The following is a 72,089-nucleotide window of genomic DNA, read 5'->3' as shown; positions in this document are numbered from 1 at the left end:
TTTTCGTTTTCGTTATTTTTGTGACAAAAATGGTCATGGCTACTTGAACTGTCTGTAGAAATTTGCTGGAAGGAGTCTGAGCAGTGATCTTCAATTGGCAATGTTCCTCTTATTGGTCTTCAAATTGTCGTGTCTGTAAATAAGTCATAGTCTCTATTTATAGTTCCGACCATTTGAATCCAGTTGGTGCAGATGCTTTGTTCTCTTATTCTCTTCTTCTGCTCTATTGTTCTCTTTTGGTCTTCCATTTTGGTCTTCTGAAGTATCGGTTTTAGTTTGAATTGACTTCTAGAGTTAATTAATAATAATTCTGAAACAACCAGGAAGAAGAAACACTAATTTGACTAAAAATCTGATTTTTTTATAGATAACCTTTTTTCTCCCCTTTACAGCTAAGGATGGCCAACGGGCCGTGCCGTGCCAGCCCAGGCCCATCAAAGGAAGCCCACGCGTGCTCGTGCTCGTGCCGTGCCGTGCTCACTATTCATTTCGTGACGTGCCGTGCCGTGCCAACCCGGCACACGTGCCGTGCCCACACGTGCTCGTGCTCGTGCCCACTCGTGCCGTGCCCACACGTGCCGTGCCATGGGCCGTGCCGTGCCGTGCCTAGGAAAAATAGCCCACTAAGCGTTTTTATTTTTTTATTTTTTTAAGAGCGTATGCCAAGTTGTTGTCTTATTTTTTTCAAGCTTATGTATTTTTTTTTTATCCATATGGCTTTATTTTAATTTAATAGAATAAAAAATTCAAAACTCAAGTCCATATTCAATAATAATAAATTAATAATAATAAGAGAATGTAATATTAGTTGCTAAGTTTGACTCTATGGTATTAGAATTTTTTTTAGCACATAACAATAACAATAATAATAATTTTTTTTAAGGGTTAACTTAATTGTTAACTTGGAGAGTTAGAGTTACATAGAGTCATATATCATAGTTTATAATAATATTAATACATATTTATAAAATAATTATATTTATAATTATATTTATTAAAATCATGATATCAGTTATTTATTTAATAAATTATAAACATAAATCAATTATAATTTTTTGAAACTAAGAATTAAATAAATTTAAAAAACTTGAGCCAATAAAAGATATTAAAAGATTCAATTTCAAGTTATTTATAAAATCATAAAATTTTAAGTTTACTTTCATTAAAAAATGAAACGTGCTTATTGCGTGCTTTTTCGCGTGCCGTGCTTTGGCCCATCTTTAATCGTGCCGTGCTTTTAAGGCCCGCGTGCCTAAAATCTAAGCCCGGCACGGCCCACGTACGTGCCGTGCCGTGCCGCGTGCTCTACCGAGACGTGCTCGTGCAGTGCCGTGCTGTACGGACACGTGCCCGTGCCGTGCCTCGTGCCGTCCGGCCCGTTGGCCACCTTTATTTACAGCAGCCAACCCGCTCTTTAAAAGTCAGAGCCAAAGAGCCCACACTGATTAAGCCACCATTCCCGGAAGAGAACACTCCAACAATTTTAAATAACAAAAACAGTAATTCAAAACACCTAAAAAATAGCTAATGGAAATAATCCCAAAATAAAATATTGTCAAAAGTAAAAGGTCGTTACATTCCCTCCCCCTTTATAAAAGCCTTGACCTCAAGGCTTGAACAAAGGAAACTTCTCCTGAATCTTAACTGCATCCTCCCAAGTTGCATCTTCGGGAAATGAGTTAGACCACTGTACCGACCACTGCACGTACGGACGATTGCTTCGCTTGACTACTCTCTTGTCCAAAACAGAATCAGCTACTAACTGTAGGTGCCCGTCTTCCCGTATTGTTGGTAACTCTGTAATCGGAGTGGCATCCTCTCCAACCTTTTTCTTTAAACACGAAACATGAAAGACAAGATGAATTTTGGACTTTATAGACAACTCTAACTTATAGGCAACCTGTCTAATCTTTTGTATAACCCTATAAGGCCCATAGAATCTCGGAGACAACTTCCTATTGCTATAAATTGACAAGCTTAGTTGTTTATAAGGCTGTAACCGTAGACATACCATGTCTCCCACCTCAAATTTCCTCTCGGATCTCTTCTTATCAGCATATAGCTTCATTCGAGCTTGCGCATCCACCAAATTGGCTTTCAATAGATGTATCATAGCATCCCTATCCTTTAAGCTCAAATCAACAGCTGCTACAGTAGATGTACCAGGAATATAAGCAATATACGAAGGAGGTGGCCTACCATAAACAACTTCGAACGGTGTCATTCGAGTTGATAAATGATAAGAAGTATTATACCACCATTCAGCCAAAGGAAGCCATTTCACTCATTCTTTCGGCCTATCACCTGTCATGCATCGCAAATATTATTCCAAGAACTTGTTAACCACTTCAGTCTGACCGTCGGTTTGCGGGTGGTATGCAGTGCTCATTAACAAGTTCACATTCAATAAAGAAAACAGACTTTGCCAAAAAGTACTAGTGAAGACTTTATCTCGGTCACTAACAATAGAATTTGGCAAGCCATGCAACTTGTACACATTATCTAGAAAAGTTGTGCAACATCAAGAGCAGTATATGGATGACTTAAGGGTATGAAGTGTGCATACTTACTCAGCCTATCCACCACCACAAAACTAATTTGCTTACCACTAGACTTTGGCAGTCCTTCTATGAAATCTATAGAGATATCTGTCCAATTATGCTCATGAATTGGTAAGGGCTGCAACAAACTTGAAGATAACACATTTTCATGTTTATTTCGTTTGCAATTATCACAAGTTGCTACAAAGGAACAAATTTCCCTTCGCATCCTTTTCCAATAAAAAGATCGTTTAACTCTGTCTAAGGTTTTTCTAACCCCTGAATGCCCACCTTCTATTCCACCATGAGCCTCAGACATAATTAGCTACTTCAAAGCTGAATGTTTGCCAACCCAAAGTCATCCCTTGTACTTGAGTAAATTATTTTCCCAAGTAAATTTAGAATGTCGGGCACTGTTGGTAACTATTTCTTGAATCAATTTCTGAATTTCTGGATCCTATTGCCATTCTTGTTTGAGTTGTTCCACCCACACACCTATAGGAAGGGAGATCGCCATTACCATCGCATTCTCAGTGGATTCCTGTAGCCAAGATCAGGCGTCAACCGCTTTATTTTCTCTTCCACTTCGAAAAATAGTTTCAAAATCATAACCAATTAACTTAGTAAGCCATTTCTACTGCATAGATGTTGATATGCGCTGCTCCAACATGTATTTCAAACTGAAATGATCAATAATAACCTTGAAATGCTTCCCTAGTAAGTAAGGCCGCCATTTTTGCACTGCGAACACTACTGCCAACATTTTTTTTTCATAAGTAGACAAGCCCAAGTTTTTTGGTGACAGTGCCTTACTCAAATATGATATGGGTCTGCCTTCCTGCGAAAGCACTGCTCCTATGCCTTCTCTTGATGCATCACATTCAAGAACAAAGGTTTTTTGGAAATCGGGCATGGCTAAAACATGTGATGTGCACATTGCTGACTTCAAGTTATTAAAAGCTTCTTCCACAGTATGATTCCATAAAAAATTATCCTTTTTAAGCAAATCTGTTAAGGGCCGACTAATCTTCCCATAATCTTTTATAAACCTCCTGTAGTACCCAGTAAGACCCAAAAACCCGTGCAACGCCTTCAGCAAGTCGGGAGATGGCCAATACTTCATGCTTTCAATCTTTGCAGGGTCAGTAGCAACTCCTTGCTCAGAAATCAAATGTCCGAAATATTCCACTTGTTCTTTGCCAAAAGAACACTTTGAGTTTTTGACAAAAAGATGATTTTTGAGAAGCATCTCTAGTACTAACTCTAATTGCTTCATGTGCTCAACCCAATTTTTACTATATACTAAGATATCATCAAAAAAATACTAGCACAAATTTCCTCAGAAATGGCTGAAAAATTTCATTCATAAGGCTTTGGAATGTTGATGGAGCATTCGTAAGACCGAAAGGCATGACCAAGAATTCATAGTGCCCTTCATGAGTTCTAAAGGCAGTTTTATAGATGTCATCTGGGTGTACCCTAATCTGGTGGTATCCCGACCACAAATCCAGCTTAGAAAAAAACTTAGCCCCATGTAACTCGTCCAGCAGCTCATCAATAACAGGTATGGGAAATTTATCCTTAATAGTGATAGAATTAAGGGCACAATAATCCACACACATGCGCCAAGTGTCATCCTTCTTTTTAACTAAGAGAATCAGAGAAGAAAATGGACTTACACTCCTCTGTATACTCCCTGCCGCGAGCAACTCCTTAATCATTCGTTCAATCTATGCCTTCTGCACATATGGGTACCTGTAAGGTCTTATATTTGGAGGAACACTATCAGGTAACAAGGGAATTCGATGATCTTGAGCCCTAGGTGGTGGCAAACCTTTGGGTTCCATAAATACGCCATGATATTTTTTTTAATAAATGTTGCAACTCTGCTGGTTCATCTATAATGATTTCTGTAGTAGTAGAGTTAATACATCGCTCTAATAAGAGTGAAAAGATATGAGCAGCAGCAACTTGAGGAACTTGTTTAAGATCCTTTTGCATATGGACTGCCGAAACTAGCTTCAAGGGCCCCGCCGTAGAACCCCTTAACACCATTCTTCTTCCTTTCCACTAGAACTCCATCCATAAATTCTTGAAATCCCACAATACTGGGCCCAATTGAGATAACCATTGAATTCCTAATACCATATCACATCCCCCAAATGGAATCAGTCTCATATCTGCTCTGAACTCTCTGCCTTGCATACTCCAGACCAATTGCTTACATGTTGCCGCACTAGCAATTTTGGAGCCATTAGCCACTGCCACCATTAATGGTTTATCTTGTTGTACTTCACACCCTGTTCGCTTGGCCACCAACACATCCAAGAAATTATAAGTACTACCAGAATCAATTAAGATGATAATCCTCTTCTTCTTTATATTTCCTTTAATCCTCATAGTTGATGAGAGACAGCCCCAGACATAGTATGGAGAGACACCAAATGATCCTCTTCATCATCCTTAATTTTGTTGCCTTCATCACTGAGTTCTTCGTCGTCTTTTTCTTCCAACAAGTAAATCTGCTGCTGTTTACATTTGTGCCCTGGATCAAACTTCTCGTCGCAGTAATAGCACAACTTCTTAGCCCTCCTCTCATGCATTTCTGCAGCAGATATTCTTTTGATTGAAGGAATTTGTCCCATAAAATTGAGTTTCGATTCTGCTGTAGGGATTACATGGGAGGACATTGTCCTTGTTGAAGCCTTGGCTTCTTTGATCATTGCCTCCAAGGTACTCTCTTGTAACAAGGCTAACCTAACTGCTTGAATTAGCGTTTTCAGCTGAAACATGGCTACCTGATTCTTTATGGCATCTCTCAATCCGCTCACAAAGCATTGCACAAAAACATCTTCCGGTAATCCTCGAGTTCTAGCCACCAATGCTTCAAACTGTTCCTGGTAAAGCCTTACTGTTGAAGTCTGCCTTAACTTACTGAGTTGTCCAACCGGGTTATCATAGGTACTTGGATCGAATCGCGCCATTAAATCCGTAGAAAATTACCTCCAACAAGGTTCTGCAACAGCCACCTCATATCCTTGGAACCACTCTAATGCTTTTCCATCCAAATGAATAGTTGCCAATCCCACCATATCAGATTCTTCCACCCCATTGTATTTGAAAAACCGTTCACACTTGTAGACCCACCCACTAGAATTTTCTCCCTCAAATGTTGGGAAATTCAATTTTGAAAATCTCATCTATGAGTTATACATACCAGAGTTTGACTCGTTTCTTGGCTTTGTGGGAATACTACTCCCACCTTCCAATCTTGTTCATGAAGCCCCTGATGTGCCCATCATTTGATCAAGTTTGAGACTGATCACTGCCATCATCTGACAAAACTCCTTCAATTCCATTGCCTGCTGGTTAGAAGCCTCTTGCAATTGATGTACCGATTCTTCTAGATGTCGTTGATCGTGTGCTCTAGTTCCCTCCGCCATTTTTTACGGTGCCGGTTCGCTGCTCTGATACCAATGAAACAACCAGGAAGAAGAAACACTAATTTGACTAAAAATCTGATTTTTTTCATTGATAACCTTTTTTCTCCCCTTTACAGCAGCCAACCCGCTCTTTAAAAGTCAGAGCCAAAGAGCCCACACTGATTAAGCCATCATTCCCGGAAGAGAACATTCCAACAATTTTAAATAACAAAAACAGTAATTCAAAACACCTAAAAAATAGCTAATGGAAATAATCCCAAAATAAAATATTGTCAAAAATAAAAGGTCGTTACAAATTCACCTTATTGTTCGGTTGTTAACAGAGGAATACCATAACAGGGATTCTGTTCGGTTGTTCGTATGACAGCCTGCCCAGTTGCTTAAGGATTTTCCCTAACCTTACCCCCCGAAAAGTTTTTAAACTTTTGATGACAATAATCAAAAATATAAAATTAATTGGCTGTGCTAAAGTTGATTTTAGTCTTTATTACCACTATTTATAGAAAATTTGTTTGGAGATTTTAAATATACGAGATATGTAGAATTTTTGGACATTTAAAAATTTTTATTTGGAACTCATGACTTCACTTAAGAAATTTTATTTGAAGAACTTGAGAATTTTCCGAGAACGAACTTTATGATTTTTATGCATAAGAGCTGAAGATTTTAATTGAAGAAATTAAAACTTTGATTTTTCTTTGAAGGTTATAGGACTTATGATCTTGCCTATAGGACTTTTTTCTTGCCTGAGGAGTTTAGGTCTCTGAATTTTCCTAAGAAATTTAGGATTGTAAATCTGCCTAATAAACTGAGGACTTTCAATCTTCTTAGGAAATTTAGGATTTGTAGATTTGCCTAAAGAGCTTAGGACTTTGAATCTTCCTAAGAAATGTATGATTTGTAAATATGCCAAAGGAACTTAGGACTTTGAGTCTTCCAATGAAACTTAGGATTCGTAGATCATCGTAAGGAACTGAGGACTTTGAATATTCCTCAGAAATTTAGGATACGTAAATCTGCCAAAGGAACTTTGGACTTTGAAATTTTGCCAGAAGAAGTCAGGGCTTTAATTATGCCCAAGTAACTTAGGTCTTTCACTTTGGATTTTAGACTTTTATTGCCTAAGAGATTACAGATCTTAAAATTTCATTGCCAGAGGTTTTAGGATCCAATACATTTTTATATTTGGCCAAAAACTAACCTTAGATCGATGTTTGTTTGAGATTAAAGCCTTAGAGATTAATATCTCTTTGTAATTAGGCGGGATCTTTTATACCCTGTTGACATTTTTAGTATTTTTCTTTTCTTTTAGAGCCACATTATGCAAGATGTTTGGCATTCCAGATTTTTCATTTATGAACTATGAACTGATTAATTGGAGTTCATATACTGGAGAATGAAGTAGTAGCTTCGAACCCATGATTTTTTCGAGTTGTAGGCTATTCGGATTATTTGCTCCTTGTTCTCAGAGTTATTTGAAGCTTACTCTTCTGTTGTTGAAGACTTGTTGAAAAATGTGTCACTATGTTGCATGAGCAATACTCAAGTCTTTCTCCTCTTCTATTTCCAGTCTTTTGGACTAAGATGTGCTCAGCCAACCATGCCATTCTACTGAACCTTTGATGCAATAGTTTAGCTGAGCTTTTCAAAAGCTGATTCTTTGTGTCATGCTAGCTATGACTTCATATTGGGTGATTTTGCTCTTTAGGGAAAGTTCTATAATTTTGCCGCAAGAAATAAATATCTTCCTCCTGAATGATTTGGAGCATTGAAGGTAGTTTTGTTCTCAAGCAATTGTCTTGCAAACTTCATATTCCCTCACTTTTGCCATATTGCTGCAACCTTGAATCTTAGGATAGATATGATAACTTGTAATTATATTACTTTATGGATCAACTAACTCACATTATTTGAATTGTGCCAAACATTTTATTGATTTCTGAAATTTTTTGGCTTGTATTATCACCGTTAGCAAGTTTCATATCTTTATCTTCAGTGAGGATATACTTTATTGGAGTTTAATTCCAAGCTGCAAGTTGTATACGAGAAGGTGAAATTATTTTGCAAGGCTTCTTCTTGGTAGTGTAAGAAGTGGTATCCTGTCGATACGGTGTTCACTGTCGAACAGAATTTGCGGTTACATTGCTGAAAAATCATTTGTAAAAATTCTGAATTGAGGGGGGAGAGCATTAGGCTGTAGTCTCTTATTAAACTTTGTAGGAGTATGTCAGAATCTGATATTCCGTGAATGTTGTTCAAATCTCATTATACTTCTCACGGCCAACAACTTCTAGCTTGGAGCGACTGTTTTCTCTGATATTATGCTGGTGTAGAGAGAAAAAAAAATCTCCATCTCTTTTAAATGGTTGAGCATATAATCTTGGAAGAATTGAGGTGCACTTGTTAATTGTCACTTTGTTAGCGTATGTGATGTATGAAGCTTTCCACTGAGCCGAGTGTCGTCTCAATATTTACGAGTGGTATCTGCAGCTTGCAGCTTGCATCTTTTATGTATTCAATGCCCTCTTGTATTAAGAGTGGTATCTGCAGCTTGCAGCTTGCATCTTTTATTTATTCAATGCCCTCTTGTATTAAGAGACGGGATATTTCCATCCTCACCTTTTTATGATTTGCGCATGTATTGGTCTTTCAACCGAAGTAAGCTTTGAAGTTGCTTTTGCTTTCTCATTTTTCTAAACGAGAAACTCACGGGTAAGCTTTACTTGTCTCTGGTTGTTGCTTTTAGAGTTGTTATAAAGGTTTCATGCTGTAGATCAGTTTTCTATTGACTTCATTGATTACCATTGATGGAATTTGTATTTGTTGCAGTTCTCTCTGAATATATGTCGAACACAAGGCATGCAGACGAACAAAGAATATGCTTTACTCATTGCCAATAAAAGTAGAGTCCAAATACACCAAATCAAGTCTGGATCAATCAAATCAGATTCAATATTGCTTTTCAATATCTTCACTGACATTTACTTGTGCTAGATCGCAAATTTATGAGATTCAAAAGAGGAAGAAATGGTGGGAGGCAAAGGCCAGCTTCAGACTGCTTTCGTGACTTATCGAGAGAAGTTTCCTGGTCTCTTCTTCATCCTTTCCTTTGGGTAATTTTTTTATTACTCTTATTTATTTATTTATTTTGTTTTAGTGCTTCACCTTTTTTCTTGTTTATTTCAATTTCTACAATTTTCTCTACCAAGAAAAAGTTTAATTTCAGAATTTTCAGGTTGATAACAACTCGTACCCGGGACAAAGAGTGTGTTTACTTATAATACAATTTTTTTAATTTTCGATTTTGTTGTGATTTTATTGATTGCACTGTAAAGACTTATGATCATAATAATTATTGGAAGCTAAAAGTGTACAATTTGTTAATTTTGCCACCAAAACCAGTTGAATAGCCTATTAGAAGCAGCTGCGCTGCTACGGTGCAAATGCCCCACATCTATAAAAGGGGAGAAATTTTCTCCTCAAATGTAGTTGTGGGGCAGCTGTGCAGTTGTGCCAAACGGGACCTGTGAGTAAACCTTGAAAATTGATTTGTTCCATTCACATAAGGGCAGTTGTAATTTGTAAACCCCAACTGCGGCCTGTTGTGGGAAAGAAATGAGGGAACAAGCATTGAAGAATTTTTTTTCAACTCTTACTTAATGAATCATTCATAAAATTACGAGTACCTTAAAAAATAAATATGCAAGGAAGTAGCATCTTGCTTTTGCCTTATGAGTGGAAGGAATAGGTTGAAATCCTTATGAGATTTTCCTTTCTAATGAGTACTGGTCCCCTGGCTTGTAGAATTTTTGTTGTGTTATTAATTTTTCGAATCAAACCAATTTGAAATATAAATATTTCTCCGTGTAGGTACTTTGAAACCCTCCAGAAGGAACTTCAACTCTATGATTGTGTCCTTTATGAGATGGTAGCTAGTAAGGGGAGTTTAGAAAAACGAAGAAATTCCGTAGATGTGAATAAGTTCAAAAGTTCACGAGGTTTCACATTCTAGGATGCATCCAGTGGCAGATGGCTCAAATTCTTTTATGCTTGATTTCCAATTGAACTGTGTTAGCAAGCTAAGAATTGGTACCATGCAGATGTTGATTACAAGATCTTCAAGTTATTTCAGGTTACTCGTCTTTTTTGTTTATAATCAGTCTCTCTCTCTCTTAATACCACTTCATTGATTTTGCTTATTAAATTGATGTATAGAATGAGAACATGATCATGAAGGCTATCAAAATATACATGTTTTTTAAGGCACTTCATTCCATCGTTCCCATATTATATTTTATATATCAGCCAGGTCATGTTTCAAAGACTTGCAATAATGAAAAATTAGGACAGGGAGCCTGACCTTCAGGCTTCTTTAACTATGTTCTCACTTCACTTCCAGGTGTCGACGAAGCCTATAATTTTATTGTTATTTTTATCTAGACCATAAAGGACCATGCATGTTTCTTGGGATTTGATGCATTCTTGTACTTCATTCTCTTCCAAACTTGGCATTCTTGTACTTCATTCTCAACCCGCGCTTCCGCAACAGCAATAAATGGGAGTTTAAGTATTGGTAAATAATTAATAACTTAGCCCTAGAATTTTCAAATAAAAGGACATAATAAATGGGATTCATTTTATAGAAAAAAAACTGATTGAGACAGTATAATACGAGAAAAGCTTTTGAAATTGATAGATAAAATAAAAATTAATATTTTAACGTCTGCTTCAAGAAATGGAAAACAAAAATTAGTACTGTAACGTCTGCTTCAAGAAATGAGGCGATACTGCCAAGCAGATTGACAAAAGGGATCAATGCTATTTACTGTTTAAGGTTTTTAAAGAGAGAAAGTGAACGAAACCATACTTGGGAACAAAACTATTGAGCAGCTGTTAGCTTTTCTTGGTTTCCCTTTTCGTTTCTGTTGAGTTGTGTCCCACATTGGCTAGTAAAGGGGAGATACTTGGGTTTATAAGGTGGTAGGTCACTTCATCTTAAAAGTTAGTCTTTTGGGTTGGATACCTAGAAATCTTATGCTAAGTCCCCCCAACAAGTGGTATCAGAGCTAGACCTTAGTAGCCGGAATGTGATGGTGGAACAACTCAGGTGTGTCAGACGAAAGAACCGGAGTCCGACAGTGGTCTCGTCCGAGAGGGGGATTGTTGAGTTGTGTCCCACATTGGCTAATAAAAGGGATATGCTTGAGTTTATAAGGTAGTAGGTCACTCCACTTAAAAGGTTAGTCTTTTGAGTTGGATACCTAGAAATCTTATGTTAAGTCCCCAACAGTTTCTGTGATGCATAAACACTCCTTTTAATAACGACGATTAAAGAACATTGCGTTGAATCGATGGTCAATTGATGACCAAAATTTGCAAAAGGTTTTCGCATCATAGGATGACAATAAAGAATTTTTTAGCTTTGGCAGTGGGTTACTGAGGCCCACGACTCTTTTATTTGACCTTTCTGCTTCGGCTTTTTCCCTCGTCTGCCTATGCAATTGACATAGTATCCGGACGGACGCATGTACTTGCATTGCATACGCTCCACTACAAATTCATGGGCCAAAAGTTGGGGCCTAGTTTTGCACCTGAAATAAATTTTAATTCTAAGCACTCAACACTTTATTAAAATTAACTCTATTTTTAATATTTAGTTTCTTAATGGGTTGTGAAGACAATCATGCTAAGTGGCCAACTACTAGATAGATGATTTTGCTAAAAGCTTAAGGGTATTGCATCTATCAAAGAAAGGTCCAGCCAGGAACTTGTTCTAAGTCGGATTAAAATAAATTTTATCTTAAATAGAGTTTAACTGATATAAGAAAATAAATCATGTCGGAGAGAGGACAAAATGTAAGCACTTTATCCACAAAATGTATATTCTATTATAATGACAAAGCGACAAAGATAATACAAAACCAAGAAATCAAGAAGCAATTCAAATATAATAGGATAACGTTATTTTTAAAACTCATCAAGTATGAAATTTGATTCAATAGTATCTATAAATTCTCCTTCAATGTAGATAATCATACCATTTGATTTAAGTTTCTTTAACAAGAAAATTGATCAAACTTCAAGAATTAATAGTCAAGTAAATGATAAATTTCTTGCCTTCACAACTTTATGAGAGAGATGGGAGAGATACCTGGAGATGAAAAAATTAGGAAAAGTGATAAAGATAGACTTCCAAAAGTAAATTTATTGGCTGAATTTTAAATAGCATTGTGATAATTTTATGAAACGGCGGCAAATTAGTAAACACTATAATGATATTCACAATATTTATGAGTGGTGATTTATTTTAATTATAAATTAGGATTTAAATTAATCTTGGGGATTCATTTAAATAAATGTAAATATTTATATTTTTCTTTGTATCTTCCAGTCACTTTACAAGTAGGGTGATATTATATTACGCAAAGGAAAAGGTGCGAAAAAATTGAAAATTTTTTAAAAGAAACAGAGACTTGGAGGTTGGTAATGTTATAATGTACAGTGTGATTTTGAGGGAGCACCTTTGGAAACGGCAAGAGCCACCAACAAGACTGCCTTCGATAATGCAATGGCAGCGATAAACAACATTGATGAAAACGCTTACAAGTGTTTGTTTGACAATAATCCAAGCACATGGTCATGCCATCATTTCAGCTAGTTTTACAAGACTGATCATGTGACAAACAAAATGTCAAAGTCGTGGAATGGTTATCTAAATGAGTATAGATGGAAACCGATTTCTGGAGCTTCTTGAATTTATTAGAGCACAAACCTAGGTTGAATGCAACGCAGCCGTTAGTTTCTAAACCTGATGGCTTTGGTGGTTGCATGTAGTATACGGTAAAATATGGTATCTAATTAGTTTTGTTAGCTATTGCAACATGGGGTAATGGTGGCTTCATTTGTTGGGTATATGGCAACAAAATTTATACCCACTCGAATATGGTGTTTACTTTTGGTTAGTTATGATGGAATCTTCTTATATTATGATTACATTTATCTTATATGCCATTGCTATATCAAACAATTACTCCCTAATATATATATATATATATAAAATAGGATCGAAGGATGGAAGTGCTTTCGTCGGAAAACTTTATGATTGCTTTAATAAAACAAGTTGGATCGCAGTTGGTTCTTTTTAAATAGCTTTACCGAGTTTGGTTATTAGATTCTTTGAAAATAAATGGATAGGTCTGCTTTGGAACGCGGTTGATCAAATTTTAGACTTGATATGGTACGTAGCGTTGTTATCTGAGGAATGGCTCCAGCTTAACTATTTTAAAGCCGATTTTTAATAGTGCTTTGGACCAGTAGTCCGCATCCTCGAGTGTCCAGCTGATATACCAAATCAATTTTGCTTTACCAAATATAGATTAGGTTCTTTAATCGCGGTTGGTCTGCTTTTATAAAATTTACCAAATCTTTATTAAATTCTTTAGCAAGGCTAGCAACAAACATTCATCTAAAAGGCTTGGGTGCATACACAGTACCAGATCCGGTTCCCGGAAATGGTGCTCTGAGGGAATGGAGGGAGAAGAGAAAATTTACAACTGAGGATCGAGATCCGGTCTCTTTGCCTCAGAGGAATGTACAAATTTTATGGCAGATCTGATACAGATCAGTCTGCAATGCATGCATAAAATTAAAATTGCTTTAAAATAAATTGCGGAAATTTAAATGTACATAAAATTAAATTGCAGAAATTTAAAGTGCGGAAATTTAAATGTACATAAAATTAAATTGCAGAAATTTAAAGTGCGGAAATTTAAACTTGCTTTAAAAATATTTACATTTATTTCTTTTGATCCGACAGCTTTAAGAGATTACAAGAGAGATTCCAGAAAAATTCTGAAAACAAGGAACTTAACCGATGATAGGAAAATTCCTTGAATACAGAAAACTTCTTTTGTCTCAGGAGAGAAAGAAGAGAGAGAGAGAGAGAGTAGTAAGAGAAGAAGAAGAGAGAAGAAGTTTTTTAGAGAGAAGGGAGAGAAGAAGAGAAATGAAAAACCTGAGGAGTCTAAGTCTTCCTCTCGATTTTTATAGAAACATTTTAAACTGTTCACTGTAGCGGAGCTTTAAGTGCACAGTAATCTTTGGAAATTGGCACTGTAGCGGTGCTGTTGCTTTGTACAAAATACAGAATACAGAATACAAAATACACCCCGGGTGAAGAGACATGTGCGCTCTCACTTGTGTCCAGGGGACCACCCGAATAAAAATTTTTTTTTTTTAAGTAAATAATCAAATAATTATTTACAATGCTTTACTGGAGAGAAAATTCCGAAACAGTCATCTTCATTATCGTCTCCAAGAGAAATGAATGGTTCTTCATCAAATGGCTCTTCATCATCTTCTTCGTCTTCGGAGGTGTCAGCTACTGAAGACTTTGATCTGGAGGTTAGGAGTTGTTCCATGACTTTGAAGTATTCATCTTCAGTTTTGGCACTAGCCAGGAGGGATTGGGCTTTGGATTTTTGGGTTAGGAAGGTTTGTTGGGTTTTGGAGTCTTTAATGGTTTGTGGTAGAAAGCCTTTTGAACAAAGCCAATTTTGGATGAGGGATTCAGTCAATTTGGTTTGTTCATCGAATTTTGACCACCACTTGACTTTGAAAGTTCTTTGTATGATGAGTTGTTTTTCATGAGTATGCAATCTGAAATTCCACATCCATACCCATGGGAGGAAGAAATTGGTACAAAAACAGAGGAAGGGAGAAAACCGTTTCTCTGAATCTGATGGGGAATAATGGGTTTTGAAAAGGTTTAAACAATGAGTGGCATTTGGAGTTAGGATCTGTGGTGTTGGACCAAAATAATTCCACCACTGTTGGAACCAATTTGGAAGACTTTGGACGGTTATTTTTTAATTGAAGAAAAATAACCATGAATGGGACTTTTTTGGGTTTTGTAAGAAAAATGTGTTGAACCAAGCTTGCTGGTAGTCCCAATAGGAATAGGCCAGGCAGTGTGGTAAACGCATTTGAAAACTTGGAGGGAAAGTTTTGAATTTGTGGAGTTGGTCACCCCACTGGTTTGAGCTTAAGACTTTTAAAATAGTGGCCGTGGAGTAGGCCGGTTCTGAATGGGTTTCACTGAGAAAGAAATGTTTAAATTTTACAGACTCAGTGGCTTCTAAAATGCTTTGATAATAAGGCTGGGGTTTTGTTAAATCCCATGGTTTGAAAAACCAGCCTTTAGGAAAAAAACTTTGAGATTGCTTGGAAAGGATCAGTGTGGTAAAATCCATCTTTCATAGTTAAAACATTTTGAAAATGGGCTTTATCATACCAATCGGAAGTTTTCTTTGAAGGTGTAGGCTAGGAAAGAACAATCTGAGAAGATGAACTTTGACCAGAAAGAACAACAGTTTGGCTTTGGGAAGAAGACTTTGTAATTTCTTCAGAAATTGGGTTTTCTTCCTCAGGGATCTGAGAAAGGGCTTTAGATTTTGAGATGCCTTGTAAGGCAAGCATAAGCTCAGGAGACTTTGTAATAGATTCCATCCACTCTTTGACTTGTTGTTCAGAGGAGATGGATTTGTACTGGGTTCCTTGATTTTCTTCAACCAATTCAATCCAGGATTTAATGGGTATGGCTGAAGAAAGTAATTTTTCTTTAGAGGGAGTAGATTGAGGTTCTTTGGAGGTTTTTGTAGGTTCGGTATCTTTGAGAACAGCTTTACCTTTGTCTTTTTTCTTCGGCGGCATTATCTGCTTTGCAAAAATTCTCTGGTTAGAAAATCAGGAATAAAATTTGTATCTCCTTTAATGAACTCAATATCAAAATCAAAAACACTTAAAATGGCTTGCCATCGTGCAAAAATTTGTTTTGATGTAATGTTTTGAACATATTTTTCTAAAACGTGTTTTGCAGCTTTGCAATCGATTCTAAGTAGAAATTTTTGATTTAATAAATCATGTTGGAATTTTGAAATGCATAAAACAATGGAAAGAATTTCTTTTTTGATGGTTGAATAATTCTTTTGGCATTCATTCCAATGTGCAGAAACATACTGAACTATCTGTTCCTTATCATTATCTTTTTGCTTTAATATTCCTCCATAACCTAAATCAGATGCATCAGTTTCAACAATTTTAGGTAATGCAGGATTTGCAAGAAATAAACATGGGATGCTTTTTACAGAATTCTTTATAAGTCTAACTACTTTAGTATGCTCATCGGTCCAGGCAACAGGATTCTTTTTTAACCTATCATGCAAAGGTTTGGACATCCTATTGATATTTGGACAGAAATCAAGAACATAATTTAGACTTCCTAGAAATCTTTGTAATTGAGTTTTATCAAGGATTTTATCAGGAAACTTGTCTGCAAAAGCAAGAGAACGCTCAATAGGGGTAATGGTTCCTTTGGAAATATGGTGACCTAGGAACCTGATCTTTGTATGAAACAAAGAGACTTTAGACTTAGAGATTGCTAAACCAGCTTTTCTGGTAGCAAGGTAAAAGGTCTTTAGATGTTTAAAATGTTGGTAGATGGTTTGAGAAAAAATCAAAACATCATCGATATAAACAATGCAAAAATCAGAATAAGGGTTATAAATGTCATTCATAATTCTTTGAAATTCTGAAGGCGCATTTTTCAACCCAAATGGCATAACAGTCCACTCATATTGTCCAAAAGGAACAGTAAAAGCGGGTTTATAACGGTCTTTTGGATGAATTTGAATTTGCCAAAAACCCGATTTCATGTCAAATTTGGAAAATATGAAAGCAGAATGCAGTTTTTGAAGCAAATCCTTTTTGTTAGGTATTGGGTACCTAATCCATTTTAATGCTTTATTAAGGGGTTTATAATTTATGACTAATCTTGGTACTCCTCTTTCAATTTCAGAATTTTTGTTTACATAAAAAGCGGCACAAGACCATGGGGATCTAGATTTTACAATGAGTCCTTTAGACTCCAAGTCTTTTATTTCAGTTCTACAATGTTGTTCCAAATCCATATTCATTTAGATTGGACGAGCTTTAGTAGGTATCTGTCTTTCATCAAAAGAATTCTCGTAAGGCAAATTTACCAAATGTTGTTTCCTATTCCAAAAGGCTGAAGGAAGATCGGCACAAATCTCTTTCTCAATTAGATCTTTAAAATCAGAGATTTTCTTTTGGATGAACTCATTTTGTAATTGGCTTTCAATTCTTTTTAAACTTAAATCCTTTTGTAAAAACATTAAATCACTTTGTCTTGATCGGAGAAGATTGTTGATTTGATTCTGATAAACAGAACATGCTTTAACAATATTTAAATTTCTTGTTTTTGGCTTTTCAATAAATGGGAAAACAAACTTTTTGTCTTTTGCTTTAAAAGATATACTATCATAATTGACAGTATAAGGTGTGATAAGATTTATAAAAGGGGTTCCTAGAATGACAGCATGGTGTATGTCATTTGTAAGAACAAAAGAAGTTTTAAATTCAAAACCATCGTTATGAATTGAAGCTTCGACTTTAGAATTTACATTAAGTTTTGAATTGTTGGCGGCAGAAAGTCTTTCTTTTGTTTTCTCATGAAATCTTTTGGGGACAATGTCCTCTCTTATGCAATTTAAATCGGCACCAGTGTCAAAAAGGGCAATGGCGTCAATTGCAAAATCATCAGAAAAAATCAAAGTGATTTTAATCAAATACTTTCTCATGGTGATCTGTTTTAAAACAAATAGAAAATCATTGGGTACAGACTCAATATTTTCTAAATTTTGGTCATTGTCATCACCATCATCAGGATTTGATTCATTATTAGAATTATCTTGCAATTGCTTCTGTAAAAGAAGTTGAATAGTCTCGGAATCATGCTTTTGTTTTTCTTTCAAATCCTTAATCTCAAGTTTAATATCTTTGATTTCTTTTTGAAGATCTTGGATATTAGGGACAATTTTCTTTGTTTTCTTCTTATCCAAAATCTGAGTAAGATCATAAGAATTCTTTTTAACAATTGGAACTTTAGAAGTTTCGGCTTTATTAAAATCCAAAGTTTTCAAAAGTTTATCAAGATATTCCTTTTGAAGATTCGGATCAGAAATATGCTTTACAAGTTCAAGAAAAGTTTCTTGGTCTTTAGTCAAAACATTGATTTTCTTTAAAAATGAATCAGATTCAGATTCACTACTGCTAGATGCAGAGTCATCAGTGTCAAAAAGCTCATCAACTTGATAAGGATCATTGTCTCCTGACATAGAAGACTCGGAATCAGAAGACTCGATAAGAAGAGGGGCTAATTTAGAAAGGATCTCGTCATCAAGGTCAAGCTCATGAAGTTTTTTGTTCATTCTACACTATTTTGCAGTATGACCTTTTATGCCACACTTGTGACATATAGCTTCTTTGTAATTGAAAGGAGTCTTTGGTTTGGTTTTAAACTCTTTTTTAGAGAATTTGGGTTTCTTATAAGGCCTCGAAGGTTTCTTCTAAGGGAGTTCTCTAAAATTACGAAAGGGTTTCCTAAAATTTTTAGATTTGTAATGTTTCCTGTGAGGTTTAGTAGAACACTCACCATTACAATATTTGGAGATAGAAGTTTTAAAGGGGTCATAATTGAATTGTTTACAGAAACCACCTAATTCCTGTTTAGACTTCTTAAGCTCCCACTTAAGTCGTTTCTGTAATTTCAAATCTTGACAAATCTTTAAACCTTCTTTATTGACAAAACTGATAAGTTCACCGTAGGTGAGCTCATCATAAGGAATACGGTTATCATAAAGGGCTTTGATGGAATTTCTTACTTTTTCACCTAAAAGGGTAGGTAATCCAGCAAGAAATTTTTCTTTCCAAGTTATATGATTTGCATCATCCCTTAGAAATAGTCTGGTAAAAAATGAGGTTTTGTAACTTTGAAATTCACTAAGTTTCCTACATCTTAAGTTATGTAGTAACTCAGCGTTTTTATTACGAAGGTGTGAAGGGTCACCAATAAAATGGAGGGAAATGGTTAAAATTAGAGTAGCAACAGCATCTTGGATAAGATTGTTGAACTCATTAAGAATAGGGACTCCATTTTCATCGACTTGAATGGAATTTAGAATGTCTAATTGTTGCTGATTAGTGAGAAGATGATTCCACCAACCTTTTAGTTGACCAGTAAAACCGGCAATGAGGATTTCTAATATGGCATGATCAGAAGTTCCTGCTTGAGTTTTATAGGCATTGGCTGCCATTGTCATTTGTTGCAACAATCCTAGGATATTGTATTCGGACATACCGTCAATATTCCACTCGTAGACTGAAGATGCATTGTATTGGGATTGATTTAATGCACTTGGTCTATTATCTATTGCTAGATCCGGTGGAGTCTTGACAGTGGGAAGGGCTAATTCCCAATGAATTTTGTTGGCTTTAGGAGTAGAAGGTTTTTCCTTGAAGGCTTCTATATCAGAAGAGGCTATAGACATTTGGTCTTGTTCTAATACTCCAATCTTGCTAGATTGAGGAGTATCAGGGGCTATCTGGACTTTGCTAGATGAGGAAGAAGCAGCTTCTATCCTATCTAGTTGTTCTCTAATGGCTTTAGCAAAATCTGATTTTGACTCTTGAACAAGCTTTTGGCTAGTTTTCGAAACCTGAAAAGGTTTGAAAATAGGTTCTTTAAGCTTTTTGTCAGAATCCGATTTTGGTGAAATAAGAGAAATCGAAGAAACAGTAATGGTTGACTTTTGGAATTGGTTTTCTATCCTAGTCAACTGCTTTCCGATTGTATTTAAGTTGGTATTACAGAAATTATTCTGTTGGATAATACTACTTAAATTGGCTTCAGAATCATTTGGCTTTGGAATTTTGTAAGGTGAAGCTCTGATTTGGACAGGAGGTTCTCCATGATCAATGGTTACACTCCGAAGAGGTGGGTGTTCATACTCTATGATTCTATCGCTATCAAGAAGTTTCCATTCGGGAATTTTCTTCCTAATAGTAATAGGGTTTGACTCTTTAAAAGGATATTCAATGTTGTTCTCAGAAGAATATATTTCGAACCAATCAAAAAATAATATATGAACTTTATGAAAATTCACAAATTCATAATAGATTTGTTGGATTTCTTTTCTTTGATTTAAAAAGTGTTTGAAAAACCAAAGTCTTTTCTCTTTGTTTAAATCAGAATAAAAATCGTTATGCAGAAAAGTTTTATCCAATTCTAATTCCTTTTCAATGACATTAATGACATTTTCTGTGATAGCAGAAAAAGTAGGGGAAGTTGGAGGAGAAGGTTCCTTCTCTTCTTATTTTTGTTCATGTTGACTACTAGTATAAATTGGATGAGGAACATTTGTGGTATAGTCAACAGAACGAATAGATGAACTTGAAATATCTGAGGTGGAAAACCTCGGTTGACTCCTTACGGGCTGATAAGGAAGGTTTATAACTGAAGGTATTTTTGTAAATTTCCTTTCTAAGGAAGGAATACTTGAGCACGACTCTTTATCAGAAAATCTGTTTGAGTTAGATCTTCTGAAAGATAGTTTGACTTTACCATCAGAATATTGAGTCACATTTTGCAACTCTGTATTTGGCTCAAGTTGTTTTGGAATTGCTGGTGGAGCAGCTCCCTCGAGAATCCATTCTTCTGGAAGATTGACATCTTTCCATTGGATAGGTTTAGGAATTACAGTGTTGGCTCTAGACAAATCAGTCTGCAGGAGAAGAGTCTCATCTCTTTTTTACTGGAATTTATGTTGCGTACTGAACGCAGAAACCATAGCCTTATAGGAAATTTTAAGAATTAAGGCTACTGGAACAGATCCTTTAATCATATTATAATTATGGGTTTTGATTTGTAAAATCATGCTTTTCAAAATATTTTTGTCTTTAAGAGAAATTATTATGTTTGGATAACAATCAAAAGAAATTGGACCTTTGCAGAGACTCGATTCAATACTACTTAGTAAAGAATCATCAAAAGAGATGAATCGACCATCTCTAAGGAGAACAAGGATAGAAGTATCCAAACCTTCTTTGGTTAGGGGTTTTATACCAACCTGAATAAGTCCTATATGAACATAATTAAAATTCTTTTCTTTTAATTTCTTTAAAGACTTTTCTGAAAACAAATGAATTGTTTCAAATGGCTCAGAAAGAGTTATGTCACGTTCTTCAGTCTTTATTACATAATCATTTTTTAAAAAATCAAGCTTTTTTGTTTTGTAAATCTTTTCTTTGGAAATCTTTGGAAGTTCCCAACAATCAATTGCTTTATCAAAGTTCTCAATAATGAATTCTTCTGAACTCACAACATGCTTTGAATCACTAGTCTTCCCGGAAGAAGAGCTAGAAAAGGACGATGCTCTACAGAGCAGAGGATCCATGAAGAAAGAACTTATGGTCAATCTAAGGTCTTGGTTGAATGGCTACAGGTATGGTTTTATAGCCCTATGTGGAAATCCTTATCCTATGACGGGACTTACTACCAGTAAAAATTCACCACACAAACAAAATTTAAATAAAACACAAGTCTTTAATCACAAAAACTCAAAATTGTATTACACTATCCTCCCCTTGGCTCTAGTACCAGAAGGAAATAGGATCGATGATAGGAAAATTCCTTGAATACAGAAAACTTCTTTTGTCTCAGGAGAGAAAGAAGAGAGAGAGAGAGAGAGAGAGAGTAGTAAGAGAAGAAGAAGAGAGAAGAAGTTTTTTAGAGAGAAGGGAGAGAAGAAGAGAAATGAAAAACCTGAGGAGTCTAAGTCTTCCTCTCGGTTTTTATAGAAACATTTTAAACTGTTCACTGTAGCGGAGCTTTAAGTGCACAGTAATCTTTGGAAATTGGCACTGTAGACTGTAGCGGAGCTTTAAGTGTACAGTAATCTTTGGAAATTAGCACTGTAGCGGTGTTGTTGCTTTGTACAAAATAAAGAATACAAAATACAAAATACAAAATACAAAATACAAAATACAAAATACACCCCGGGTGAAGAGACATGTGCGCTCTCACTTGTGTCCAGGGGACCACCCGAATAAAAAAATATATATTTTTTTTTAAGTAAATAATCAATATCATTTTTCATGTTAATAATCATTTTTCAATCCACATATTAATGGCAATTAAGTCTTTGTAGCTGTAAAAGTAAGGGCATTTTAAAAATTGCGCTTTGTTATATGTTAATTAAAACATATGTGGGTCATTGTGTAGTTTTATCCACTAGAGCTAAGAAAATTGGCGTCAATCTCCAATCATTTAGACACTAGGGCCGAATGGGTAAAACCACTCAAAAATTGATCAACTTCTTAATGTTATAACATAATAACAGCAAGGATAATTGGTCATTATGAAAATAGTAGGTGTAAGTAGTGTGTAGCAATTTTAATGGGAAAATTTTGACAACCTCCCTTTAATTTAAGTTCCATTAACAAGAAAATTGATCAAACTCAATGAATTAATAGTCAAATGAATGATAAATTTCTTGCTTTTGCGACTTTGTGAGAGGTATGAGAGAGAAATTTGGCGAAGAAGAAATTTGGAAAAGTAATACAGATAGATTTCTAAAAGTAAATTTATTGGCAGAATTATAAATAGCATTGTGATAATTTGGCTAATACTAGGGTGACGAATTAGTAAAGACTATAATGATATTTACAATATTTGTGAGTGATGGTTTATTTTAATCATACATTAGGTTTTAAATTAGATGATTTATTTTATTCATAAATTAGGTTTTAAATTAGATGATTTATTTTATTTATAAATTAAGTTTTAAATTAATCTTGGAGATTTATTTAAATAAATGTAAATATTTATATTTTTCTTTGTATCTTCCAGTCACTTCACAATTAGGGTGACACTATATTATGCAAAGGAAAAGGCGCAAAAAAATTGAAAATTCTGAAAAGAAATAGAGACCTTGGAGGTTGGTAGTGTTATAATGTACGGTGTGATGTTGACCCAAACAGCTCTTGCCCAACCAAAAACTTGATCCCATCTTTTATTTAAGTGGGTTGGTAATCCGCTGAACATCAAAAGGCTCGTGGCTTTGATCGAGTAGAGACCACAATAATAACTTTTTTACACCCGCTCCACTTCATCATTTATGTTTATATTATAAATTTTAGTTAAATTTTTACTTTTAAAAAATTATAAAAGTTTGGAGTTATGAAAATAGAAATATATAATAAGAAGAAAATAAATTAAGATTTTAAGATTCATATGTATTCTAAAAAAATAGAAAAATAATTTTAAGGTGAAGTTTTATTGAAATTGACTAATTTTAATGTACTGATTTGTTAAAGCTAGCTCTAAAATATAATTAGTAAAAAGAAAAAAGAAAAAAAAAGAGTTGGATTATTGATGCCTCTTTAAATACCTCATAAAACCATTTTTTTATGAAAATATCTCATTAAACAAACAAATAAATTTATTATTTCATAAACACTGGGCCCAATTCCTAATAATAACATATGAATATGTTTCCTTATCACATTTTAGTAAATTTCATTTGACACCTGATAATTGTATTGCCTGGGTTGTAGTTAACTAAGCATCACCAATCAATTTCGAGAATTCCTCAGTCAACTTCCTCGTACGTTTTACGAATAGCACTCAGTTACCTGCAAGATATAGTTAATTAAATTCCGAAACAGTTCTCCGCCAAAAAAAAAAAAAATCAGTTATAAAGAAATTAAAATTATAATAATAGTCCGATGTTGAAATCCAGACCATATAAAGAAATTAATAAAATTCCTAACTTCTCGTCACCAATGTCACTATATTGAGAGCACCACTTTTACATCAATTTCCTAATTTCCCTCCACCAATGTTTATTATATTTCATCAATTTGAGATTAGCAACCCTACTTGCAATTGTACCATTTTTTAAAATTTTTTTAAAATCATTGTAATTGTTTGTTGGTTTGATGTTAATACTTTTTTTAATTTATTCATTTGTTTATTTATTTTTGTCACATCATCAAAGGATTTTGATTTATGCATCCTAAATTTTCTATGAAACCTTTCATAAAATATTTTATTACACAATGTCCTTAAACTACATTACTGATATAGACAAATTACACCTACCTCTTCAATTTTAGAATAAAAAATAAAAAAGATTAAAAAACAGTTTAAAATTTTTTTAAAATGATAAAAGATGGATTTAAAAGTATTTTTAAAGAGCGCAAATACCCCATCCCTCATAAGCGATAGATAAAAAAATAAAAACAGGACAAACAGTCCTAAAAAAGTAATTATAATCGCTCGATCGTCATCAACAATCAATAAAGTACTTTTATAATAAATCAATGCCATATAACACACACAACATATCACATGTGTTGGGAAAATATGCTCTTTAAAAGCATATGTGTTTATTTAATTATAATAAACATTTTTTCTGATTAATAAGATAAATGAGGTATTTTATTCAAATATCTTAATTGCATTAATATTTGTATTAAAGTCCATTTAATCATATTATATGTATTTATGTGATCACCATGTGGATTCACAGAAGACATAAATACAAGTTATCTTATGATTAAATAAATTTAGTTCGCAGTTGATAAATAAAGTTGGGCACTTTATTTAGGTATAGACTGTAATAAATTCATTGAATGATTTGTCTTAATCATGTATGAATTTATTGATGTAGTACGACTACATTGAACAGGATCACATATGAGATTTAATTAACTTTGTAATAACTGTCAGACTTATTAAATCTCATAGGCATTTATTTTACTGTAATCTTAATCTTGAGTTAATTATGATTTTATGATTGTAATTGTTATTCCATTTGAGTTACCAATGGGCATGACACATACTTGTAGTCTAGATTACCCGATATCTTGGTGGGAGCAATTATGAGTATTGAAGTTATGGATTAACAATATAGAATTTGTACAACACATCTCTTGATGGGTTTTCGGCACTTGATCATAGAATTCTCTGGCCAAAGTGTGTCAACATATTTAGTATGTTGAAAATGATCATTAGAGAAAACCAATAAGTATCAAGGAACAAGATGTGATTAAATTGATTGGACAGTTGAGATATCGATTTAATTAATGATGTGGTACAAAGGATTGTGCAGTAAAGAAATCAATGTGGCTTGGGATGAATTATTATTCGAGCATACAATTATGGAGTTCAATTCCAATCTTTTAGTGGAGTAGATTTGGAATTAAATAATTAGGCTAGTTTAATTACAGGCCTAATTGTTGTAGCCACTATTGAATGTTCCCAAATGATCCCCGGGTTAGCTCATTTAGTTGACTGCACCACTACTGGACTAATAAGCAAGATAACTAGCTATTTGGGTCAAAAGCCTAAATATATCATTTAGTGGGAGGCTCCTTTTAATTAGCTTATGTGTAAGGGGCCTTATGTTATTTTACATGGTGGGTCCCCTATTAAATAAAAAGTAACGTGAGTTTTATTTAGGGCATTATTTGGAGCCTAGGGTTTTCACTAAAGGGAGATATATAATGCTTATTTTCTCTAAAGAAAAAAGGAGCAGCCACTTTATACAGATCAGAGAAAAAGATTTTTCTCTCTATTGTTGAGAAAAAAACTTTCTCGTGCTAGTTGCTTTGGTAGTGATAAAGGCGTCCACACGTCAAGTGCAGATCGAACCTGAGTCATAACTTGGAAGATCATTGGTGATAGTTCGTGATCTAACAAGCGTGATGGTGACGGATCGTAATCCAAAAGGAGTGGTGGTCGCGGATCGTGATCTAGGAGCCTAAATCACTTCAACGGAAAAAGCCAAATCGGATTTTCAAGGTACGATTTCTAGATTACAAATTCTTATATATTATATGAGAGCGATCTTCAAAAGTTTTAATAAAAAATTTAAAAACCTAATTTTTCCCCAACAATTGGTATCTGAGACATCTCATATTAATATATAAGAATTTCGTATGAAATTAATCTTGATATTTATGTATTAGAGTGGCACAATTTATTCAGATGTATATTATTTGTTTAATATATGAATAAAGCATGCTTATGGTTTGTCTTAATTCATGGTTAGATTTTCTGTTGTATTTTTCATTTGGATCTGTAACAAGAGGGGTGGCTTTTTATCACCATAATTCTCTCTTGATTTATTTTACTATAATTGGAATTTTGTAAGCTAAAATTTGCGTTGAAAATTTGTAAATCACTGAAGCATCATCACTGGAAAACGAGCTCAAACAATTGAGGCTGGAAATTTCAGCAACGAGCTGCCAGCAGCACACGCTGTTGCGCGCGCTGCACGCCCAGCAGTTGCAGCGCGCGCGGCCAGAAGCTACAGCGGGAGCCAGCGCCACCTGGTGCAGCGTGAGGGATAATGGCGTGCAGCTCGTGGGTTCCGTCGATTGGTGGCTTTCTGGCGTGGCGGCAATGGTTAAATCGGCGTGGGACTTGGATGAGCAGTGACTACTTTGTGGAGATGGCGACTGGGGAAGAAGAGGAAAAGAAAAATGTGATTTTAGGGTTCCATGGTTTTTATCATGGAGGTCCCTATAGTTTTGTATTTTTTCTTGTGGGCAGAAAATTTTAATTTTTTGCATTTAAGTTCAAACATAGTTTTGGGCTTAATCAATCCTAGTTTTAGGCCCAATTTCAATTGGGCTTAATGGATTAAAATGCATAGATAAAATTGAATATATTAAATTTATTTTTGGTCCAAAAGTTTTATCTTAATAAATTTTTTATTATTATTTATTTATTTCCTTTAAAAATTAAAATTGGACCAATTATAAATTTAAAAGCCCAATTTCCCCTAGTCCATTAACAAAGACAAGCTTATGGAAGATGGACATTGACAAGAAGCCCAATGAAGATTAGGCTTAGGGTTAATGTATTTTTCATTATTAGGAAAGCCATGAATTAAGATTATTTAATTGTTTTTCTATATGTTATGTTTTGGATGATAGCATGCCATGATAACATGTCATATAGAATAGGTAGTGCCACTCTATGCATAATGATACATGTCATTCATTAATAATGAATTTCATTATATTGTTTGAAATTTGCATATGCTTAATAATATTTGATATCATCCAGATAATATTATAGGAAGCATGCAATTAACAATATGTATGTTTTAAAAAGGAAAAACCAATTTTAAAATATTGACTGGGAGAGGGAAAATTCAAGATAATTTTCCCACGGGCTCCATTGTTAGTTCAATAATAAAATTATATATATACCTTGACTTCATGATACGGTGATGCTCCCTTCGGAGGGTATATATATTAGATATTTTATTTGATGAACTTCTTCAAAGATAAAATTGAAATATTTTTTAATCGATTGTTCACCCCAACGGTGACTATTGATATGAAAAATATCTAGATTGAAACAATGGTTATACACTCAACTAAAATTTGTTATTAACCTTCCCAACGAAGCTCTGTTAACAAATTTAGGCCCAAAAAGATAACGATAATTATTTATCATGTCTCTACATGAAAATAAATAATCCAATGGGTAATTGGGTCTAGTAAGTATAGACATGACTTCCCCACCTGATAGCTTGTCAAAACGGAACTAGATTATCGTTACAATAAATTAAAATGCATTTATGGTTTTATGCATTTTTGTCATTTATTGTGAATATTATTTCAAATTATTTATGCATGGATGTTTTATTTTTCAGAAAATGTCTTCCCTAAGCCCACTTACTATTATTCTGAGTCAAAACAAACTCACTGGAGAGAACTATATAGATTGGAAAATAAATCTATTCATTGTCCTAACTGCTGAAAATTATAAATATGTCTTAACCCAGCCATGCCCTCCAGTTCCAGCGGATGATGCTCATAGAAATCAGAGGAGGCTTTATGAGAAATGGCAAAAGGCCAATGAAATTGCAAAATGCTACATTTTAGCCTCGATTTCTAATATTCTGCAGACCAAACATCAGAACTTGGAGACTGCCACTGAAATAATGGATAGTCTCCAACAGATGTTCGGGCAGGGTACTCGCTTCGCGAGACAAGCAGCGCTGAAAGGAATTATGAACAGTAAAATGGGGAAGGGCACAAGAGTTCATGATCATGTCCTCAAAATGATGGACTATTTGAATGAGGCTGAGATTCAGGGAGCACAAATCGATGATAACTTAAAGATTGACATGGTGCTAGAATCTCTGCCAGAAACATTCAAAGAGTTTAAGGTTAATTATAACATGAACAAAAGAAACAGGACCTTAACTGAATTGATGAACGAACGCCATTCTGCTGAAGAGATCTATCGTGCTGAGAAATCTCTAGGAAGCATGAATATTGCTGAAAAAAGTTTATCTTCTGGGCCTAAGCCGAAAGGTAAAGGTAAGAAGAAAGCTGGGAAAAAGAAACCGTCTACCAAGCAAGATGGCAAGCCAAAAGGAAAATGCTTTAAGTGTGGACAGAAAGGTCACTGGAAAAAGGATTGCCCTAAGATTGTGAAATCAGGTATGGGAAATCTTTTTGTAATTGAGGCCTGTTTAGTTCAGAATCCTATTGACACTTGGGTGTTGGATTCAGGAGCAACTAATCATATTTGTAATTCACTTTATTGGTTTCAGGAAACCAAGAAAATAAGTGAAGGAAGCGTCAAGCTGCAGTTAGGGACAGGACAGTTCGTGTCAGCAGTGAAGACTGGATCTGTTTTATTATCTTTTAATAATGAGACTTTAGTTTTGAATAATTGTCTTTATGTTCTAGACATTAAGAGGAATTTAATTTCAGTAGCTTGTTTGTCAAAGCAAGGGTACACTATAAATTTTGGATCATCTGTTTCTATTTTTCATAATAAGAGACTTATTTGTTCTGGTACATTGGAAGATAATTTATATCATTTAAGTCCAATGATCCATTCTATGCATGACACAATGATCAATAATGATGAGCATACACATTTATCTAAGAAAAAAAATATTTCTTCCAACCAATGTTACCTCTGGCATTTATGCTTGGGTCATATAAACTAAAATAGGATACAGAGAATTATCAAAGTGGGCTCTTGGGTCCATTAGAAAATGAATAATTGTCACTCTGTGAATCCTGTTTAGAAGGGAAAATGACCAAAAGGCCATTCTCGGCCAAAGGAGTACGTGCAACAGTACCACTTGAATTGGTACATACAGATGTATGTGGACCAATCAATGTACAAGCTCGAGGAGGTTATGAGTATTTCATCACTTTCATTGATGATTACTCGAGATACGGTTATGTTTATCTGATGCGTCACAAGTCTGAAGCTCTTGAGAAATTCAAAGAGTATAGGGCTGAGATAAAAAAATAATTAGATAAGAACATAAAGAAACTTCGATATGATCGAGGTGGTGAATTTCTCTCAGGAAATTTCAAAGAGTATCTGGTTGAAAATGGGATTATATCTCAGTTGACTGCCCTGGGAACACCACAACAAAATGGGGTAGCTGAAAGAAGAAATAGAATTCTTTTGGATATGGTGAGATCTATGCTTAGTTATTCGTCATTACCAATCTCTTTTTGGGGACTAGCACTAGAAACTGCAGTTTACCTCTTGAACTTAGTTCCATTTAAGTCAGTGCCTAAAACCCTAATATAATTATGGTCAGGTCGCAAACCAAGTTTACGACATGTCCGTATTTGGGGATCACCAGCACATGTGCTGAAACCAAAGGCAGACAAAATGGATTCACATTCTGAGGTTTGTATGTTTGTGGGGTATCCCAAAGGAACAAGGGGAGGTTTATTTTATAGTCCTCAAGATAGGAAAGTGATCGTGAGCACACATTTCACTTCCCTCGAGGAAGACTATATGAATAACTTCAAACCAAAGAGTAAGGTAATACTTGAAGAACTGTCAGGTGATCAAGTTGATGCTCAGCTTTCAATGCCTGTTACAGAACATGAAGACCAGCAACAACTAGCTGATCAACACAGGATTATCCCTGAACAACCATCACTTTTAGAACCTCATCGTAGTGGGAGGGTAACTAGGTTACCTATGAGATACATGCTTTTGGGACAAACCTATATAGCTATCTCAGATGAACATGTACAAGATCCCACTAGTTACAACGAAGATCTAATAGATAGAGATGTTGAATTTTGGAAAAAGGCCATGAATCAAGAAATGAAATCTATGTATTCCAATAAAGTCTGGGAACTTGTAGAGGCACCAAATGGGGTAAAATCTATAGGGTGCAAGTGGATCTACAAGAGAAAAAGAGGAGTAGACGGAAGGGTAGAAACATTTAAAGCAAGATTAGTAGCCAAAGAGTTTACTCAGAAAGAGGGAATCGATTATGAGGTAACCTTTTCTCTAGTTGCTATGCTTAAATCCATCAGGATTCTGCTATCCATTGCTGCAGTGCTAGATTATGAAATTTGGCAAATGGATGTCAAGACTGCCTTTCTTAACGGGCATCTTGAAGAAAACATCTACATGCAGCAACCAGATAGATTTATACAAAAAGGCCAAAAACACATGGTATGTAAGTTGCAGAGATCCATTTATGGATTGAAGTAAGCATCCCGGTCATGAAACATCATATTCGATCAAGCGACTAAATCATTTGGATTCATTCAGAACATTGATGAACCATGTGTGTACAAGAAAATTCAAGAAACATCTGTAGCCTTCCTAATTCTTTATGTAGACGATATTCTCCTAATTGGAAACGATTTAGGAGTATTGACTATAATAAAGAGTTGGTTAGCAAAATAATTTGATATGAAAGACCTGGGAGAGGCAAGTTATATTCTTGGTATCAAGTTACTACGAGACCGAAAGAATAAAACTTTAGTCTTGTCTCAAGCGGTCTATATCGATAAGATATTGGCTAGATTTAGCATGGAAAATTCCAAGACTGGTTTATTACCATTCAGACATGGAATTACATTCTCTAAGGATCAATCACCTAAAACATCTGAAGAGATAAAGAGAATGAGACTAGTTCCCTATGCAGAAGCTGTGGGAAGTCTCATGTATGCCATGCTTTGCATTAGGCCAGACATCTGTTTTGCGGTAGGGATGGTTAGTAGATATCAATCTAATCCTGGACCTAAACACTAGACTGCGGTCAAGCATATAATGAAGTATCTGAAAAGAATTAAAAATTATATGCTTGTGTATTCTGGTGATGAACTCATTCCAGTGGGTTATACTGATTCTGACTTTATGTCAGATAAGGATTCCATAAAATCAACTTCCGGCTATGTGTTTACATTGGGAAGTGGAGCTATTAGTTAAAGGAGTGTGAAACAATCTTGTATCGCAGACTCCATAACTGAAGCTGAATATGTGGCTGCATCCGAAGCTGTAAAAAAAGTTGTATGACTCCGCAAGTTCCTACAAGATCTTGAGGTGGTACCTGTTGTAACTGCACCCCTTAAACTATTTTGCGACAATAGTGGTGCGGTAGCTCAATCTAAGGAACCAAGGAACCACAAGAAACAAAAACATATTGAAAGGAAGTATCATCTTATAAGGGATATAGTGCAGAGAGGTGATGTGGAGGTTGCTCAGATTGTGTCACAGCAAAACTTGGCAGATCATTTTATTAAGGCCATACTTGAGAAACCTTTTAACTTGCACTTAGAATCCATGGGCATGCGTGAGATGCCAAATATGCTTTGAGAGCTAGTGGGAGATTTTTGGGAAAATATGCTCTTTAAAAGCATATGTGTTTATTTAATTGTAATAAACATTTTTTCTGATTAATAAAATAAATGAGGTATTTTATTCAAATATCTTAATTGCATTAATATTTGTATTAAAGTCCATTTAATCATATTATATGTATTTATGTGATCACCATGTGGATTCACAGAAGACATAAATACAAGTTATCTTATGATTAAATAAATTTAGTTCGCAGTTGATAAATAAAGTTGGGCACTTTATTTAGGTATAGACTGTAATAAATTCATTGAATGATTTGTCTTAATCATGTATGAATTTATTGATGTAGTACGACTACATTGAACAGGATCACATATGAGATTTAATTAACTTTGTAATAACTGTCAAACTTATTAAATCTCATAGGCATTTATTTTACTGTAATCTTAATCTTGAGTTAATTATGATTTCATGATTGTAATTGTTATTCTATTTGAGTTACCAATGGGCATGACACATACTTGTAGTCTAGATTACCCGGTATCTTGGTAGGAGCAATTATGAGTATTGAAGTTATGGATTAACAATATAGAATTTGTACAACACATCTCTTGATGGGTTTTCGGCACTTGATCATAGAATTCTCTGGCTAAAGTGTGTCAATATATTTAGTATGTTGAAAATGATCATTAGAGAAAACCAGTAAGTATCAAGGAACAAGATGTGATTAAATTGATTGGACAGTTGAGATATCGATTTAATTAATGATGTGGTACAAAGGATTGTGCAGTAAAGAAATCAATGTGGCTTGGGATGAATTATTATTCGAGCATACAATTATGGAGTTCAATTCCAATCTTTTAGTGGAGTAGTTAGGCTAGTTTAATTACATGCCTAATTGTTGTAGCCACTATTGTATGTTCCCAAATGATCCCCGGGTTAGCTCATTTAGTTGACTGCACCACTACTGGACTAATAAGCAAGATAACTAGCTATTTGGGTCAAAAGCCTAAATATATCATTTAGTGGGAGGCTCCTTTTAATTAGCTTATGTGCAAGGGGCCTTATGTTATTTTACATGGTGGGTCCCCTATTAAATGAAAAGTAACGTGAGTTTTATTTAGGGCATTATTTGGAGCCTAGGGTTTTCACTAAAGGGAGATATATAATGCTTATTTTCTCTAAAGAAAAAAGGAGCAGCCAGTTTATACAGATCAGAGAAAAAGATTTTTCTGTCTATTGTTGAGAGAAAAACTTTCTCGTGCTAGTTGCTTTGGTAGTGATAAAAGCGTCCACACGTCAAGTGCAGATCGAACCTGAGTCATAACTTGGAAGATCATTGGGGACAGTTCGTGATCTAACAAGCGTGATGGTGACGGATCGTAATCCAAAAGGAGTGGTGGTGGCGGATCGTGATCTAGGAGCCTAAATCACTTCAACGGATAAAGCCAAATCGGATTTTCAAGGTACGATTTCTAGATTACAAATTCTTATATATTATAGGAGAGCGATCTTCAAAAAGTTTAATAAAAAATTTAAAAACCTAATTTTTCCCCAACAACATGCTCATAATGGATTAATTCCTTCTTTTATTAAAATATAGCATCGATTTCTCCAATTGATGGTTATTGCAAAAGTATTGATATGACATAACAGAAATAACCATTTAACAAATTCACGGGGATCGTGGATGGCCATTGTCAAGATCTCCACGAAATAAGAGGTAGTGATCATTATAATGATCGTTATACTCCTTGATCGCACATTCTTCACTTGTAAGTCCCGAGCAATCGTCATTTTTCACCCATAATGTAGCTTTGTCCTCCTTGTCAAAATTTTGGATTTTTTTTTATGCGAATACCACTCTAATGGTGGGGGGTTAGACGGGACCCCTACCCGTCATTTAGAACATATAAAGAAAATTATATGAGGAGGGGGACATAAACCAAAACCTTGAACCAAGATAAATAAATATAACAGTAAAAGATATGATTTAGGCATAGCCTAATATAAGAGGAAAAAGACTAATGCAGATGGTAATAATATCTCTTACGATACTTGCGGCCGACAAGTAATTTAATGCTCTTTTTCGAATGACCGACAACGCTAAAATCAGGGCTATAGTCAATTCTTCAGAATTCTCAGGAGCAGACAGAAAATGATCATTATTCGCCAATGTTCGTCAGAACTATCATCATTATTAGTATGAGAATTGCAATGCCTAAAATTTGTGTTGGATGTTCGATGAAGATGTGGATTATACTCACCAGGTTCTCGAATCCTAGAATCATGAGTCGTGACATCTTGGCCAATTGGCTCCTGAATGGGAGTAGATTTTGTAGCGTTAGCTCGGTTCTCCGTAGATAAGACAATCGGAGACCCCGCATCTACAATCTGCTTAGTGATGGAAAGCTCAGGTCGTGGAGTATCTAGGGGTTGTGGAGTATCTGACGGTAGAACTTCTGACTGTTTATTATTTAATCTGGTCTGCCAATTCCCATTGGGCCGCTGGGGACGGAGCCCCAGATTGGCCACGTAACACGTCTCAATGGTATGGCCAAGGTGCTTGTAGGAAGCACAGTAGAGTGGGATTTTCTCAAAAATTACACTTTGCCAAAATCCATAATCTCCCACACCGATTCGTATCCGAGGCAGCAGAGGTTGAGTGACATCATACTCCACTAACACCCTACCTATAGAAGGGTGAGCTAAAGAGGCAGTAGCTTAGTCAATTCATAATGGTTTACCAATAGCTGATGCAATAGAAAATAATGCTTCCTTACAATGCATGAAGTGGACAGGCAAGTAAGGAAATGAAATCCATACTGGAACTATAGGGGACTCCTCGGAACATAAAAAATCGGTGGTCCATTTAAAAATTCTCATGGCACTCCCATTGATGTACCATGTCTGCCTAACCCATAGGCGTCAGTAGTCCTCCTCAACATCCAATTGAATTAACACATGTCGATTATCTAAAATGGACACCTTGGAAGTTCCCTTCAATCGCAAAGTATTAAAAAATTTACGAATTAATTCTATACTGGGTCTATTGTAAGAAAATTTACCTACTAATGTCAGCTTGAAAGGAATGGTTATCGCTTGAATTTCTGCAGTGGAAAATTGCACATTAGGCTTTCCCTCGAACAAAGCGACGGTCTTGATCGGAATCGTTGAGTTGGTTGAGCCATTCATAATATCCACCAAAGATTTTTTAGTGGGTTTATTTTAATTCAGATTTAGGACAAATTTCAACACCGAGGCATAAAAAAGTGTGAGGACGTGGGCTAAGTGGTATTTTGGATTAACAGATCTTTTTGGGGGTTATTTAATAAAAGTGTAGAGGGCATTTAAGAGGGCTAGGTGTTGGGATTTATTTAGGAAATGGATTGGGCTTGGGTTGGACTAGTGGGAAAAGCTAGTGGGGTATGGGAGGTGCTAGTGGGAGACACACATGGGGAACACAAATCATGTGCTGCCGAAAGTGTCTCATGAGCATGGGAATTTCCACACACGTGCAGACTCTTGAGCTGGTGTTGGCTGGATGTTTGTTGGGGTTGGGCTGGCGATTAACTCTTGTATTTTGAGTGAGTTTGCCTTTGGGACCTTCTAAAAAAAGGATGTTCATTTTTAGAAATGATGGGAGGAGCCGATGGTGGCTGGTTGCCATTATCGTCAACTGGCGAGATGAGAATCGGCTTGTTTCAAGCACTACTTTCTTCCCCTTCTTCTAGTGAATGGAGGGGTGAGTTTGTTACCTCATGGCAGCAATCATAGTCATTGATGCCAATTTCTTTTTGTTTATTTACGGCATTAGGTGGGATTGAAGGTTGCTAAAGTTTCGAGAGGATAGTGGCAGTGGACGTTGGTGGTTGGTTTGCATGGGGTTGGATTTGAGATGGAGGGTCTGAACGAGAGTGGTTTGGTTTGATTTGCGGTGATGGCAACTGGATGTCCGGCAGTGGGTCATTGGTGAATTTTGAGGGTCATCTAAAAGATTTCTTAGGAGGATTCAAACTCCTGATAATTCGTTCTTCTGCAGAGAGGGTGTAGACCGGTGATGGCTGGTTGCCATCACCGGCAGCCGGAGAGGCCATTAATGCCGTTTAAGGCTTTTGGGGAGGGGGGGAGGGGGGAGACATATGGCTTTTAGGCCTTTATTTGGACATTTATGATTGGCCTAATCTTACTGCACATTTCTTTAAAAAAAAAGTTATATGATTTTTAAAAAAAATTAGACAATAGACATTTAAAAGAAAAAATTAATTTGAGTCGAAGATGTGCAGAAGCTTTGTTTTTTTTTTGTTAAAAAGATTATTAATTATTTCTCATCCTTAATATTTCTTTCTGGAAAATCTCCACTACAATTACTCAATTACCAGTGTCCAACGACTTCCATCGATTATTGAGCGCTACTTGAACTAACCAAGACACATGCACAATGCACACACAAGTGTTTCGGTTTAATGGCTTCGATCATTATTGTTGTTCATATCATGTAACATAAAAGAAAAAGAGAAGGAAGTAAAAGTATTTTAACCTAAGCCTGTGATTGCCAACAACTTCTTAAATCTTTATAAACTTTCTCGACGATCCGGTTCCGTATCATTAATCGAGATAAAGTTTTGTCCGAAATTTTGACCAATTTCAAATCAATTTTAGAAGATTAATTCTGACTCCCATAACATCTGGGACAGAATTTCAAAACATGATAGGCAATCGGTGCAAAAATCATAAAGTTTTGGTGTTGTTTTTAATTTTACTAGACAAGCTAGTGATTAATATTGATGGACTTGAACAACAATAAAATTACACAGGTGACTGCAAACCTTCAAAAGTACCAAAAAGTCATTAAGTTGTTGCAGTCTTGTTGTGAGAAATGCAACAACAAACTGGTTGTGCTTCAGTATCTGGCCTTCTAAAGCTTATATGAAATTGATGGATGATGCTGCATTGAAATCACAATAATGATGTTGCTTTCTGCTCATATATTTCCTTAAGGAAGAAAATGTCACAATAAACAATTGATGTAATATTCACTTTTTTCAATTTAATACACATGTCTGCAAGCTGATGCCGTAAAAATGCAGCTTTTATGGCAAAGAGGCAGCATTATAGAGTTGGTTTTCCCAATTCTCTCAACAACAAAAAAGAAGGTGATAGAAAGAGTTATGAGTTTACTTATTAGTTATATCAAGTAAATAAAATATATATATATATATATATATAACTAAAGAAACAAAGCATCTGTATTCCAAATGTTGGGCAAATGAAAGTTATTGTATTATATGGACTTTACCCCATTTAATATGAATATTTCATAAATAAATGATGAAGTGGACACAGGCACGTTTTGCCAAGTGGGTATTGACATGGTTCATTTCTCTTCAGATATTGGCAGATTAATAAAAATTATATGATATGAGAATTTGCAACAAGAAGTGAACCAAGATGGAAGAAGAGAAAGGAGAAGAAATATTGTAGTAAGCTTTAACTTTCCACGGCTTTATTCCATTCATTTCGGACTACATAAATAGTCTCTAGACTTAACGTATTAAGCTAGAAAATAGAACGATAACAGCAAAATAATCTGGGAAATAACTAAGTTGTGCTGATTTTCAGCACCCAAAGCTTATTCAACGGAAACCACTAAGGTTCTCAACTAAGAAAGTATTAACAAAGTTGACCAAGTCTTAATGATGATCAAATCTTCCACTCTCCCTCTCCTGCCTCAACTAAGAGAGTATTAACAAAGTTGACCAAGTCTTAATGATGATCAAATCTTCCACTCTTCCTCTCCTGCTGTGAAGACGTGCATGCAATTCCCATGCATATTCATAATGACCGCATATCATTCCTCACTACAACAAATAACAGCATTACCGACTAGATATTCGAAGGGCTTCATTTACCCTCGGTAATAAGTACTTTTTAGGGAAGAGCCGTCAGATATACATTAAAAAAGCGATTAGCTTTTCTTATTAGAGGGGACTCATCAGAGCGAGCTAAACATGAACGAAACGGGGTTGAGTAACCCCAAACATATCTTCTGAAATAATCGTATATCATTCTCCACTACAACAAACAACAACATTACCGACTAGATATTCGAAGGGCTTCATTTACCTTCGGTAATAAGTACTTTTTATAAAGGCAGGGAAGAGTCATTGGATATATACATTAAAAAGCGATTAGCTTCTTTTATTAGAGGTGGCTCATCAGAGCGAGCTAAACAGGAACGAAATGGGGTTGAGTAACGCCAAATATGTCTTGCAAAAAAAAAAAAAAACAATTAGCTTTTTCAAGAGCAAATTACCCTTGCTAATAAAGAATAAATTGGTCTGAAAAATAGATGAGTAATACCGAAAGTACATTTTTATAGTAAAGTTCAAAGCAAGATAAAGATCCTAAGTGCATGGGTTTTGCCTAACTAAAAGCCTGAACATAATTTTAGCGACTAATTAAATTATTATAAATTGAACTTTTAATAATATCTTACTTTTATTAGCTTAAAAAAATAGATAAGAACACATATATTTCCAACAATTAAAAATAACTTATTTATGTTAGTCCCAGTGGAAGAGAGTTTGTATAATGCTTTTGAGAATGGCGTTACAGCTGATAAGGTAAGTTCGGTATTTAGTTGATCTGGTGATCTGTTTTTCCATAAAAATATGTCCGATGTGGTCAATTAATATGCATGCATATGCAAGTAACTTCTGACATTCTTAATAATTTGCCCCCTTACACCTCTTTTTGGGTCCCAGACTCCCAGCCATCCTCATCTCAACATGCTTTTTACATCAACCTAGATTTTTTTTTTTTTGGGTGAAGAAGGTTTTTTGCAAAGCGAAGAAGGTTTTTTGCATAGCTTACATACTGTTTTTGATATTCTTGTAGCCGAAATAGTTTTTTCTTTCAAAGTCGCATTTTTTTTCAATTACTTTTGCAGTCATTCTGACTCATCTAACTCCATGATTGTTTGTTTTGCAGATCCTTAATTTTCTTCAGTAAAATGCACATCCTCGGGTTGCTGACAGAATACTGTCTGTACCAAAAAATGTCTGTGATCAGGTCATAATTCTTTCCTGCATTCAGATGTATCGCATGTATCAATGCTTCCTGACCTTCCATAGTAAATTTCTCGATATTTTCTACATAATACATTTCAATTAACAAAGATGATTATTTATTTTCTAATGTTTCAAATTCTGCTATTTCCTTGACAGATAAGACTATGGGAATCAGATTTGAATAAGGATGAAATGACCCGAGTGCATTATTATGATGAGTTTCCCTCGAGAGTAGTCTGAGCATTTCAATTGGATTGATTTCTTATCTCACATCTTTCAGGGATTACATTTTAAAGTTATGTCATAAATCTTGTAGGATGTCTTTGAGGCTGCTTGTGACTATGCAAGAGATCGAAGTGGTTTGCAATGGGAGGATTCAAAGAAAATGCGTCTAGTTGTTAAGGCAGAAATTCACATACACATAAGAGAGTTCCTTCGTGGTCAAAACAAGTAGAATGATATGTTTTCTTGGCCATGCAGAACTTACTGAACAAAAAGGATGACAAGCCATGTGTTGCTTGGGATCATTGCATGGTAGGGTTGTCATAATTTGGAGTTTTTCTTGCTCGGTTCGTAGCTGCATTGAAGCTACTAGAGGCATTTTCTAGATTCATTGCAAACCAGATGGGAAAATAAGAAATCAAAGATTCTTTCTACCTAAAATAAACGAAGGCGGGGCTGAAGTCCACGAAAAGTCATCCAATCCCTACATTGAGGGATAATGTACGATTGTACACTAGAAAATACGAAAGGTGGAAATTGTTGTCTTATATTCTCTGTATATTTAATCTTTAATTCAACTTAATATGACTGAAATATGAATGATGGAAGTTTATAGAATTTTGATGGCAAGTTTTTTTTGTAAAAATTTGTATCGATTTGACCAAAATTCAATTTTGTAAGTCGGCCTTTAATTTTTTTTTTTTACTTGACTTGAACAACTTTATTTGGTTCAAGTGTTAGAACTCCTCATTATATTAAAGTATTATAATACCAATGTTTATCAATTGCACCACATAGTATCATAATGTGGTCAACACAAAATCTTATGCAGTCAAATCCGCATAAACTAAACTCAACGGAGGGTCGGGTTTACGCAACTTGGATGCTCAGTTTGTTCCTCATGTCAAGCGTTAGTGTTGTGCAAATTTTAATGTACTCGCAAGCACACGAATCTATTGTAGTATAGACTAATGGTGACGAGTGTCGATCCCACGAGGAGGTGGATTTTAATTGTGTAGAATTAATTTTGTAAATGGGTGATTGGATTTGTGGTGGAAATGATTTGGGATATGCTAAAACTTAAATTAAAATGGCGAGAATAAATTCTAAAATTGGAATTGAAATGGCGAGAATAAATTGAAGAGAATTCTATTAAGATGACGTACTTGGGTATCTGGATCCGTATCAACATGCATCATGGGCTAAATAATCCTTATTAATGCCAATTAAATCATGAGGGGGGAATCCACACCTCATGAACCACGCTCTAATTAATATGGTGCTAAGGGCTTATCGTGCCAAATAATAATAACCTTGTACTAGAGGGCCGGTGAAACCAAGGCGGTACTAAACAAGATTAGTATTATTTGTCGACGAGAAGTCAAAACATCCACAAAAACTAGAGGGGAAGAGAAAATAAATTTACCAAATTAAGCCCATGACACATGTTGAGACTTCACCTTCAACCCAAGCTTGAAAGAAAATTAGCCACTCATAATTGAACTAGGGGCAAAATGGGAATTTATTAAAATACGAAGAAAATACAAGATGGAGAGGGAATTACAGAAAATGGATCCCAAAAATGGATTCAGAGATATCAAATTAGGGGGGAGAGGCCCCCTTTTTATAGATACATGGAGTAAATCATGGCCATCGGATTAAAAACAGTTTGGACGCTCAGGATTGCGCCACGTCATCAGTCAACAGTCCACGGTTTGACCACGCGGATGAACAGTAACACGGTTTGACCCGACTTTGAACAGTAATGCGGTTTGGTTGAAAATAATCCTGTGTGATGCATGCACCGTACGCGAGATTTTTCGTCCACTGATATGCTACCACGTCACCATCAACAGTACATAAGAATTTTAGTCCAACAAGATCGTGACACCTCATCAGTCAATGCCACATCATCGGTCAATGCCACGTCATCATCCGTCTATGTGAACAGTGTCGTGAACAGTAACGTATACAGTACCGTACACGTGAATAGTACCGTACATGTGAATAGTGCCATTTTTCATTTTATGCTCCTCCTAAGGTTTTTTACCGTCCTGAGTTCAAAAGTGATGTCCGTTTTGCCGTCTGATTTCTCCTTTATTGTGAAATGACTATAATACCCCTAAAATGCATAAAATACTTAATTAAAATAAAACACATATAATTAAATCACAAGAAGGTTAAATACATAAAAGTAAGGGTTGTTAGTAAGACTTGAAATGTAAAATGACGGTTTTCTCCTTTATAAATATGCATTTTCTAACACTCAACACACCCCCCAACCAACTTATTGCTAGTCCCTAGCAAATAAAGCGAAAACAAAATTCAAATTCAAAATGATTTTTTTTTTTTTTTAGAAACACTTGTGTTTATTCAATCAGATTAATGATAGCAATCAAATAAAAGTATAAGCATTATCTCCAGTCTAAAGCAACATCACACCCACATCAACCATCCACATGAATTAGCCCAGTAGACTTTGTTATAGCTACTTTCAAGAATGACATGTCAAACCCCAAAATCTCACTGGAAGTAGTGACACTCTCACAAATAAATTAAACCCAATAAAAATAGTCACTCCAATGAATGGTAATTGAGAGAGAAAATAATAAAGAAGTGATATCACATGCTCTCACCAAGATGAAATAAATATGCCTTCAGCTTAGAAATAATACGATCTCAAGTCAAATAAAATGTTAGTCAACCCACTTTATTTATCTTTTTTTTTTAATTATGCATCACTACATCTTTTTAGCCCATATAATTAGCTTCTACTTCGGACTATAGTTCCCTAAAATCAAGAAGGACTTTTATTAGGACGTAACGTAGGCTAGGGACATGGTTAACAAAGAAGGGAAATAAGGAAAACAAAGTGTATGTTTGAGAAAAATGCAGAGAATTTTTTTTTTTTTGGAAGTTGCAAGGTGGATTTCACCTATTATTGTTATTTTTATTCTTTTGAAACAACAACTTTTGTTTTGTTTTTTTTTTCTCTTTTTTTTTTTTTTGCTTTTATTTGGCACAACTTCACTGAACAAAATAATTATTTACATTTTTCTCAAACATAAATAGGTGATGGACCTTATAAGACATCGGGTAATACTCCAAATCGGAGTGGGTCAAGATGATAAGTTGACAAAGAAAAGGTTTTTTTTTTTTTTAAAGGCTCAAAAGGGTTAACTATGGATATATCACAAAAGGGATGGCTAAAAAGGCTCAAACGGGACAAAGATGGCCTTTCCATCGTTTTTTAGGGCTCTAAATAATCATCCATATCTACTAGTTAGATGGGCCTCCCAATGTAGCAACACACATTTTTTTTTTAAGGGTTAACTCAAAAGAAATCTAAAGATCGTATATAAAATAATAAACTGTTAAGCTATATAAAGAATGGGCAAAAGGGTTACTCTCCAAGAAAAATGATAGGCTCAAAAACTCACTTGGTACTTATTATGACATGTTCATTCCTTCAAGCAACTCATATTTGTCTCTAACATCAACATGTAGAGTAGCAAAAATAATGTAACATCACTTAAGACCAAAGATAATACAAATACTAAAATTTGAAATTAATCATGTCATCCAATGTTAAAACAAATCACACAATTTTTTTTTTTAAACAACATTCTACCCCCCAACCTATTCTAAACATGAAAGGAAAATATGCATGCAGAAATGTGAAAATGATGCAAAAAAAAACAAATTAGAAAAAGTACACTTAAAATGATAGAAAAAGAAAATGGTTTTTTTTTTTGAAATTTTTTTTTGTTTTTTTTGTTTTCAAACAATGAAGATGCGTTTCTAGAGTAACTACACTCCATATTCAGCCATCTTCAACACAAAAAGTTAGTAACAGTTAGTTTCTACAACAAAAAATCAGTAAAAACCTAACCAAGATTCCACAATTGTCGACTATTCCCTCCCCCCAACCAGAATGAAACATTGTCCTCAATGTTTCAAAGAAAAGAAGTAGAGTTTAGAAGACATCACCTGGGTGGTGCAACACAGAAGAAAATATTTACAGGCGGAGAGTTAAATCTAATTTGTACTTCTTACTGCTGCTACTGTTACCATCATTATTTGGACGCTCCAACACAAAGGTCCAGGGGTCTGGCTCCGGTCTATAAGCTTGTAACAGATCAAGTAGCTCATTAGCAGTGTGAGCACAAATAAAGAGTTTTTTCACATTAGCGGGAATGAAATAGTTTTTTATTGCATGGTTAAGAAATGCGATAAAGCCATCATAAAAGTTATTGACATTTAACAAACCAATGGGTTTCTGGTGGATGTGGAGATGGGCCCAAGATGCTAGTGTGATAAGTGCCTCTAGTGTTGCAAGATCTCCTGGAAGGAAAATAAAAGCATCAGCATGATTAAGAATTTCAGTTATTCTTTCTTGCATACCTGAGACAACTAACTCTTCTCCAGTTGATGAGTCAGACGAACTGCCCAACGGTTTTAGGACTCTTGGGATGATGCCTAACACTTGACTTCCTCTGACAAAAGCTGCTTCAGAGACCATTTTTGATAACCCTCGGTTACCTCCTCCATACACCAAGTGTAATTTTCTCTCTGCTATACTTCGACCAAGATCGATGGCTGCCTCAACGAACTCTTTATGTTTGCCATAGGTAAATCCAGAAAGCACACAAATGTTCTTGAATTGTCTATTTGGAGTAGCTGCCATTGTGATACTTCTCGAAAAACAATTTGTGAGTGCTTGACAAAAAAAATCACATTTAAGAGTCTTGGTGACAGTGGGTCACAGTTGTGTATGAGGTAACATGTCAGTGTCAAATAACGCGTAAAGCACGTGGCTCGCGAGTCAAAAAGGAAACAGTAAAAAGGAAAAAGTAAACAGTAATAAGAAAAAAAGCAAACAGTAATAAAATTATTAAGGACAATAATACACACAATAAAACAATAGTGAAATAAAATAACAGTAAAGTGAAAGGATATTTACAGGTAGTTGCGACTGTGGCTCACATCTTCCTCTGGTTTTACGTCCAGAAACGGCTTGAACGCCCTCTATGGGTCGAGGATAGGCTTCCTATCCAGTTTTCTTATAAACTGGCAAACAGGGTCGTTTATAGTCAGATTCCCGAGACTATATCGTGCATGCTCTTTCTGGAATAATGGCTATAACTGGAGAATCGCTCCTTGCACATATCCACTGGGATGCGTTTCAAGAGACAAAAGGATATCATCCAATGACTCCTTATTCAAGCCATCCCTAATGAATTGAATCTTATCTTCCCTGTTATCAAACATCATTCCTAAAGAACATGAGTTTTCATTGCAACTCATTCTGGCACACTTATGACAAGCAACAGAAATTCTTCGAGCTCGTCATTTTCTTGCATAATTTCCTTTACCACAACCAGGCATGTATGCAATAAATTTTGGAGGTAACTCACCTGCCGATCGTACTTTAGCCTCGATTATCCAACGGATGTCAGCAGTTATGTTATTCCTCATGAGTAATCGCATGCGTTCGGACCGAGCTTTATAGATCGTAAGGAGGGCATTCTGAGGAAGTGAAGGGAATCACTTGTGAAGCTTCGCTAGAATCTCGTTTCTGTCCATACTTTCGTCTCAGAATATCAGTTATTATGGGAAACTGAAGTAACCGACTTGATTGTCACGGAGTACCGTTATCCGCCACTTCACCGGGGTAACAAACTAAAGCACATAAACAGAAAAACAAATTAAAACACACAAAGAAAATTAAAATCGTCCTCTTATTGAATTTACCTCAAGCTCCAACTGGATGTCGTAAACACTTCTCTCAATTTCTCTGAGTTGGCTTTTTAAACCCTCAACATAGGCTACTAACTCTGGTGGTTGTAGAACCCAAATGTGATGTGTTTTACAAAATTGAATCTGCCTTTTGAGATGAGTTTTGACACGTTGAAGTGGTTTAAGAATGTTCAGGAGGAACGGTCTAAGTAATGTACTCATGATTAAAAATGATAAAAGAAAACTTACTAGTTAAACAAACACACTTATGCAAAAATAATTTCAATTAGCAAAAGAATAATATAAAGAAAGAAAGAAAAATCAAATCAACGAAAAGAAAAATCAATTCAAATCTGGTGGGTCACTCAAATTTATTTCGGTGTCTTCTCCATGTGATTGGTATTCTAGATATGGCTTTAATATTTGACCATTAACTTTAAACGTGACACCGTTCTTTGAGTCCTTAATTTCAATTGCCCCATGTGGAAAAACAGTATGAACAATAAATGGGCCAGACCAACGAGAGCGTAACTTACCTAGGAATAGGTGCAAGCGAGAATTGAATAAAAGCACTTTCTGACCTGGAGTGAAAGATTTTCTCATAATTTGCTTGTCATGGAAGACTTTCATTCGTTGCTTGTAAATCTTGACATTTTCGTACGCGTCATTGCGAATTTCTTCAAGTTCTGCCAGCTGTAATCTTCTTTCTGAGCTGGCTTGCTGCATGTCAAAATTGAATTTCTTGATGGCCCAATATGCACGATGCTCGAGTTCCACAGGTAGGTGGCAAGCTTTTCCATACACTAGCCTGTAGGGTGACATCCCAATCGGGGTCTTGAAAGCCGTTCTATATGCCCATAAGGCATCATCAAGTCTTAATGACCAATCTTTTCTGTCTGGCCTCACCGTCTTTTCTAATATGTGCTTTATTTCTCGATTGGAGATCTCAACTTGGCCACTGGTTTGCGGATGATACGGAGTCGCCACTTTGTGTGTGATTGAATACTTTGTCAAAAGAGCTTTGAATGTTTTGTTACAAAAGTGGGCACCACCATCACTGATTATTGCTCGAGGGAATCCAAAGCGTGAAACAATGTTGCTTTTAAAAAATGCTATCACCACCTTGTGATCATTGGTCCTACATGGAATTGCTTCTACACATTTCGATACATAGTCAACAGCAACTAATATGTATTGATGGCCAAAAGACGGGGGAAAGGGTCCCATGAAGTCGATACCCCATACGTAAAAAATCTCAACCACTAAAATTGGATTTAGTGGCATCATGTTCCTTCGTGTAATGCTCCCCATTCGTTGACACCTATCACATGAAGAACAAAAAGTGTAAGCATCTCGAAATATAGTTGGCCAATAGAAACCACATTGTAAAACTTTAGTCGCTGTTTTCTTAGCGCTGAAATGGCCTCCACAAGCTTGTTCATGGCAGAATGAAAGGATATTCGGAATTTCACTTTCTGGGACGCATCGTCTAACAATTTGGTCTGCACAATACTTGAACAAATAAGGGTCATCCCAAAAGAAATTCTTTATTTCTGCAAAGAATTTAGCCTTGTCTTGCTTGGTCTAATGCTCTGGAAGTTTACCTGTAACAAGATAATTAACTATATCAGCATACCAAGGTAATACTTCCACACTCATTAATTGTTCATCTGGAAATGACTCATTCAATATTAATGGCTCTGTAATTGTGTCAAAATGGAGACGAGAGAGGTGGTCTGCCACAACATTTTCTGTCCCTTTCTTATCTTTGAATTCCAAGTCAAATTCCTGCAAAAGTAACACCCAACGAATTAGTCTAGCTTTTGCATCTTTCTTTGTGAGAAGATATTTAAGAGCAGCATGATCTGTGAATATAATTATTTTACAACCAATGAGATATGATCGAAATTTTTCCAATGCAAACACTACTGCTAGCATTTCTTTTTCAGTAGTTGAATAGTTCAACTGTGCATCATTTAATGTCATACTAGCATAGTAAATAACGTGGGGAATTCGATCAACTCTTTGTCCTAATACTGCTCCTACTACATAATCAGATGCATCACACATTAGCTCAAATGGTAAGCTATAGTTTGGGGCCTGAATGATGGGTGATGATGTCAACAACTGTTTTAATTTTTCAAACGCCATAAGACATGAATCATTAAAGATAAAAGGTACATCCTTAGCAAGTAAATTGCATAAGGGTCTAGAAACTTTGCTAAAATCTTTAATGAAACGTCTATAGAAACCAGCATGCCCAAGGAAAGATCTTACTTCTCTGACTGTTTTGGGTGGAGGAAGATTAGAAATGAGATCCACCTTGGCTTTGTCAACCTCAATACCTTTGCTCGAAATGATGTGACCGAGAACAATACCTTGTTTTACCATAAAATGGCATTTCTCCCAATTTAAGACTAAGTTCTTTTCGATACATCTCTGCAAAACTAGTGTTAAATGATGTAAACATTGATCAAACGAGTCACCAAAGATAGAAAAGTCATCCATAAAGACTTCAAGAAATCGTTCAACCATATCAGAAAAAATGCTTAGCATGCATCGTTGAAATGTAGCAGGTGCATTACATAATCCAAATGGCATTCTCCTATATGCAAATGTGCCAAAAGGGCAAGTGAAAGTAGTTTTCTCTTGATCTTTTGGTGCTATGGGAATCTGATTATATCCTGAGTAGCCATCTAGAAAGCAATAAAATTCATGGCCTGCCAATCTATCAAGCATTTGATCGATAAATGGTAAAGGAAAATGGTCTTTACGTGTGACAGAATTCAACTTTCTATAATCAATGCATACACGCCATCCTGTAGTCACTCTAGTGGGTATCAATTCATTATCAGCATTGGTAACTACTGTGACTCCTGACTTTTTGGGGATGACTTGTACAGGACTGACCCATGAACTATCAGAAATTGGGTAAATGATACCTGCATCTAATAGCTTAAGGACTTCTGTTCTAACAACTTCTTTCATATTAGGATTTAACCGACGTTGCATTTCCCTAGTAGATTTAGCATTTTCATCGAGGTGAATGTAATGCATGCAGTCTACTGGATTTATACCTTTTATATCTGCTATGGTCCATCCTTATGCTCCTTTGTGCTCTTTTAAAACATCCAACAACTTACCTTTTTGTTCGTCATTTAGGGATGATGAGATGATTACCGGCAGAGTACTTTCTTCTCCCAAAAACGCATATTCCAAAGTGTTGGGCAATGGTTTGAGCTCGAGTTTCGGTGGTGATTCTGATGATGGAATGAGTTGCTTCTCTAGTTGCTCAACTCTTGACTTCCATTTATTAGTGTCCATGGATGGTGCTGAGTCAAGTAGGGCGTTGACCTCATCGACCGATCTGTCAATATCAAAATCCAAACCAAAGTGAGTTAAACATGTTTGTAAAGGATCATCACTAAGGTTTGAAAGAAAAGTGTTATCAGCTATTGTTTCAATTAAATCCACATCAACAATTCCATCATCTGCACTGTGAGGTTGTTTGGCAATGTTGAAGATGTTCAGCTCCATAGTCATGTTGCCGAAGGACAACTGCATATTTCCAGTCCTACATTGAATGTGAGCATCCGCAGTTGCCAAGAAAGGTCGGCCTAGAATAATGGGGATGTGCTTCCTTGAATCCTGTATTGGTTGAGTGTCAATTACAATGAAATCAACAGGAAAATAAAACTTGTCTACCTGGATAAGCACGTCCTCCACAATACCACGAGGTATTTTCGTGGACCGATCTGCAAGTTGTAACACCACTGGAGTTGGGTGCAATTCTCCAAGTCCAAGTTTCACAAACACAGAGTAAGGCAATAAATTTACACTAGCTCCTAAATCCAACAAAGCATTCTCAATTGTGTGGTTCCCTATACTACATGAGATAGTGGGGGAGCCTGGGTCTTTGCATTTTAAAGGAATTTTATGTTGGAGTATAGAACTAACGTTTTCTGTTAAAAATGCCTTCTTTTGAACATGCATATTTCTCTTTTTAGTACAAAGGTCTTTAAGAAACTTGGCATAAGATGGAACTTGCTTAATAGCATCAAGCAAAGGGATGTTAACACTTACTTGTTTGAAGATTTCAAGAATCTCACCTGTGGATTTTCCCTTTTTTCCTTTAGCTAACCTCTGAGGAAATGGAGCTTTGGGAACATATTCCCGTGGGTTGGTTTCTTCTTTCTCCTCCGGTGATGAGTCTTCAACATTCACAGGTACAATTTGATTTTCTTTTGTCACCGGCATCTCCACTTTGTTGTCGACTTCTTTTCCTTTTCGTAAGGTCATGACTGCTTTGACCTCTCCATGCTGCTGTGGTGAACTGGTACTTGTTTCATGTACTCCTTTAGGATTAGGCACTGGTTGACTTGGAAATTTGCCTTTCTCAACAGTCATTACCAAGGTCTGAACTGAAGAAGCAAGTTGTCCCACCATCTTCTCGAGGCTTGAAACTGATTGAGCTTGTGAGTTGAAGCCTGCTCTCAACTCATTTCGTAGTCCATCAATGGTGCGGTTCTGTTGCTCAATCGTGGAGTGAGTAACATTCCTGAAATTCTGGAATGGATCCTCCCATGGTCTAGGTTGAGAGTGGTTCTGGTTCTGATTGTATGGTCTAAATGGTGGCTGAGAGGCTTGAGGAACTTGAGGAATTTGTTGCATTGGTGGAGCTGGAGCTGCTGGTCCATTCTGTTGGAATCCTTGAGACCATGAAAAATTAGGGTGATCTCTCCATCCAGGATTATATGTGTTGGAGTATGGGTTGTAATTTGATGGTTTTCTCATTATACCTATGGCATTGGCTTGATCTGAGTATGAGTCAAGGTCATGTGGTTCAGTTGATTTAGCAATCGATAACGATGCTATTTGTCGAGCAAGACCTTCAACCATCTCCTTGACTTCTTTGATTCCTGAAGTTGATTCGCCAGTTTGAACCTCATTCACTCCTTTAATTCTTCTAGTAGTCCCGAGTGATCGACTCCGTTGTTGGGAATTATCTGCTTGTCGCTGGAAGAATTCCCAAATTTCTGATGCACTTTTTGACATTAGCTCTCCTCCACTTGTTGCCATTAGCCATTCTTGCACATTTGGTAGTAATCCCTCCAAAAAGTATTGGCATTGGTGCCATTTCTCGTACCCATGATGTGGACACTTCAAGAGTAGCCCATTAAATCGCTCCCATGTTTCGAAAAATTGTTCGTCCTCTCTCTGGGTAAACTCCGAGATTTCCCTGCGAATAGCATTGGTTTTATGCACTGGGAAATATTTATTCAAAAATTTAGTTACCATTTGTTCCCATGATGAAATGCTATTAGCAGGTAAAGTATTTAACCATGAACGAGCTCTATCTTTTAAAGAAAATGGGAATAGTCTAAGTTTAACATCATCGTCTGAAAATTTTTCATATTTAAAAGTTTGACAAATGGTATGAAAATCATTCAGATGATTATATGGATCCTCATTTTCTAGGCCATAAAATGTTGGGAGACAATTTAGCACACTGGGTTTTAATTCAAAACTCCTAGCAGCTACATTTGGGTATCTTATGCATGATGTGCTCAAATTAGCTAAGGGACTAAAATAGTCTTTAAATGGCCTCTCCTGTGGTGCTTGTAAATCCATTTCAAATTTATTTTTAATGTGCTTTTGTGTGCGAAGTGTTTTTTCTAATTCAAGGTCTATAGGTTCAAGATTAGGTAATAATGACCTACGACCATGCATGCAAAACAAATAAAATAAAAATAAAGATGGGAACAAAACAAATAAAAATAAAGAAGAGGGAGAAATTACGATACTAACCTTATTGCGCTATTACAACCTTTCTATAAAAACACACAAAAACAAATACGTGAAATAAATTAACTAAAAATTAAATTAATAAAATAAACAAAAATTACAAAAAAAATAAATTGAAAATTAAATTACAGAATTTTAAAGAAGAGAAAAAGAAAAGAAATACTAACCTTTAAATGTAGATTTACTTCTTTTTTTTAATAATTAAAAAAAAATACAAGAAAACAAATAAAAGAAATTATTCACAAAAATTAATTCTATGAATTAAAATTACTTACCTCCCCGGCAACGGCACCAAAAACTTGTTGTGCAAATTTTAATGTACTCGCAAGCGCACGAATTTATTGTAGTATAGACTAATGGTGACGAGTGTCGATCCCACGAGGAGGTGGATTTTAATTGTGTAGAATTAATTTTGTAAATGGGTGATTGGATTTGTGGTGGAAATGATTTGGGATATGCTAAAACTTAAATTAAAATGGCGAGAATAAATTCTAAAATTGGAATTGAAATGGCGAGAATAAATTGAAGAGAATTCTATTAAGATGACGTACTTTGGTATCAGGATCCGTATCAACATGCATCATGGGCTAAATAATCTTTATTAATGCCAATTAAATCATGAGGGGGGAATCCACACCTCATGAACCATTCTCTAATCAATATGGTGCTAAGGGCTTATCGTGCCAAATAATAATAACCTTGTACTAGAGGGCCGGTGAAACCAAGGCGGTACTAGACAAGATTAGTATTATTTGTCGACGAGAAGTCAAAACATCCACAAAAACTAGAGGGGAAGAGAAAATAAATTTACCAAATTAAGCCCATGACACATGTTGAGACTTCACCTTCAACCCAAGCTTGAAAGAAAATTAGCCACTCATAATTGAACTAGGGGCAAAATGGGAATTTATTAAAATACGAAGAAAATACAAGATGGAGAGGGAATTACAGAAAATGGATCCCAAAAATGGATTCAGAGATATCAAATTAGGGGGGAGAGGCCCCCTTTTTATAGATACATGGAGTAAATCATGGCCATCGGATTAAAAACAGTTTGGACGCTCAGGATTGCGCCACGTCATCAGTCAACAGTCCACGGTTTGACCACGCGGATGAACAGTAACACGGTTTGACCCGACTTTGAACAGTAACGCGGTTTGGTTGAAAATAATCCTGTGTGATGCATGCACCGTACGCGAGATTTTTCGTCCACTGATATGCTGCCACGTCACCATCAACAGTACATAAGAATTTTAGTCCAACAAGATCGTGACACCTCATCAGTCAATGCCACATCATCGGTCAATGCCACGTCATCATCCGTCTATGTGAACAGTGTCGTGAACAGTAACGTATACAGTACCGTACACGTGAATAGTACCGTACATGTGAATAGTGCCATTTTTCATTTTATGCTCCTCCTAAGGTTTTTGACCGTCCTGAGTTCAAAAGTGATGCCCGTTTTGCCGTCTGATTTCTCCTTTATTGTGAAATGACTATAATGCCCCTAAAATACATAAAATACTTAATTAAAATAAAACACATGTAAGGTTGTTAGTAAGACTTGAAATGTAAAATGACGGTTTTCTCCTTTATAAATATGCATTTTCTAACACTCAACAGTTAGCTTTGATGATTTTCTTTTCCTTTATTCTTTCTTGGCTATTCATGTGTATTTTCATTTTCTTTTGGAGGTTTTGGTCTGTGTTCCCCTCCTTACGTATTCATTTTATTTTTTTTATTTATATTACAAATAGGGGTCTTGCCTCACCTCTCACTTTCTGCTGATTTTTCTTTTTAAAAAAAATATATATGTTTGTCCATCACAATCAGACATTCGCAGCTACTGTAATTGAGCATTTTTTTTTTATTTTTGAGCAAAAGGATTCATCGTCTTTTACAATGCTATTGTAATTCATTTTTTATTCCCCAGCCCCTGTGAGTTATTGCAATAGGAAATGATTGCTTTTAGATCCTCATAGCGATAATAAGAGTTCGTAGCACTGTAACAGCTATCATGAATCAGTGAAGATGTCACTGAAGTTGATGATTTGTCTCTGTGCCTATCTTCGTCTTTGCCTTCGCTTCAGGCTTTGGATTTTTCAATTATTTTTGCAATTATTAACTGCTTTTATGATGAGAATGGTGCAATTGTTGATGATATTTTATTTGGAATAGAAAATCAATTCAAGAGTTGATGGTGTGTTTACTTCATGGAATGAGAATGGGGTGGAATGGGAATGGGCTGAGAATGGGTTGGAATGGGAATGAAATTCCAATGTTTACTTGGCAAAAATAAATGGGAATGAGAATGTGCTGGAATGCAATTGATGTGTTTACTTAGCAAAATAAATGAAAATGAGAATCAATTTACCAAAATGCCCATAGTATTAAATAATGTAATTTTCATTAACTAGATACGTGTATAAATATTATTATAAAAATAATATTAATTAAAAAAATAAAATTAATAATAATAAATGTTAATAATGATAATATTAATAATAACTAAAATAATAAATTTAATAAAATCTAATATAATAATAATTATGACATTTAAAATAATAAAATTAATTGTGATTTAAACGAGGGTAATTCAAAAAATATAAAAAAAAAATTATAAGGATACAAAAGTCGGTTCAGGGAATGGGAGTTCTCATTCCCAACCCCCCATGGGAATGAGATTCTCATTTCTTATTCTCAAATTGTGTAGGACCTATACATTTTATTCTCATTCTCAAATCACATTTTGCTAAGTAAACATGAGTTTCATTCTGATTCCCTAAACCCTCAAGTAAACACACCATGACTGTTAAAGAGTGAAAACATTTTTTCTTTCTTCGGCATTACCTATTTTGGCAATGTTATGATCCTTCTTAGCAATAAATAATAATAATATTAGTAGTAGTAGTAGTAATAATAATAATAATAGTAATAATAATGAGTTGTAATAAATTTAACGTACTCACAGTTACTTGTCTATTATAGGCAATTTCCGCCGTAGTAAAGATTAAAATCGAATTTGATTGTACCATTTTGATATTAAAAAAAAATGATTTATACCATAAGAGGTGTGTGATTTTAATAGATCTTTTGGGTTGAATTGTACTAGTAGTGACTACTTGCTATTGCGTTAGGGAGGGAGCTTTTGCTTTTGACACACCCTCAAAATCCTGACAACATTTATTTTAAATTTTATTTTCTAAAATACCTCCTTTTAGTTTTTAAAATATAAATTTATATAATAAAATTAATCATATTTCTATAAAGTTCTTTACTCAAAAAAATTATTTTTTAAGTTTTCATTCGTAAATTATATTCAAAACTTAAAATCTTAAAATATTTTTTTCCTATTATATAGTTCATAACTCTAATTTTTTTAAAAAGCTATTTTTATTAAAATTTAAGTATATATTATAAAATAGGGTAGATGTGAAATATTTATTAAAAAATAATTAATTTCAGTGTTTAACTTAATTTCCGTACAAAAAATTGGAATCGAATCAAATCTACTCGGTTGTTTTGATAATTTGAATGAGATTTGGGTTTTATATGAGTTTTTAGGGGTGTCAAAAGGTGTGGGCTCAATTTTTCAGGCCGGCCAGCCCAATCGTTTTAAATAGGCTTTAATTGGGTCCAGTCGTCCGGAGCGCGAGAAAACATGAATCTCTACGCATCAATAAATGAATATACCGGGACAATTTTAGAAATTGACGAAATTGTCCTTGTGGTTGAAAGTTAGTGTTTTAGTCTTTCAGATAACAAACGTAACACATGAAAAACCGTTGTTGCACTTGCTAGTTGCCACATAATTAGGGATGGCAAATAGGTACTGTCCGCAGCGGATTTATTATTATCAAACTTAAACCCACAAAATTTAAATTATTAAACTCACCCGCAATCCACAACAAGTTTTAATTTTTTTTAAGAAAACTCACTTGCTGTGGGTTTTGACAATTGCCACATTTGCAATGATATTCGACCGATTTTTTGCGTGTTTGTATATTTAAAATCACAAATGTTCAATATATAAATCTACAATAATAACCTCAAATTCCACATAACATACTCAATTTTAAATTTAACCAATATAAATAAAAAATTAAAATTTCAACATCAATTCAATACAAACTCTCAAATTTAAATATAAAATATACAAATCCTTAAAAAAATACAAAGTAATATCTAAAAATAACAATTATATTTCATATTATCATTCAACATAAGATCAAAGAGAAGATATTCATTTCATTTACCATCATTAGCACCCATCCAACATGATGCCTACAATAATGATTACGATTAATATTTTTCAAAGAATAATATTTTCAAATATTAATTCAAAAAAATTATAATAATAAAATAATTCATGCATTAAGTTAAAAGAAAATAGATCACACAAAAATATTTTAGTTATTTGACACTTTACATAATTACATTATTTTTTTATATATTTTTTAAATTTAAATTTTTTTAATAAAATTAAATTAAAAATATTTTAAAAAATATTACAGATCTAATGAATATTAATGTGAATATTTACTTAATATTAAGCTAATACCAAACACACCTATATCTAAATATAGATTTTAATTTATAATATTAAATTCGCCTGTAACCAGTAAAATTATCTATGACGGACGGATTTTGACGACAGATTTAAACGGCTTTGCGGGCGCAATTCCCATCCTAAGTCACGTAACTGAACAAACAAAGCGGCCTTCCGATCACTCTTCATTTCCAAATGAAAACCTTAATTTTTGTAAACTCAATTGGCAATTACTCAAATCCATTGATTATTTCATCTCCGAATTTTCTCACTCATTTTCGATTATTTTCTCAAAAAAATAAAACACTCCTTCCCTTTTCCCGCTCGAAATGTTTTTCCGATCCCAAAACTCTAGATTTATCTCCCATCAAAGCTGTTGCATCGCCCGAGTCCATGAGTTAGGGTGGGTTGGAGGATTTGAGACTCAGTGACACGGGTGAGTCAACTCCGTTGCGTGATTTTTTAATTTCCATTGGAATAGATGATAGAAAGTATGTCTTTATGTTTATTTTAGGGCTTCTATGTGCCTTTTCCATTTCTAGGGTCAGGGTGTCGTCTATAATTGTGTTTCCAGCTACAGTTTTGGCTTTTGCAATTGGGTTTTTCATTTGGGTTCGTTCATGGTAGCTGCTTCAGTGAAGTATGTGCAAGTAAGAGAAGATTGAAAGAGGGAATTTTTAGGCCTAATAGTGAGAAATTGAGGAATTTATTGGATTACTTTGAACGTTTTGAAGGTAAAGTTGTAACTTGAGAGTGATATACAAAGAGCTATTGATTGTTGTAAAGTTACAGTTAGTGATTTGGAAAAGCATTTCAATGTAGTAGGATCAATAAACGTAGCAGCTTCAAATGCTAGAAATGCCATTGAGGCTTGTGTTGTTAACGTGGGGAATTGTAATAATGTGTTACCCGATTACCAAAAATCAGGTAAAAAGAGGAAAGAAATTGGGGATGTTGGGTTTGATTGGCTGCAATTTATTGGGGTCTTGTCTGGAGAAAAAGTTGTTAATTCAAAGCCTAACAGAGTTAAAGATAATATAAAGCATGAGAATGATCAAAGTCAAGTAAATAATTCAAGTCCTGGAGATGAGCAAAGGTTTCTTTCTGATGATGAAGGCATCGGCAATTCGCAGTTTTCTCGAGATTCTCTAAATAAGTTTTCTTTGAATCAAGACAGGGATACAGGAATAAAGCTGGATTTGCTGGATGAAAGAATGAGGGTGATGGGTGCAGGTGACAAAGATTTATGGAGACCAATGAGTATAGTTACCAGAATAAAAGATTGCAATTCACAAATAATCACCGTGACTCTGTAAATATGGGTCATACAAATGAAAGTGAAACATGGGAATCTGGTGATAATTTGCTTGACTCTGTAGGTTTTAGAGTCAGTTGGAACCATATGGAAAGTGAAGATTCCTTTGTACAAGAGCACATACTCAGAAAATCTAGTTTATAGGTCTTCATACAACAGAGAGAAGGATGAGAATCAGATTTACAGTTCCATGTTAAGAGAAGAGAAGGTGAATCCTGAGGATGATTCCCATCTGACTGATCACTTGCGTGCTCGTGAGAGTGAGATCAGTTCCTCTTCGTCTTCTAAATTTATTGATGATGTGATGTTTGATAGGTATCTCACGGAAGCCAATGATCTTCCGAAACACGCAAAAGAGTGTATGAAGAGTGGTTGGGATGAGGAGCGTGCAGAGATGATATTGCACAAGTCTGCCAGGTTACTCTCTCAGGCCATAGCTATGCAGCACATGAGTTTGTTAGCTGTGGACCAATTGGGCAACACATATCTTGTTCGTGAAGAACTAAAGCTACATTTTAGCCGCAAGCTGAGAAGACTCCTTTTGGAAGGTGATGTCATATCTGTTGAGGAACAGAAAAGAATACTCAAGGGGTTAGATTATCAGTTTATGAATAAAGATAAAATTGCATCTCTTCTTGTCGATGCTTGTGAGGAGTGTGAAGAACTCCTTGTGAAGGCTGGTAGAAAATATAGGTTGGCTCTGTCGATTGATGGGAATGACGTGAGAGCCCTATATAACTGGGGTCTTGCACTCTTCTTCCTTGTGCAACTAATTGGATATTGGACCAGTAAGCATCCAACCCAATGTACTCAGATTGTTTATATCATCTCTATAGAAGTTTCTTCTATTCAGTGCACTCAGTTTAGGCCACAGAATTTTCTTTTGCTTTCAGTGCCCATCGAGTGAACTTCTAGCAATTTTGGGCTCAGTTGTCATTGATTTGAAAAGATAATTTAATATCTATCTCACAATTTGGTTGATATAAAGCTGCTTTGTGTGGATTTGAAAGTAGTTACGAGACATTTGAACTCATTTCCAATCTTTCAAATTTCAGGAAACAGCATTTGATGCTGACAAAATATTCTCGGCTGCAATTGATAATTTTGATGCTATGATGTTGAAAGGAAATATTTATGCACCCGATGGTATGTTTAATTTCTTTCTCTGTCTATCGGAAACAAGTACCAAAGTTTCTATATGAAGTGTATAATTGTTATGCTATCAGTTTCTTTTCCATATTTATTCCCTGTTTACATCTTGAATGAATATAACTGTTGAGGTATGAAATTCCAGTTGACATTTAAACGTTTATTGGTTACAGCTCTGTTTGGATGGGCTGTGGCGCTGCAGCAAAGATCTCGTTTACGGCCAAGAAATAGTAAAGAGAAGGTGAAGTTGCTGCAGCAGGCTAGGAGACTATATCAAGATGCACTTCACATGAACTCTGACAATCTCCAAGTAAGGGAAGCGTTGTCATCTTGCATGTCAGAACTTAACCATGGTGACTTCTTTTAGGGGTTCCTGAAACTGCCCCTGTTCTGTTTTGATTCTTTAATGTTCTTGTTTCCCCTGTACACTCCAATAAATGTGGCAGAACTATGATGGATGTTTTCCTGCCATCTATTGTGTTTTTTTACTCTGAAAATTTATAAATTCATAATAAATGAAAGAAGATGAGTAATCTTTTCTTTTGGCACATGAAACTTCCATTAATTCATTTGATCTCCCATGGCACATCACTTCTTTCTCTTAGGGTTATTTGATTCAAGGTGTTTCCTTGCCAGAAACAGTATATTATTATAGTCTTTTGCTTGCTGCTCTATGATTACCTCAATTTTGCTCATTTAACATTGGCATCAACAAATATTTGGCCTTTCGTGATGTATGTTGTATGAACTATAAGCTAAGTTTCATTTTCCCCGTTAACATTGTCATTAATTGATCAATGTACACCATATTTACGTCAATGTTATTGCTGCTTCCATTTATTCAGATCTGAAACAGTCTCGGTTTAAAATCCACACCCCATATTCAAACAACAATTTTTACTTTATCATAGTGTACAAACTTTTACAGAGCAATTAATCAATGTACACAATACCTCTATATTTTTTTGACACTTTGGCTTTCCATGTGTTTAACAAATAGAACTGTCAAACTGACCAGTGTGACCTCACCGCCCTAGACAATTGTTGCTTTTTAGCTTGAATCCGCACAGGACAGAAGTTTGGATTCTCAGCTTTTGCCATGGACCTCAAACGATCCTGGATAACCCTCAACATTCCGGTAAAGGTAACAATCCCAACCAAGGTTCAGTCCTCTTCGACAACCCAGACAACTCACACGGCGTGCCAGTGCCTGCATAATCACAGCCATCAACGAGCTCCATGGATAGCAAACAATTGCTTCTGACCTGTGCACGACTCTTGCGGAGTATCCTCCGGACCTCGCACTTCGTGCCGAGCCTGTGCTGGACTCCTCATCTGATGAAGATGAATTGGAACAGGAGCCTGAAGAAATTTCCAAGTCATCTTCCATCAACTCCAGGAGACCCACCATGTTTTTCTCATCCAGCCTCTGCTTCACCAACCTTACTAGGTCTTTCAGTGGCCGACCGCAGTCCATATAAGCCATCAGATCACCAGCCAAGAGTGTTGCTATTGCAGCTGCTACCGTCTCGTCACAAGAATTAAGTGAGAAAGGTGATATATCACCTACCAATCTGCCTTCCTCATCAACAATGGCTACCGAAGTTTGTTTAATGTGGGATTGAGCAATTAGGGGAATTGCAAAGGCCGCCGGGTCATCATAATGGATGGCAAGAATACCGGCATCGTCAATGATGTTGTGAGAGTTGATTGGTTGATTTGGTGTAGGGTTTAGGAGTCCGATGAAGTTGAGAAAATAACGAATAAGATCTTCTTGGGTTAGCCAGCAGTACTCACTGTCGTGAAAGGTTGATTTTAAGGAAGGTTTCGGCTGTAACTTTATTCCTGCGGGAAGAATCACAAGGTTCTGTACGCCTCCCAGTAACAAGTCTACGGCCTCCAATAAGCTGAAAATCAATCATGCAGCAAATGATCAGATTTACGGGCAGGAAACACAAGATATTATGGAAAAGGAACAAAAGCTTTTGCAAAACAAGTGTTATAAATTACAAACCTCGCACTTGGTTTCAAATGCCTGACAATCCCAGAATCCTTGGCAAAAGAACAGAAACAGGGGCCTGAAGGGCAGATTCCGGGTTCAATAAATTCTCTTCTTTACACAAGAAGGTAATTATATTAACCATGCAAACTTTGCCAATGCAACTACATCCTGCTGAATCCTCATGATCATCAATATTGGCTGCGGCTGCTTTCCTTTTCCGGGCGGAATGATCAGAGCTCCAAATGTTTATATAACTCTCGTTAAGTCTCTTGAGAGCCAACAAAGCATGGCAACGGTGGATGAACTGACCGAGAGCGATCTCATCGCACCAATGCATAGGTCTGACACTCCTAGCGATAACAATCTTACTGCCATGTACAAACGAAAAACCAAGAGACACAAACCAAGAAATAGAAGATTTTAACTTTGAGAATTGATTCGAAGAAAGAGAGCTTGAGCTTGTTTTGTGGAAGCAGTAAAGATTATCTACGACTCTCTAGAGAGGTACAGGGCGGCCAAAATTTTGTTTCATTGAGAGTAACAGGTTGGCTTATACAGCTAGGCAATTTATGGACATTTTGGGGTCCCAAGAACTATGCGGTCAATATCCATAGCTATAGTTGGTGGCAGTTCTTTTCGGATTTATTTAGTTTTGGTTGATTCTTACTGTAATGTATTTTATGGGAGTTTTTAAGCATTTTCTACATTTTTGGTTAATTAGTTGTTTCTTGACTAAATTTTGGGGACATATTATTGACGTGATATAGTACAAATAACCGTCTAGTTTCCTTAATAAACAAGTATATTAATGTGATAATATGAGAGGACTCAAAATAAAGGTAAAAATTAAATAATGTGTATTATAGACAGTTTCTAGCATTCAAAAACTCTTGTCCAATGGAGAAATCTCACAAAATAATTTATTAAGATTATTTCAAACCAAAAGTTAGAGTTTGCCTGGAGGCGATTTTTCTTCAAAAGTAATTAAAAAATATTATAGTTAGGAGAACTGAATAAAAATCTTAATAAACTTTTTGTAATGTGATTTTAATCATTTCATTTTCATAAGTTTTATTGAATGATTATTGATTAGTTTAATTAGTAAGGATAAGCTCATAATTAGGTTGTACAATTGTGGTGTACGGCTGATAATTTGCGACAAATTGATGTCGCTTGATTATAAAATAATAATACCCATTGACCAGAATTCTCCGTAGTAGCAACATTAGACCTCTTAATTATATTTAGATAATTGAGTGTATATATGCTGACCTTTTTACCCCGTTATCTCCATCTAAATGAAACCAAACTCCCCAAGCACAACTCTATTGTTGGTAATTTCTAACTTTTTTTCTTTTTTAGTCTTGGTTATCTACAATCACACATAATCAGAGCACCAAGTGATCTAAAACAAGATTAATTTATTAAGATTTAAACTTAAATAGATGCTTATGCAAAATATTACTAAAATACAACAAAAACACATTATTTACTCTCTATGTAATATTGGTTTGAGCCTAAAAGTGATATGATAACTCTCATTTCGTAGAGTTATCACAACTTGTTTGTGCTAAATCGTTCACCGTTTTCAGTTAAATTACTTTTTGGAATTTATCATTTAATCGTTTTCTAATAAACGGTTCACCATTATCTTTCAGAATCAGAACTAAGTGTTATCCATAGATAATCGGTTTGCCATTTCAAGATTAACAATTATCCGCTTTTGTCCAGATTTTTACACTTCCCCAAGAAGTTGATACATCTTTTTCACAAATAAAATTTTGCCATCACATGCATTCTTAATAACACATTTTGTTTTGTTAAAGATAACTCTATAACCTTTATCACACAATTGATTAATTCTAAGCAAGTTGTGTTTCAAATTTTTAACTAAATACACATTTTTAATAAAGGTAGAAGAATCTTTATCGATATTACTAATACTGATAATCTTTCCTTTTGAATTATCTCTAAAGGATACTTCTCCACCATTTTTTACGTTGGTAAAACTCGAAAACCAAAAATAATTATTTGTCATATGTCTTGAGCATCCGCTATCCAAGTACATTTATTTTTATTCATTGATCTCCTCGGAAGAAATCTCAAGTTTTAGGTACCCAAAGCTTTTTGGGTCATTGAGTGTTAGTAATAGTTCCTTTTGAAACCCAAACACATTTAATTCCATAATATGCATTTTTCTTAACTAGACATTTACGACTCATGTATCCATTTCTATTGCAATAATGGCATATGACTTTATCATTAATGGAGGTAGCCTTCACAAAGTAATTCTTGTAACTTATAGCCAATACCTCCTTTGTCAAAAACACATTTTTGAGAGCCAAGCAAGTTATCTAAAATCCTTTGCCCATTTGTAAATTTTAAGACAATATGATTAAGCTCATTGTTCTTTTTCTTAAGCATTTCATTTTTCTTTTTCAAATCATTATAAGTAAACTTTCATGCTCAAATGCAATGCTTTCTTTGTAGGATTTAGTCTCATCATGCAATCTCTTCTCTAATTCAAACATTTAACCTTTACATTTAATGATTCATTCTCGCTTGAATGTTTTACATTTTTCTTTCTAAGAGAAACATTTTTCATTCAATCTTCTTTAAATCATTATGCAATTAAGTGAAAGGTTCAGTTAATTCATCATAAGAAAGGAGATTATTTACCTCATTAATTTCTTCTCCTATTTCCATAAGTGCTAGGTTTGACATTTCATGTGGTTCCTCCTCATCTAAGGTTTCCTCATCATTGTCATCCCACGTTGCCACCATAGTTTCCTTTTTAGCCTTGTTGGGAAGAAAGCATCCTGATTTTATGTGTCCAGCCTTCTTGCATTTAAAGCATATGATTGCTTCTTTCTTTTTCTTTTGATTTTTAAAGTTCTTGAACTTTCTTCACTCATTGGATTTCTGAAAGAAGTTCCTGAATTTTCTGGCTATCATAGCCACATCGTCATCTCATTATAGCTTTTTGATCTTGAAACTTTCATGGTAATTAGATCATCAATAGATAAAGTGTTTAAATATTTGGCTTCCTCAATGGTAATTCTCTTAGGTCTCCATTCTTTTGGTAAGGACATAATAATTGTCTTAACCTTCTTGTCATTTAAAGGTCTTTCCTAGAGCTCTTAGAGTATTCATAATATTCGTAACAATTCGTATTGCCTAGTATATTTATTGATTTTAAACTCGTTAACTTGATTTGTACCTTCATAAACTACTTCAAGTTTCTTATAAATCTCATATGTGTTAGAACAACCTAATACTCTATAGAATTCTTTCTTATCTAAGGCACAAAACAAGACATCTACGGCTTTAGAATTTAAAGAAGCCTTCTTCTTTTTTTTGCCTCACTCCATTCACCTAAAGATTTTAAAATTTCTACTCCTTCTTCATTTTTAGTTGTTGGCATGAAAGGACCATCATTAACAATTTACCAAATCTCATAATCTAAAAATTGCAAGTAAAATCTCATCCAAAATTTCCAATATAGATACTTATTTCCATTAAAATATGGTGGTCTAGTAGTTGACTGACCTTCCCTAAAGGTAGAATCATTTTGTATTGCAATGAATCTTTTACTTTAGACGGTTAAGTCTTAACAAAAGTACCTTGCTCTAATATCAAATGAAATACTAGTTAAGCAACCCAAGAAAGGGGTGAATAAGGTTTCTAAAAATTATGGAATATTTTAAATAAAAAATTATTGCAAAGATAAAATAAATAAAAATAATAAAAAATGAAGGAAGAAGGAAGAGAGAATCAAACAAGAGATTTTTAAATGGTTTGACAAACTCCGCCTACATCCATGCCTCTAATCTCACCGGACTTGAGGATTCCACTAACCAGGCCTTACACCTTAAGACTTCAAAATCTTTACAATTGACTTCCAAGGTGTCAATCAACCTTTACAACAAGAGGTTATCTAAAACCTCTTAACCCAAGTGTTTCTCACACTCTTAAACACTCAATTTGATGCTGAAATAAAAGTCACACAATACTTTTCTTTACATAATGTAGGTGTTTACGAAATGAATGCTCAAAGTGTGATCTACCAAATTTTAAGCACAAGAGATGTTGAATACACAATAACACGCTCAATGAAAATTGTCAAAAATCATTCTAATTTGAATTTGTTTGAGCCTTTTTATAGGTGGAGAAGAAAATTAGTTGTTATTAACTTTCTGGGCATAATCAGATCATTATTGACTACTATCGGATCACCGTGTTGACCTTGTCCAAGTTACTGTTATATTGAAATTTAAGTAGTTGGTTCACCATTTGGAGTTGTCGGTTTACTGTTAAATTCCAATAACTAATCTGCTCAAAGTCAGCTTATTGTTTGGAGTTGTCAGTTTGCTGTTTAATTCTAAAAACCTGCAAGAAATAATCGACTACCCGTTTGTGCTAAACAATTCACCATTTTCTGTTAAATTGCTCTCTAGATTTTATCGGTTAATCACTTTCTAATAAATGGTTCGCCATTATCTTGCAGAATTAGAATTAAGTTCTAGAACCAAAATTAAGTTTTATCCTTATATAATTGATTTACCGTTTCAAGATTAACGATTATCCTTTTTTTTTTTTCAGATTCTTACACTTGCTTGAAACATCATGTGGCTTTAAGAACTTAATCACGGTACTTACCTTTAATGCCTCATCTCGAACACCCATGGCATCAAAGTATTTCTCTAGCTCGAAGAGAAAGTTGTCTACGGTGGTGACATTGCGTGTACCATCGTAGGTATTGAGCTTTGGCACGTCAATGTGGCGTGAATCATTATATTATAGAAATATGCGTGTTAACAATAATTACCATAATGAGGACTACGAGGAGTGGAAATACCCATCATAAATGAATTAGAACTAAAAAGGAAAATTATGACTGTGGTGAAGTATCGAGTGTGAATCTAGAAATTCAAGGGCTTAATTTGAATTGTTTCATCTTTAATTTATTCCCGCCATTTTTTAAATATTAATATTGTCTAGAAATCATCTCCAACTAACTTATGTACAAACTTGGGAAATTAACTCTATACATAATTAATTCTACCTCCTCGTGGGATCGGCACTCGTCACCATTAATCATACTACAATAGATTTGTGCTCTTTTTAGTGCAATAAAATTTTCACAATAGTCGTATGCAGTACGCTTTAAGGATACTTGGTGACTCTTAAAAGGTCTTTGATGTCTTCTCCCTTGGTCTGTATGATTCTGTGGCAAATTTTCCTATCTTAGGTTGTAGGAGGTTGTCTACATCATCTTTGGTGGAAGGTGATTTGTATTCATCTAACATCTCATCTATTCCAATTTTGCATGTTCTCTTCATTTCACAAATCCATTCTTTCGATTGAGCCTTGGCTTCTGGTAAGGTCAAATAACCTAATTTTGCTTGGTGAGCACTATTGTGGTTGCGATACTTAGCTTTCCAAGGCAAAACATGGCCATGTGGCAAAATTTCCTAGTTGGTGTAGTTTTGTTCTCCCGAAAAATCTAGGGTTGCCAAATTATATGCTTTTGATTGGCTTCAAGTGCGTCTTTTGAAATGCAAGTTATGCAACCTAAAAAGGAGGGGGGGTGAATTGAGATTTTAAATTTTATAATAAACAATTCGCACAACAATTTAATCTATTACCTTAATCAAATACAAAAACAATAAATTCAATATAGCACAATCATAAAAGAGTAAGGGAAGAGAAAATAAACACAACGATTTTTACGTGGTTCGGCAATCTCTGCTTACGTCCACGCCTCCAAGCCAACCAAGCTCAATGATTTCACTATCCAAGCCTCCCAAGGCTTCAAGTTTTTACAATTGACTTCTGAGGTGTCAATAAACCTTTACAATCAAGAGATTATCTCCCAAATCTCTTCACCATAAGTGTTTCTCACACTTGTACACTCACAATTTGATAATAAATGAAAATTACAATAAAAACTCTCTTTAAGAGCGGATATGCAAATAATAGAACAATAATGATTCAATAAATGATGATTTATAAAATGGAAGCTCAATATATGTTATATGATCTTATTTATACTTGCATTGGTCCTTAAAATGAAGTTGGAGTTGAGTTTTTTTAGTTAAAGCTCGAAAACTAGCCGTTATAGACAAATTCCCGCAACCAAACAGATAGCCACTTGATTTATTTGGCTAGCCACTCATAACAGTGATATTACCGTTAAATTTAAATTTGCTACAGTAACCATGTTCATCAGAATTATACTTTGGCCCAAAACTTTCTATAATTATGATATGGCCCAAAATATAATAAAACTTTACAAATAAGTCCAATTTCAGAATTTCTAAATAATACTTGTTATTCCCAAGACTTTTCTAAAATTATGATATGTCCCAAATATAATAGTATTCTTCAAAGAAGTCCTTTTCAAAATTTAGCATAATACCCATATTTTTCAAAGTTCTCAAAGCCTTTCAATTTAGTCCAAAATTTGAAAATATGAGATTTTCCTTAGGTGACAAGCCGCTACCCTCAAGCGGTTAGCCACTCACTCTCTATCCAATTTTGGATTTCAAATGTTTGGATTACATTTGGGTCCTCAAACTTATAATATGGCCCAAAATATTTCAAATGTTTGCAAAAAGGTCCAACTCCAGAATTCAAAATAATACTTATTAAATTCAAAGATTGCAAAACTTTTTATTTAAGTCCAAGATTGCAAAACTTTTTATTTAAGTCCAAATTACTCAAATTCACAAAATACTCTATCTTATAAAAATAAAACCTTTTAGTTTATGAAAAATAATTATTTAAATTAATCTTTTGAGCTTTTCAAATGTTAAATCATGCATCAATTAAATCATACCGGCTTTACAATAATTTATCACAATAATTTGTTCGTTGAGCTCTACACTTTATTCTTGATTTCGCCGTTGTCCGTTGAGTGTCTTCAACTTGATTTTACTTGATTCACTTACATAAATATTATCCTTAAAAAACTAGTGAAAATGTGAAATACAATATTTATTAAATTTACTTAAGACACATGTTTGTTATCATCAAAATTACATTATGTGTAGCCTTTTAGGCTAACATCTTTTACTTTCCGAAATATTTATCTTGAAATCCCCTATTGGCTTCAAGCTCTTGTTTTTCCCCCAATTAAGTGTTTGTTTTCTATGCTTTCATGCTACCAAGTTTGTTTAGAGAATGATATTTTTCAACCCTCTAGATTTCCAATCTCTCTCTTTATCAATCTTTCTGAAATTTGGCAAACTTTAAGATGATTTTTTTTTCTCGGAAGGCATGTTCAAGTTAGAAATGAATTGTTATGGCGAAAACGACAATTGATGTGAATTTTATTGTATCATTGGAATTGATAATTGATGACTGTATTACCAGAAGCCCTCCTTCTAGTGTAAATTGTTGATACCTTATTTTTTTCCTATTAAGGTTGAACCAAGTGCAACAAATGAAGGTATGCCTGCACACACAATAAAAAAAAGTGGTGAATTAGGGCTAAAAAAAAGGGTTTTTTTAGCGATCCTACTCTGATGCTTAAGTCGGTGACCAGAGAATTTAAGTTGAATGATGAAATTGGAGTTCTAGTGAACTTACCTCTTTTTGAAATAGTAAGTATTTATACTATACCACAATTTTAAGTGAGTGGGTGTCGCTTATTTTTGTGAGTGTAGAAAGCTATTGACTTCATCTCTTATATTTTAGGAGGTCATGGGATGTAGTGTAGCTGGCATAATCTGACCCTTAGGGTCACTTTGAGAATAGAGCAAAGCATGTTTTAGGAGTGAGGGTTGTGTCCCTATTTTCGTGTGCTTGGCGATCTTGTAGCCAACTTCTTCAATAGTTCTTTCCATTGCTAAGCTTTATCCTAATATTTTTGTCTTAGTTGGCTTAGTAGTTTTGACCAATTTATATCCTTGATCTAGGATTCCTTGTTTTCTTTCTTGAGAATCTTTATTTCCCAGCTAGCAGTCCATATTCCTACCCTTGAAGGGTCTTAATTTCCCATGTGGTGGTCCTCACTGTTAACATATGTATTTTCATAATGTTGATTTTAATGATAACAAACAAAATAAAAAATGATTGATCTTTTAAGCTCAAATTGTGAGGGGAGCTTACATTTAAGGGGAGTAATTTGTGCAATCATTCCTTAAATATATGAAAAGTTTGTCATCATAAAAAAAGGGGAGATTGTTAACATTTATGTATTCATAATTTTGATTTTGATGATAACAAATAAAATTAAGAATGATTAAGTTTTTAAAAGTTTAAATTATTTTTTATACATTTTAAATAAATCATTATTTTCACATTATAAAAGTTTTATATTTAATGGAAAAATGATTTTATAAAATTGGTTGTCTTTCGAGTTTATGGTCTAATTGAAAGAGTTTTGAAAACTTTGAAATCAACTAGTACTGCTTGGAATTCTGGAGGACTTATTTGAAAAGTTTCATAGTGTTTTGAGTGATATCATAATTTTATAAAGTTTTGGAAAAAACAAACATTATTTAGAAATTCTGAAATTAGACCTTTGTGCAAAGTTTTATGACGTTTTGGGCCGTATCGTAATTGTATAAAGTTTTAGGTAAAACTATAATTTTAAAAAATAATTCATTGTAGTAGTCACTATAGCAAGCGGTTAACCAGATTTGACAAGCGGTAGATTAGATTTTGGGCAGTAGCTTACTAGAATAAAAGTGACTAACTGAATTCCGAAAGCGGCATGCCGGATGTTCTAAAGTTCAAATATTTGTTGTATCAGTAATATAAAAGCGGCTAACCGGATTCCAAAAGTGGCAAGCCGGTTATCATTAGAAAACCCATAACAACTAGTTTTTGGGCTCAAATTATATGAACTCAAATCCAATTCATTTTCAAACACTCTTGCAAGCAAAAACAAAAAGCACACAATATATATTGAGCTCTCATTTCGCAAATCATCATACTTTGAATTATCTTTGTACTCCAATTCATATATTTACTCTTTATGAGAGTTTTTTTTATTGTGATCTTCATTTCCTCATAAATTTGTGAGTGTATAAGTATGAGAAACACTTGGTTGAAGAGATTGAGAGGTAATCTCTTTGTTGTAAACGTTTATTGACACCTTGGAAGTCAATTGTAAGCTTTTGAAGCCTTGGAAGGCTTGGATAGTGAAATTCTCAAGCTTGGGTTGCTCAGAGGTGTGGACATAGGCGGGAATTGCCGAACCATGTAAAAATCCTTGTGTTTGTTTTCTCATTCCTTACTCATTTATTATTGTGCTTTATTGAATTTATTATTTTCAAATTTATTAAGACATTAGATTGTATTGTTGTGTGGTTTGGTTAGGATAAGTTTTAAAATACCAATTCACCCCCCTCTTGGGTTGCATAACTTGTATTTCACCCACCCTTCGAGGTAGTGTGTTGACAGATTTCCTTATCAACACATAATTTTAATTAAAAGACATTTAAATGACTTGACCAATAATCAACATTAAAACTAGACATAAATGACACATTGATAGACTTAAAGCACAACAAAAGAGACCATAAATAAAATTGAAAACGTCCAAACTTGTACAACTTTCTTGTAACTCAAAACTGAACAAGTTGTATTGAACTAGTCATAACTTCTTCTAAAAAATTCAAAATTCAGTTCTATAAATATATTGAAAAGCTAACAAAATTATCTTTCCAATAATATATGACTTGAAAATTAATTTTGTCACAAACAATGCCAGTTTTATTTCGAAATTACTCTTTCTACACTGACTTTCTGTTCAATTTATTAATGTAAGAACTAGAGCTACACTTGGCATGACTTTAGTATTTATGACTTCAAACTCTTTTGTGTTAAGCCAAGCTAAGATACTGTTCTTGCCTTGCGATGTCGCATATACCAAGCTTTATGGCAACTTTATTTAGTGAGAAAACCTGAGTGAAGAATACTGCTCCAATTGTTGATTCCTATGGCATTGGTACATTAGAGCTCATGTTATTAGGGAAAAAAAACACACTCACAAAGAGCTAGGAAATATCTATTAAAAAGCAAAAACTGAAAATAAAAAAATTGGCCTTTGACAAATTTTGTGTGTTCTTGTTGAAAATCAAATAATTGTAAAAAAGAAAACAAAGGGAAAGACATATACCTACTAGCTTGGCTAGTATGTTCTTGTTGCTTGTCCTCGCAATTAATTACCAATGAAACAATAGAAGTAGTCCTTCTCTTGTTCTTTGTTTGGTCGATCAAAATTCACGTAATTATAACTTGATGAAGAGAGGAAAATAAGTTTCTTTTTAGAAAAAGGCAGTAACAACAATCCAATAGCCAAAGGAAGAAGTAGAAGCTATAGCCGCTTCTGTTTGGGACTGGTAGCTTTCCAATTGTCTGATAAGTTAGTTTCAAATATTTTCGCCCTTTGTAACTGTACCCTTTTTTTTAATAATATTCGCAATTATCCATTTGTTTGATCTTAATCCTTTTTTATTTATTTTGTCACCTCATCAAAGGATTGGGATTTATGCTCCAAAAATTTGCTATGAGTTGCTATAAAAACCTTCATTTTATAAATTGTTTTATTACATGCCCTTAGTTCAAATTACAGACGCATACAAATTAAACTCACGTCTTACATATTAGAATAGAATATAAAAAATGTATTAAAAAAGTTTAGAAATTAAAAAATGGTAAAAAATTAGTATTAAAAATATTTTTAAAGAATACAAATAACTTCATGTAATAAAAGATGGATATAAAATAAAAATAGAACAAAAAATACTAACAAAATAATTATAATCATCAACATTTAATAGAGTGCGCTCTCATAAATTCAGCGAAAAAAGGAGCATTGGGTAAGTGGGGTCCTTTGCACCCACTTAATTCCAAAAATTCTCCGATTTTGTTCGTGCTTTAAGTCTTACCCTTGAAATCTACAGTAACCTGTTGCTTTGACTTTAATGATCGGCCCTGTCCCTTTACCCTTTAAAACTATTTTAACAACTCATGAGAAAGCATTGTAGGCAGTTGTAATTGATGTGACTAAATTACATATATTCTGAAGATATAAATTCTTATTTATTAATTAATTATTTGTTAACATTGCCCTTTTACTTTAAGACAAAGTCTAGCTCCAGTGGTAAAAAACAATCTTATTAAGGATCATGTCTTAAATTCGAGTTTTAATGAGTGTATGAGTAAAGAATCTCCCTATAAAATAACATTTTGACTTTGTCCCTATACGGATAAATGATTATTTAACTAAATCATATGAATCCTGTTGGACTAATGAGAAGTTATGAGGGGAATAATAAATAATCATTCTCAAAACTCTTCTTGATCAAACACTCTACCCATGTAAGTCCCGAGCGATTGCCACTAGTAGGTGATGTTGCAGAATTCAATGCAAAATGGCTTAGATTCTTGACCAGTACTGGTGCTTGAAATAAGTACACTCTTAGTACTTGCTACAACCAAAGCCAAGAGGATGAAATTAAGATTCTTTGACCTTATAATTTCTAAAATAAACACAAGAGGTTCTGTATATATCAATGAACTAGGAAATAGAACCGCCCTTGCGCGGTTTTGAAAATATTTTATTTAGTATTATCCCTTTTCTTGCTTTGCACTTGAGGAAATTGATAAAAAAATATGAATTTTTTTTTAAAGATTAGGTTGCCTTATAAAACCAATGTTATTTATGAAAGTTATCTTTTTTTTTGTTAACTTTAAAAAATATATATTAATGTGTATAGTTTGAGTGTACAGACCTTATACCTTTTATAGTTCTTTATAAGTTCCAAATTAAATTTTATAACTGAGGATTCTTAGCAATGCGTTGAATTATAAAGAAATAAATAAAACACATATAAAGGCTTTTATAAGTTACTTTGCATCATTTTTCGCTGAGTAGGTGAGCAGTTGTTTATATCAAGATTGCAACTATAGCAAGTTCCTTGGGGATCAGCAACATCTGGTGCCAAAATGTTCTTTATATGTATATAAACCATGTATATTAATAGTGATGTGGCATCACTATTCCTTATCATTTTATATTCAACTTACTAATTTGTTAAAACTTTTATATCTCTTTTTTTTTTCAACCAGCTCCAACGATCTCAATATCACCCACACCACATAAACTTCCAAAAATATCTGTAATATTATGAAAAAATAACATAAACATGTTAAAACATAAGGATCAATAATTTCTAATATACACTTAAAGATTAACAAACATTAATAATTAAAATAAATACCTGAGAGGATTGTGTTATCATTCACACGTAAATCAATCAAATTCGAAGATACGAATTGGAATCCATTGATTGGAATCTTAATAGTTCCTTCTTCTAACCTCTTAAGCGAAGTTATAATCAAGAAAATAATATTATACTGATTTGAAAGTAGTCTGTACTCGCCTGTAGTTGAAACAATTTTCAAATTCTTAACACTGTAAAAAGAACCCTCACTCAACATGTGCATAAATCTTGTCACTAAATTTTTCATGATTATTGAATGCATTAGATTTTCCTATGAAAAACAATATATGCTACATTAAGTGTAATTAAATATGTTTCTAAGGCTTATAATTAATTATTTTAATGGTTACATATTGTTGAATATATTAGATAATAAAGAATATAAAAAGATGAGAAATAATGATATCACATCAGCTCTTTTAATCCCAACCTTATATATATATATATTAAAAAAATGAGTTATAATGGCCTTTATGATACTG

General features: G+C 34.6%; 2 protein-coding genes, 1 long non-coding RNA gene and 1 other non-coding gene across 4 annotated transcripts; all 4 read left to right on the top strand.

Moving 5' to 3' along the window:
* Nucleotides 1-8,071: 8,071 nt before the first annotated feature.
* On the top strand, nucleotides 8,072-10,137 carry LOC112496652 (uncharacterized). Its single transcript, XR_003063174.2, has 3 exons — nucleotides 8,072-8,695; nucleotides 8,813-9,096; nucleotides 9,854-10,137. It is a non-coding gene; the product is annotated as an uncharacterized LOC112496652 (long non-coding RNA).
* Nucleotides 10,138-26,256: 16,119 nt separating this feature from the next.
* Nucleotides 26,257-28,198, top strand: LOC127901431 (uncharacterized). Its single transcript, XM_052438743.1, has 3 exons — nucleotides 26,257-26,391; nucleotides 27,706-28,092; nucleotides 28,190-28,198. Exons 1-3 carry the CDS (start codon nucleotides 26,257-26,259, stop codon nucleotides 28,196-28,198), a joined length of 531 nt encoding a protein of 176 aa, XP_052294703.1.
* Nucleotides 28,199-49,688: 21,490 nt separating this feature from the next.
* Nucleotides 49,689-49,792, top strand: LOC127898733 (small nucleolar RNA R71). The gene has a single exon (XR_008050581.1). It is a non-coding gene; the product is annotated as a small nucleolar RNA R71 (small nucleolar RNA).
* A 5,192-nt stretch (nucleotides 49,793-54,984) lies between these two features.
* LOC102630637 (uncharacterized) lies at nucleotides 54,985-57,898 on the top strand. The gene is made up of 3 exons (XM_025094167.2): nucleotides 54,985-57,002; nucleotides 57,270-57,360; nucleotides 57,537-57,898. Exons 1-2 carry the CDS (start codon nucleotides 56,405-56,407, stop codon nucleotides 57,281-57,283), a joined length of 612 nt encoding a protein of 203 aa, XP_024949935.2. The 5' UTR covers nucleotides 54,985-56,404; the 3' UTR covers nucleotides 57,284-57,360; nucleotides 57,537-57,898.
* Nucleotides 57,899-72,089: the final 14,191 nt, after the last annotated feature.

The sequence above is a fragment of the Citrus sinensis genome, chromosome 1 (assembly GCF_022201045.2).
Source record: "Citrus sinensis cultivar Valencia sweet orange chromosome 1, DVS_A1.0, whole genome shotgun sequence".
Classification (NCBI taxonomy): Eukaryota; Viridiplantae; Streptophyta; class Magnoliopsida; order Sapindales; family Rutaceae; genus Citrus; species Citrus sinensis.
Note: the sequence above shows the minus strand (reverse complement) of the source record. Positions and strands in the feature narration are given on the sequence as shown.

Bases quoted from the DNA above. Each gene is read 5' to 3' on its own strand.
- LOC102630637 (XM_025094167.2), top strand. From the start codon at position 56,405: ATGTTAAGAGAAGAGAAGGTGAATCCTGAGGATGATTCCCATCTGACT.
- LOC127901431 (XM_052438743.1), top strand. From the start codon at position 26,257: ATGGCGTGCAGCTCGTGGGTTCCGTCGATTGGTGGCTTTCTGGCGTGG. The intron at 26,392-27,705 runs GTGATTTTAGGG...GTCTTAACCCAG, and splicing joins AAGAAGAGGAAAAGAAAAAT to CCATGCCCTCCAGTTCCAGC.